Source organism: Bombina bombina, chromosome 2 (genome assembly GCF_027579735.1).
Source record: "Bombina bombina isolate aBomBom1 chromosome 2, aBomBom1.pri, whole genome shotgun sequence".
Taxonomy (NCBI): domain Eukaryota; kingdom Metazoa; phylum Chordata; class Amphibia; order Anura; family Bombinatoridae; genus Bombina; species Bombina bombina.
Genome location: NC_069500.1, coordinates 481,471,203 through 481,543,291, shown reverse-complemented (window position 1 = coordinate 481,543,291; position 72,089 = coordinate 481,471,203).

The following is a 72,089-nucleotide window of genomic DNA, read 5'->3' as shown; positions in this document are numbered from 1 at the left end:
GTAAGGTGTATCACTGGGAAATGTGTCACAATGGCAGGTGAGAAACACTGATATAAAATGTGCTACATGGATAGTGCCAAGTAAAGAATATTAGTGGGAAATGTGTCAGAATGACAGGTGAGAAACACTGATATAAAATGTACCAAAGGGATAGTGCCAGGTGAAGTGTATTACAGGGAAACGTGTCACAGTGACAGGTGAGAAACACTGATATAAAATGTGCCAGATGGAAAGTGCCAGGTAAAGTGTATTACTGGGAAACGTTTCACAATAACAAGTGAGAAACACTGATAAAAATTGTGCTAGATGGAAATGCCAGGTAAAATGTATCAATGGGAAATGTGTCACAATGACAGGTGAGAAATACTGATATAAAATGTGCTAGGTGGAACGTGCCAGGAAAAGTTTATCACTGGGAAACGTGTTACAATGACAGGTGAGAAAAACTGATATAAAATGTGCTACAAGGATAGTGCCAGGTAAAGTGTATCAATGGGAAACGTGTCACAATGACAGGTAAGAAACAATGATATAAAATGTGCTACAGAGATAGTGCCAGGTAAAGTGTATTAATGGGAAACGTGTCACAAAGACAGGTGAGAAACCCACTGATATAAAATGTGCTAAAGGGAAAGTGCCAGGTAAAGTGTATCACTAGGAAACGTATCACACTGCCAGGTGAGAAACACTGATATAAAATGTGCTACAGGGATAGCACCAGGTAAAGTGTATCAATAGGAATCGTTTCACAATGACAGGTGAGAATTGGAAACACTGATATAAAATGTGCCACAGGGAAAATGCCAGGTAAAGTGTATCACTGGGAAACGTGTCACAATGACAGGTGGGAAACCCACTGATATAAAATGTGCTACAGGGAAAGTGCCAGGTAAAGTGTATCAATGGGAAATGTGTCAGAATGACAGGTGGGAAACCCACTGATATAAAATGTGCTAAAGGGAAAGTGCCAGGTAAAGTGTATCACTGGGAAACATAGAACAATGACAGGTGAAAAACACTGATATAAAATGTGCCACAGGGAAAGTGCCAGGTAAAGTGTATCACTGGGAAACGTGTCACAATGACAGGTGAGAAAAACTGATACAAAATGTGCTAGGTGGAAAGTGCCAGGTAAAGTGTATCACTGGGAAACGTGTTACAATGACAGGTGAGAAAAACTGATATAAAATGTGCTACAAGGATAGTGCCAGGTAAAGTGTACCAATGGGAAACGTGTCACAATGACAGGTAAGAAACACTGATATAAAATGTGCTACAGAGATAGTGCCAGGTAAAGTGTATTAATGGGAAACGTGTCACAATGACAGGTGAGAAACCTACTGATATAAAATGTGCTAAAGGGAAAGTGCCAGGTAAAGTTTATCACTAGGAAACGTATCACACTGCCAGGTGAGAAACACTGATATAAAATGTGCTACAGAGATAGTGCCAGGTAAAGTGCATCAATGGGAAACGTGTCGCAATGACAGGTGAGAAACCCACTGATATAAAATGTGCTAAAGGGAAAGTACCAGGTAAAGTGTATCACTAGGAAACGTATCACACTGACAGATGAGAAACACTGATATAAAATGTGCCACAGGGAAATTGCAAGGTAAAGCGTATCACTGGGAAATGTGTCACAATGACAAGTGAGAAACACTGAAATAAAATGTGCTACAGGGAAAGTGCCAGGTAAAGTGTATCACTGGGAAACGTGTCACAATTACAGGTGAGAAACACTGATATAAAACGTGCCACAGAGAAAGTGCCAGGTAAAGTGTATCACTGGGAAATGTGTCACAATGGCAGGTGAGAAACACTGATATAAAATGTGCTACATGGATAGGGCCAGGTAAAGAATATTAGTGGGAAACGTGTCAGAATGACAGGTGAGAAACACTGATATAAAATGTGCCAAAGGGATAGTGCCAGGTGAAGTGTATTACAGGGAAACGTGTCACAGTGACAGGTGAGAAACACTGATATAAAATGTGCCACAGGGATAGTGCCAGGTAAAGTGTATCACTGGGAAATGTGTCACAATGACAGGTGAGAAACCCACTGATATAAAATGTGCTAGATGGAAAGTGCCAGGTAAAGTGTATCAATGGGAGATGTGTCACAATAACAAGTGAGAAACACTGATAAAAATTGTGCTAGATGGAAATGCCAGGTAAAGTATATCACTGGGAAACGTTTCACAATGACAGGTGGGAAACCTACTGATATAAAATGTGCTAAAGGGAAAGTGCCAGGTAAAGTGTATCACTGGGAAACATATCACAATGACAGGTGAAAAACACTGATATAAAATGTGCCACAGGGAAAGTACCAGGTAAAGTGTATCACTGGGAAACGTGTCACAATGACAGGTGAGAAACACTGATACAAAATGTGCTAGATGGAAAGTGCCAGGTAAAGTGTATCACTGGGAAACGTGTTACAATGACAGGTGAGAAACACTGATACAAAATATGTTACAAGGAAAATGCCAGGTAAATTGTATCACTGGGAAACGTGTTACAATGACAGGTGAGAAATACTGATATAAAATGTGCTACAGGGATTGTGCCAGGTAAAGTGTATCAATGGGAAACGTGTCACAATGACAGGTGGGTAACCCACTGATATAAAATGTGTTAAAGGGAAAGTGCCAGGTAAAGTGTATCACTGGGAAACGTGTCACAATGACAGGTAAGAAACACTGAAATAAAATGTGCTACAGGGATAGTGCCAGGTAAAGTGTATCAATGAGAAATGTGTCACAATGAAAGGTGAGAAACCCACTGATATAAAATGTGCTAGATGGAAAGTGCCAGGTAAAGTGTATCAATTGGAAATGTGTCACAATAACAAGTGAGAAACACTGATAAAAAAATGTGCTAGATGGAGAGTGCCAGGTAAAGTGTATCAATGGGAAATGTGTCACAATGACAGGTGGGAAACCCACTGATATAAAATGTGCTAAAGGGAAAGTGCCAGGTAAAGTGTATCACTGGGAAACATTGCACAATGACAGGTGAAAAACACTGATATAAAATGTGCCACAGGGAAAGTGCCAGGTAAAGTGTATCACTGGGAAACGTGTCACAATGACAGGTGAGAAACACTGATACAAAATGTGCTAGGTGGAAAGTGCCAGGTAAAGTGTATCACTGGGAAACGTGTTACAATGACAGGTGAGAAAAACTGATATAAAATGTGCTACAAGGATAGTGCCAGGTAAAGTGTATCAATGGGAAACGTGTCACAATGACAGGTAAGAAACACTGATATAAAATGTGCTACAGAGATAGTGCCAGGTAAAGTGTATTAATGGGAAACGTGTCACAATGACAGTTGAGAAACCCACTGATATAAAATGTGCTAAAGGGAAAGTGCCAGGTAAAGTGTATCACTAGGAAACGTATCACACTGCCAGGTGAGAAACACTGATATAAAATGTGCTACAGAGATAGTGCCAGGTAAAGTGCATCAATGGGAAACGTGTCGCAATGACAGGTGAGAAACCCACTGATATAAAATGTGCTAAAGGGAAAGTACCAGGTAAAGTGTATCACTAGAAAACGTATCACACTGACAGATGAGAAACACTGATATAAAATGTGCCACAGGGAAATTGCAAGGTAAAGCGTATCACTGGGAAATGTGTCACAATGACAAGTGAGAAACACTGAAATAAAATGTGCTACAGGGAAAGTGCCAGGTAAAGTGTATCACTGGGAAACGTGTCACAATGACAGGTGAGAAAAACTGATATAAAACGTGCCACAGAGAAAGTGCCAGGTAAAGTGTATCACTGGGAAATGTGTCACAATGGCAGGTGAGAAACACTGATATAAAATGTGCTACATGGATAGTGCCAAGTAAAGAATATTAGTGGGAAACGTGTCAGACTGACAGGTGAGAAACACTGATATAAAATGTGCCATAGGGAAAATTCCAGGTAAAGTGTATCAATGGGATACGTGTCACAATGAAAGGTGGGAAACCTACTGATATAAAATGTGCTAAAGGGAAAGTGCCAGGTAAAGTGTATCACTGGGAAACATATCACAATGACAGGTGAAAAACACTGATATAAAATGTGCCACAGGGAAAGTACCAGGTAAAGTGTATCACTGGGAAACGTGTCACAATGACAGGTGAGAAACACTGATACAAAATGTGCTAGATGGAAAGTGCCAGGTAAAGTGTATCACTGGGAAACGTGTTACAATGACAGGTGAGAAACACTGATACAAAATATGTTACAAGGAAAATGCCAGGTAAATTGTATCACTGGGAAACGTGTTACAATGACAGGTGAGAAATACTGATATAAAATGTGCTACAGGGATAGTGCCAGGTAAAGTGTATCACTGGGAAACGTGTCACAATGACAGGTAAGAAACACTGAAATAAAATGTGCTACAGGGATAGTGCCAGGTAAAGTGTATCAATGGGAAATGTGTCACAATGAAAGGTGAGAAACCCACTGATATAAAATGTGCTAGATGTAAAGTGCCAGGTAAAGTGTATCAATTTGAAATGTGTCACAATAACAAGTGAGAAACACTGATAAAAAAATGTGCTAGATGGAGAGTGCCAGGTAAAGCGTATCAATGAGAAACATGTCACAATTACAGGTAAGAAACACTGATATAAAATGTCCCACAGAGAAAGTGCCAGGTAAAGTGTATCACTGGGAAATGTGTCACAATGGCAGGTGAGAAACACTGATATAAAATGTGCTACATGGATAGTGCCAGGTAAAGAATATTAGTGGGAAACGTGTCACAGTGACAGGTGAGAAACACTGATATAAAATGTTCCAAAGGGATAGTGCCAGGTGAAGTGTATTACAGGGAAACGTGTCACAATGACAGGTGAGAAACCCACTGATTTAAAATGTGCTAGATGGAAAGTGCCAGGTAAAGTGTATCAATGGGAGATATGTCACAATAACAAGTGAGAAACACTGATAAAAATTGTGCTAGATGGAAATGCCAGGTAAAGTGTATCAATGGGAAATGTGTCACAATGACATGTGAGAATTGAAAATACAGATATAATATGTACCCCAGGGAAAGTGCCAGGTAAAGTGTATCACTGGGAAACGTGTCAAAATGACTGGTTAGAAATACTGATATAAAATGTGCTACAGGGAAAGTGCCAGGTAAAGTGTATCACTAGGAAACGTGTCACAATGACAGGTGAGAAACACTGATATAAAATGTGCTACAGGCAAAGTGCCAGGTAAAGTGTATCACTAGGAAACGTATCACACTGACAGGTGAGAAACACTGATATAAAATGTGCTACATGGATAGTGCCAGGTAAAGAATATTAGTGGGAATCGTGTCAGAATGACAGGTGAGAAACACTGATATAAAATGTGCTACAAGGAAAGTGCCAGGTAAAGTGTATCACTAGGAAACGTGTCACAATGACAGGTGAGAAACACTGATATAAAATGTGCTACAGGCAAAGTGCCAGGTAAAGTGTATCACTAGGATACGTATCACACTGACAGGTGAGAAACACTGATATAAAATGTGCTACATGGATAGTGCCAGGTAAAGAATATTAGTGGGAATCGTGTCAGAATGACAGGTGAGAAACACTGATATAAAATGTGCTACAAGGAAAGTGCCAGGTAAAGTGTATCACTAGGAAACGTGTCACAATGACAGGTGAGAAACACTGATATAAAATGTGCTACATGGATAGTGCCAGGTAAAGAATATTAGCGGGAAACGTGTCAGAATGACAGGTGAGAAACACTGATATAAAATGTGCCACAGGGATAGTGCCAGGTAAAGTGTATCAATGGGAAACGTATCACAATGACAGGTGAGAAACCCACTGATATAAAATGTGCTAAAGGGAAAGTGCCAGGTAAGGTGTATCACTGGGAAACGTGTCACACTGACAGGTGAGAAATACTGATATAAAATGTGCCACAGGGAAAGTGCCAGGTGAAGTGTATTACTGGGAAATGTGTCTCAAGACAGGTGAGAAACACTGATATAAAATGTGCTACAGGGATAGCGCCAGGTAAATTTTATCAATGGGAAACGTATCACAATGACAGGTGAGAAACACTGATATAAACTGTGCTACAGGGATAGCGCCAGGTAAATTTTATCAATGGGAAACGTATCACAATGACAGGTGAGAAACACTGATATAAACTGTGCTACAGGGATAGCGCCAGGTAAATTTTATCAATGGGAAACGTATCACACTGACAGGTGAGAAACACTGATATAAAATGTGCTACATGGATAGTGCCAGGTAAAGAATATTAGTGGGAATCGTGTCAGAATGACAGGTGAGAAACACTGATATAAAATGTGCTACAAGGAAAGTGCCAGGTAAAGTGTATCACTAGGAAACGTATCACACTGACAGGTGAGAAACACTGATATAAAATGTGCTACATGGATAGTGCCAGGTAAAGAATATTAGTGGGAAACGTGTCAGAATGACAGGTGAGAAACACTGATATAAAATGTGCCACAGGGATAGTGCCAGGTAAAGTGTATCAATGGGAAACGTATCACAATGACAGGTGAGAAACCCACTGATATAAAATGTGCTAAAGGGAAAGTGCCAGGTAAGGTGTATCACTGGGAAACGTGTCACACTGACAGGTGAGAAATACTGATATAAAATGTGCCACAGGGAAAGTGCCAGGTGAAGTGTATTACTGGGAAATGTGTCTCAAGACAGGTGAGAAACACTGATATAAAATGTGCTACAGGGAAAGTGCCAGGTAAATTTTATCAATGGGAAACGTATCACAATGACAGGTGAGAAACACTGATATAAACTGTGCTACAGGGATAGCGCCAGGTAAATTTTATCAATGGGAAACGTATCACAATGACAGGTGAGAAACCCACTGATATAAAATGTGCTAAAGGGAAAGTGCCAGGTAAAGTGTATCACTGGGAAACGTGTCACAATGACAAGTGAGAAACACTGATTTAAAATGTGCCACAGTTGATAGTGCCAGGTGAAGTGTATTACTGGTAAACGTGTCACAGTGACAGGTAACAAACAATAATATAAAATGTGCTTCAGGGATAGCACCAGGTAAAGTGTATAACTGGGAAAAGTATCACAATAACAGGTGAGAAACACTGATTTTAAATGTGCCACAGGGAAAGTGCCAGGTAAAGTGTATCACTGGGAAACGTATCACACTGACAGGTGAGAAACACTGATATAAAATGTGCCACAGGGAAAGTGCCAGGTAAATTGTATTACTGGGAAATGTGTCACAATGACACGTGAGAAATACTGATATAAAATGTGCTAGGTGGAAAGTGCCAGGTAAAGTGTATCACTGGGAAACGTGTTACAATGACAGGTGAGAAATACTGATATAAAATGTGCTACAGGGAAAGTGTCAGGTAAAGTGTATCACTTGGAAACATGTCACAATGACAGGTGAGAAACAATGATATAAAATGTGCTAGACGGAAAGTGCCAGGTAAAGTGTATCAATGGAAAATGTGTCACAATGACAGGTGAGAAACCCACTGATATAAAAAGTGCTAAATGGAAAGTACCAGGTAAAGTGTCTCACTGGGAAATGTGTCACACTGACAGGTAAGAAACACTGATATAAAATGTGCTACAGGGATAGTGCCAGGTAAAGAGTATTAGTGGGAAACGTGTCAGAATGACAGGTGAGAAACACTGATATAAATGTGCTACAGGGAAAGCGCCAGGTGAAGTGTATTACAGGGAAACGTGTCACAGTGACAGGTGAGAAACACTGATATAAAATGTGCCAGGTAAAGTGTATCAATGGGAAATGTGTCACAATGACAGGTGAGAAACCCACTGATAAAAAATGTGCTAGATGGAAAGTGCCAGCTAAAGTGTATCAATGGGAAATGTGTCACAATGACAGGTGAGAAACACTGATATAAAATGTGCCACAGGGAAAGTGCCAGGTAAAGTGTATCACTGGGATACGTGTCACAATGACAGTTGCTAAACACTGATATAAAATGTGCACAGGGAAAGTGCCAGGTAAAGTGTATCACTGGGAAACTTATCACAATGACAGGTGAGAAACAATGATATAAAATGTGCGACAGGGATAGTGCCATCAATGGGAAACCTGTCACAATGACAGGTGGGAAACCCACTGATAAAAACTGTGCTAAATGGAAAGTGCCAGGTAAAGTGTATCACTGGGAAACGTGTCACAATGACATTTGAGAATTGAACACACTGATATAAAATGAACCCCAGGGAAAGTGCCAGGTAAAGTGTATCAATGGGAAACGTTTCACAATGACAGGTGAGAATTGGAAACACTGATATAAAATGTGCCACAGGGAAAATGCCAGGTAAAGTGTATCACTGGGAAACGTGTCAAAATGACAGTTGAGAAATCCATTGATATAAAATGTGCTACAGGGAAAGTGCCAGGTAAAGTGTATCACTGGGAAACATAGCACAATGACAGGTGAAAAACACTGATATAAAATGTGCCACAGGGAAAGTGCCAGGTAAAGTATATCACTGGGAAACGTGTCACAATGACAGGTGAGAAACACTGATACAAAATGTGCTAGGTGGAAAGTGCCAGGTAAAGTGTATCACTGGGAAACGTGTTACAATGACAGGTGAGAAACACTGATACAAAATGTATTACAGGGAAAATGCCAGGAAAAGTGTATCACTGGGAAACGTGTTACAATGACAGGTGAGAAAAACTGATATAAAATGTGCTACAAGGATAGTGCCAGGTAAAGTGTATCAATGGGAAACGTGTCACAATGACAGGTAAGAAACACTGATATAAAATGTGCTACAGGCAAAGTGCCAGGTAAAGTGTATCACTAGGAAACGTATCACACTGACAGGTGAGAAACACTGATATAAAATGTGCTACATGGATAGTGCCAGGTAAAGAATATTAGTGGGAATCGTGTCAGAATGACAGGTGAGAAACACTGATATAAAATGTGCTACAAGGAAAGTGCCAGGTAAAGTGTATCACTAGGAAACGTGTCACAATGACAGGTGAGAAACACTGATATAAAATGTGCTACAGGCAAAGTGCCAGGTAAAGTGTATCACTAGGATACGTATCACACTGACAGGTGAGAAACACTGATATAAAATGTGCTACATGGATAGTGCCAGGTAAAGAATATTAGTGGGAATCGTGTCAGAATGACAGGTGAGAAACACTGATATAAAATGTGCTACAAGGAAAGTGCCAGGTAAAGTGTATCACTAGGATACGTATCACACTGACAGGTGAGAAACACTGATATAAAATGTGCTACAGGCAAAGTGCCAGGTAAAGTGTATCACTAGGAAACGTATCACACTGACAGGTGAGAAACACTGATATAAAATGTGCTACATGGATAGTGCCAGGTAAAGAATATTAGCGGGAAACGTGTCAGAATGACAGGTGAGAAACACTGATATAAAATGTGCCACAGGGATAGTGCCAGGTAAAGTGTATCAATGGGAAACGTATCACAATGACAGGTGAGAAACCCACTGATATAAAATGTGCTAAAGGGAAAGTGCCAGGTAAGGTGTATCACTGGGAAACGTGTCACACTGACAGGTGAGAAATACTGATATAAAATGTGCCACAGGGAAAGTGCCAGGTGAAGTGTATTACTGGGAAATGTGTCTCAAGACAGGTGAGAAACACTGATATAAAATGTGCTACAGGGATAGCGCCAGGTAAATTTTATCAATGGGAAACGTATCACAATGACAGGTGAGAAACACTGATATAAACTGTGCTACAGGGATAGCGCCAGGTAAATTTTATCAATGGGAAACGTATCACAATGACAGGTGAGAAACACTGATATAAACTGTGCTACAGGGATAGCGCCAGGTAAATTTTATCAATGGGAAACGTATCACACTGACAGGTGAGAAACACTGATATAAAATGTGCTACATGGATAGTGCCAGGTAAAGAATATTAGTGGGAATCGTGTCAGAATGACAGGTGAGAAACACTGATATAAAATGTGCTACAAGGAAAGTGCCAGGTAAAGTGTATCACTAGGAAACGTGTCACAATGACAGGTGAGAAACACTGATATAAAATGTGCTACAGGCAAAGTGCCAGGTAAAGTGTATCACTAGGAAACGTATCACACTGACAGGTGAGAAACACTGATATAAAATGTGCTACATGGATAGTGCCAGGTAAAGAATATTAGTGGGAAACGTGTCAGAATGACAGGTGAGAAACACTGATATAAAATGTGCCACAGGGATAGTGCCAGGTAAAGTGTATCAATGGGAAACGTATCACAATGACAGGTGAGAAACCCACTGATATAAAATGTGCTAAAGGGAAAGTGCCAGGTAAGGTGTATCACTGGGAAACGTGTCACACTGACAGGTGAGAAATACTGATATAAAATGTGCCACAGGGAAAGTGCCAGGTGAAGTGTATTACTGGGAAATGTGTCTCAAGACAGGTGAGAAACACTGATATAAAATGTGCTACAGGGATAGCGCCAGGTAAATTTTATCAATGGGAAACGTATCACAATGACAGGTGAGAAACACTGATATAAACTGTGCTACAGGGATAGCGCCAGGTAAATTTTATCAATGGGAAACGTATCACAATGACAGGTGAGAAACCCACTGATATAAAATGTGCTAAAGGGAAAGTGCCAGGTAAAGTGTATCACTGGGAAACGTGTCACAATGACAAGTGAGAAACACTGATTTAAAATGTGCCACAGTTGATAGTGCCAGGTGAAGTGTATTACTGGTAAACGTGTCACAGTGACAGGTAACAAACAATAATATAAAATGTGCTTCAGGGATAGTACCAGGTAAAGTGTATAACTGGGAAAAGTATCACAATAACAGGTGAGAAACACTGATTTTAAATGTGCCACAGGGAAAGTGCCAGGTAAATTGTATTACTGGGAAATGTGTCACAATGACACGTGAGAAATACTGATATAAAATGTGCTAGGTGAAAAGTGCCAGGTAAAGTGTATCACTGGGAAACGTGTTACAATGACAGGTGAGAAATACTGATATAAAATGTGCTACAGGGAAAGTGTCAGGTAAAGTGTATCACTTGGAAACATGTCACAATGACAGGTGAGAAACAATGATATAAAATGTGCTAGATGGAAAGTACCAGGTAAAGTGTATCAATGGAAAATGTGTCACAATGACAGGTGAGAAACCCACTGATATAAAAAGTGCTAAATGGAAAGTACCAGGTAAAGTGTCTCACTGGGAAATGTGTCACACTGACAGGTAAGAAACACTGATATAAAATGTGCTACAGGGATAGTGCCAGGTAAAGAGTATTAGTGGGAAACGTGTCAGAATGACAGGTGAGAAACACTGATATAAATGTGCTACAGGGAAAGCGCCAGGTGAAGTGTATTACAGGGAAACGTGTCACAGTGACAGGTGAGAAACACTGATATAAAATGTGCCAGGTAAAGTGTATCAATGGGAAATGTGTCACAATGACAGGTGAGAAACCCACTGATAAAAAATGTGCTAGATGGAAAGTGCCAGCTAAAGTGTATCAATGGGAAATGTGTCACAATGACAGGTGAGAAACACTGATATAAAATGTGCCACAGGGAAAGTGCCAGGTAAAGTGTATCACTGGGATACGTGTCACAATGACAGTTGCTAAACACTGATATAAAATGTGCACAGGGAAAGTGCCAGGTAAAGTGTATCACTGGGAAACGTGTTACAATGACAGGTGAGAAACACTGATACAAAATGTATTACAGGGAAAATGCCAGGAAAAGTGTATCACTGGGAAACGTGTTACAATGACAGGTGAGAAAAACTGATATAAAATGTGCTACAAGGATAGTGCCAGGTAAAGTGTATCAATGGGAAACGTGTCACAATGACAGGTAAGAAACACTGATATAAAATGTGCTACAGGCAAAGTGCCAGGTAAAGTGTATCACTAGGAAACGTATCACACTGACAGGTGAGAAACACTGATATAAAATGTGCTACATGGATAGTGCCAGGTAAAGAATATTAGTGGGAATCGTGTCAGAATGACAGGTGAGAAACACTGATATAAAATGTGCTACAAGGAAAGTGCCAGGTAAAGTGTATCACTAGGAAACGTGTCACAATGACAGGTGAGAAACACTGATATAAAATGTGCTACAGGCAAAGTGCCAGGTAAAGTGTATCACTAGGATACGTATCACACTGACAGGTGAGAAACACTGATATAAAATGTGCTACATGGATAGTGCCAGGTAAAGAATATTAGTGGGAATCGTGTCAGAATGACAGGTGAGAAACACTGATATAAAATGTGCTACAAGGAAAGTGCCAGGTAAAGTGTATCACTAGGAAACGTGTCACAATGACAGGTGAGAAACACTGATATAAAATGTGCTACAGGCAAAGTGCCAGGTAAAGTGTATCACTAGGAAACGTATCACACTGACAGGTGAGAAACACTGATATAAAATGTGCTACATGGATAGTGCCAGGTAAAGAATATTAGTGGGAAACGTGTCAGAATGACAGGTGAGAAACACTGATATAAAATGTGCCACAGGGATAGTGCCAGGTAAAGTGTATCAATGGGAAACGTATCACAATGACAGGTGAGAAACCCACTGATATAAAATGTGCTAAAGGGAAAGTGCCAGGTAAGGTGTATCACTGGGAAACGTGTCACACTGACAGGTGAGAAATACTGATATAAAATGTGCCACAGGGAAAGTGCCAGGTGAAGTGTATTACTGGGAAATGTGTCTCAAGACAGGTGAGAAACACTGATATAAAATGTGCTACAGGGATAGCGCCAGGTAAATTTTATCAATGGGAAACGTATCACAATGACAGGTGAGAAACACTGATATAAACTGTGCTACAGGGATAGCGCCAGGTAAATTTTATCAATGGGAAACGTATCACAATGACAGGTGAGAAACCCACTGATATAAAATGTGCTAAAGGGAAAGTGCCAGGTAAAGTGTATCACTGGGAAACGTGTCACAATGACAAGTGAGAAACACTGATTTAAAATGTGCCACAGTTGATAGTGCCAGGTGAAGTGTATTACTGGTAAACGTGTCACAGTGACAGGTAACAAACAATAATATAAAATGTGCTTCAGGGATAGCACCAGGTAAAGTGTATAACTGGGAAAAGTATCACAATAACAGGTGAGAAACACTGATTTTAAATGTGCCACAGGGAAAGTGCCAGGTAAAGTGTATCACTGGGAAACGTATCACACTGACAGGTGAGAAACACTGATATAAAATGTGCCACAGGGAAAGTGCCAGGTAAATTGTATTACTGGGAAATGTGTCACAATGACACGTGAGAAATACTGATATAAAATGTGCTAGGTGGAAAGTGCCAGGTAAAGTGTATCACTGGGAAACGTGTTACAATGACAGGTGAGAAATACTGATATAAAATGTGCTACAGGGAAAGTGTCAGGTAAAGTGTATCACTTGGAAACATGTCACAATGACAGGTGAGAAACAATGATATAAAATGTGCTAGATGGAAAGTGCCAGGTAAAGTGTATCAATGGAAAATGTGTCACAATGACAGGTGAGAAACCCACTGATATAAAAAGTGCTAAATGGAAAGTACCAGGTAAAGTGTCTCACTGGGAAATGTGTCACACTGACAGGTAAGAAACACTGATATAAAATGTGCTACAGGGATAGTGCCAGGTAAAGAGTATTAGTGGGAAACGTGTCAGAATGACAGGTGAGAAACACTGATATAAATGTGCTACAGGGAAAGCGCCAGGTGAAGTGTATTACAGGGAAACGTGTCACAGTGACAGGTGAGAAACACTGATACAAAATGTGCCAGGTAAAGTGTATCAATGGGAAATGTGTCACAATGACAGGTGAGAAACCCACTGATAAAAAATGTGCTAGATGGAAAGTGCCAGCTAAAGTGTATCAATGGGAAATGTGTCACAATGACAGGTGAGAAACACTGATATAAAATGTGCCACAGGGAAAGTGCCAGGTAAAGTGTATCACTGGGATACGTGTCACAATGACAGTTGCTAAACACTGATATAAAATGTGCACAGGGAAAGTGCCAGGTAAAGTGTATCACTGGGAAACTTATCACAATGACAGGTGAGAAACAATGATATAAAATGTGCGACAGGGATAGTGCCATCAATGGGAAACCTGTCACAATGACAGGTGGGAAACCCACTGATAAAAACTGTGCTAAATGGAAAGTGCCAGGTAAAGTGTATCACTGGGAAACGTGTCACAATGACATGTGAGAATTGAACACACTGATATAAAATGAACCCCAGGGAAAGTGCCAGGTAAAGTGTATCAATGGGAAGCGTTTCACAATGACAGGTGAGAATTGGAAACACTGATATAAAATGTGCCACAGGGAAAATGCCAGGTAAAGTGTATCACTGGGAAACGTGTCAAAATGACAGTTGAGAAATCCATTGATATAAAATGTGCTACAGGGAAAGTGCCAGGTAAAGTGTATCACTGGGAAACATAGCACAATGACAGGTGAAAAACACTGATATAAAATGTGCCACAGGGAAAGTGCCAGGTAAAGTATATCACTGGGAAACGTGTCACAATGACAGGTGAGAAACACTGATACAAAATGTGCTAGGTGGAAAGTGCCAGGTAAAGTGTATCACTGGGAAACGTGTTACAATGACAGGTGAGAAACACTGATACAAAATGTATTACAGGGAAAATTCCAGGAAAAGTGTATCACTGGGAAACGTGTTACAATGACAGGTGAGAAAAACTGATATAAAATGTGCTACAAGGATAGTGCCAGGTAAAGTGTATCAATGGGAAACGTGTCACAATGACAGGTAAGAAACACTGATATAAAATGTGCTACAGAGATAGTGCCAGGTAAAGTGTAGTAATGGGAAACGTGTCACAATGACAGGTGAGAAACCCACTGATATAAAATGTGCTAAAGGGAAAGTGCCAGGTAAAGTGTATCACTAGGAAACGTATCACACTGCCAGGTGAGAAACACTGATATAAAATGTGCTACAGAGATAGTGCCAGGTAAAGTGCATCAATGGGAAACGTGTCGCAATGACAGGTGAAAAACCCACTGATATAAAATGTGCTAAAGGGAAAGTACCAGGTAAAGTGTATCACTAGGAAACGTATCACACTGACAGGTGAGAAACACTGATATAAAATGTGCCACATGGAAATTGCAAGGTAAAGCGTATCACTGGGAAATGTGTCACAATTACAGGTGAGAAACACTGATATAAAACGTGCCACAGAGAAAGTGCCAGGTAAAGTGTATCACTGGGAAATGTGTCACAATTACAGGTGAGAAACACTGATATAAAACGTGCCACAGAGAAAGTGCCAGGTAAAGTGCATCAATGGGAAACGTGTCGCAATGACAGGTGAAAAACCCACTGATATAAAATGTGCTAAAGGGAAAGTACCAGGTGAAGTTTATCACTAGGAAACGTATCACACTGACAGGTAAGAAACACTGATATAAAATGTGCCACAGGGAAATTGCAAGGTAAAGTGTATCACTGGGAAATGTGTCACAATGACAAGTGAGGAACACTGTAATAAAAAAATGTGTTACAGGGAAAGTGCCAGGTAAGGTGTATCACTGGGAAATGTGTCACAATGGCAGGTGAGAAACACTGATATAAAATGTGCTACATGGATAGTGCCAGGTAAAGAATATTAGTGGGAAACGTGTCAGAATGACAGGTGAGAAACACTGATATAAACTGTGCTACAGAGATAGTGCCAGGTAAAGTGCATCAATGGGAAACGTGTCGCAATGACAGGTTAAAAACCCACTGATATAAAATGTGCTAAAGGGAAACTACCAGGTAAAGTGTATCACTAGGAAACCTATCACACTAACAGGTGAGAAACACTGATATAAAATGTGCCACAGGGAAATTGCAAGGTAAAGCGTATCACTGGGAAATGTGTCACAATGACAAGTGAGAAACACAGAAATAAAATGTGTTACAGGGAAAGTGCCAGGTAAAGTGTATCACTGGGAAACGTGTCACAATTACAGGTGAGAAACACTGGTATAAAACGTGCCACAGAGAAAGTGCCAGGTAAAGTGTATCACTGGGAAATGTGTCACAATTACAGGTGAGAAACACTGATATAAAATGTGCCACATGGATAGTGCCAGGTAAAGAATATTAGTGGGAAACGTGTCAGAATGACAGGTGAGAAACACTGATATAAAATGTGCCAAAGGGATAGTGCCAGGTGAAGTGTATTACAGGGAAACGTGTCACAGTGACAGGTGAGAAACACTGATATAAAATGTGCCACAGGGATAGTGCCAGGTAAAGTGTATCACTGGGAAATGTGTCACAATGACAGGTGAGAAACCCACTGAAATAAAATGTTCTAGATGGAAAGTGCCAGGTAAAGTGTATCAATGGGAGATGTGTCACAATAACAAGTGAGAAACACTGATAAAAATTGTGCTAGATGGAAATGCCAGGTAAAGTGTATCACTGGGAAACGTGTCAAAATGACAGGTTAGAAATACTGATATAAAATGTGCTACAAGGAAAGTGCCAGGTAAAGTGTATCACTAGGAAACGTATCAGACTGACAGGTGAGAAACACTGATATAAAATGTGCCACAGGGAAAATGCCAGGTAAAGTGTATCAATGGGATACGTGTCACAATGACAGGTGGGAAACCTACTGATATAAAATGTGCTAAAGGGAAAGTGCCAGGTAAAGTGTATCACTGGGAAACATATCACAATGACAGGTGAAAAACATTGATATAAAATGTGCCACAGAGAAAGTGCCAGGTAAAGTGTATCACTGGGAAACGTGTCACAATGACAGGTGAGAAACACTGATACAAAATGTGCTAGATGGAAAGTGCCAGGTAAAGTGTATCACTGGGAAACGTGTTACAATGACAGGTGAGAAACACTGATATAAAATGTGCTACAGGGATAGTGCCAGGTAAAGTGTATCAATGGGAAACGTGTCACAATGACAGGTGAGTAACCCACTGATATAAAATGTGCTAGATGGAAAGTGCCAGGTAAAGTGTATCAATTGGAAATGTGTCACAATAACAAGTGATAAGTGTATTACTGGGAAACGTGTCACAGTGACAGGTAACAAACAATAATATAAAATGTGCTTCAGGGATAGCACCAGGTAAAGTGTATAACTGGGAAAAGTATCACAATGACAGGTGAGAAACACTGATTTTAAATGTGCCACAGGGAAAGTGCCAGGTAAAGTGTATCACTGGGAAACGTATCAGACTGACAGGTGAGAAACACTGATATAAAATGTGCCACAGGGAAAGTGACAGGTAAAGTGTATCAATGGGAAACGTATCACACTGACAGGGGAGAAACACTGATACAAAATGTGTTACAGGGAAAATGCCAGGTAAAGTGTATTACTGGGAAACGTGTTACAATGACAGGTCCGCCAGAGCTCGCTGAATACGGAGAGCAATACGCTCTCCGTATTCAGCATTGCACCAGCAGCTCACAAGAGCTGTTGGTGCAACGCCGCCCCCTGCAGAATCGCGGCCAATCGGCCGCCAGCAGGGGGGTGTCAATCAATTGATTTCCGGCAATGTCTGTCCGCCTGCTCAGAGTAGGCGGACAGGTTATGGAGCAGCGGTCTTTAGAAGAGAAACACTGATATAAAATGTACTACAGGAGGGGGCGGAGCCGGCTCTGGATAGAGATGGCCGCACATTAGGTGAGCTCCGGCGCTTCAGCCCAAAAAGTACACACTGAGCCACCTAAAACGCATCAAAACCACACTTATTGGCGATCCATATGTCCCGGCTTTGATCCTGATAGAGACACAACATCAGATCACTAAAAATGCACTATACCGGGAATGATCCGACCACTCCAAACTACAGAACCTAACCGACAGAAGTTACCCTTACCGCAACCGGATTACCTCATCTAAGAACCTAGCAAAGGGTGATCGGCGGCTATGGGGTAAGATATCAACTTATTTACATGCATGCATCTCCTAATGCCCCTAGGACCGCTTCACAGATCTCCGGTATCCGCCATCTTGGTGCGACATACGCACTTTCAATTCAGCTAGCTACTGATCACAACACCTAGCCATCAGAGCACAGAAGTAGCTGCCTACAGTCCATCCAAGCATATAGAAAACAAGGGGCAAATGTAAGGAGACATTCCTCCCTATTTTTTCACTTATACACCTAACATGATCAACAAGGGGATTTACTAAAGCTACACAAAATAACCGGAGTTAAGTTAATCTAAGCCCTTCTGGCAGGGTTTGCAATGAGACTGAAATTGTTTTAAATAAGACTACTGCAAAAATCTGCATGAAAATAAAGATCTAATTTCCCATAGCTGTTTCTGCTATGCAGCATTACTAACAATGAGACACTGAAACTGTTCAAATAAGACTCTATTTGTGAATACAGATTAAATCTCTTCATAGCTGTATCTGCCATGCAGCATTATTAACACTGAGTCACTGAAATTGTTTAGATAAGAACACTGCAAGAATCTGCATGAAAATAAAGATTTCATTCTTTCATAGCTGTATCTGCCATGCAGCATTACTAACAATGAGACACTGAAACTGTTTAAATAAGAATACTGCAAGAATCTATTTGTGAATACAGATTTAATCTCTTCATAGCTGTATTTGTCATGCAGCATTATTAACACTGAGACACTGAAATTGCTTAAATAAGAATACTGCAAGAATCTATATGTGAATACAGATTTAATTCTTTCATAGCTGTATCTGACAGGCAGCATTATTGACACCGAGGCTAGAATCTATTATGCAATATCACAGGGGGAATCCCTGTCTATAACCCAGCTGAAAATATATGCAAAGAAAATATATGCAATCACAACCGCAACAAGATACTTGATACTATTGCTGGGACTAGCTGACAATCTATACTTCTTGCTGCTGGCAACTATACTGAGGCATTACTTACAGAAAATACCACGCATTTAGAGCAAACTTCAAAACTACAGTGACACCTGCAATCAAAATGTCGCCAAAAAAAGACCCACAAAAAGTTAAACAAAACAAAAATGGGAACAGAAGCAATCCTTCAATGGATAAATACCTTAAAGCAGCAGCTTTACCCACACCACTTGATGACCCCGCCACACCACAAAAATCTCAATACCTACATTCATCTAGCTCATCTGACTCTGCTTCAGATGAAGAAGATACCATGGTCTCCATTCCACAATCAGTGATCTCTTCTATACCATCAAAGCAAGACTTCTCTTCACTCATTACTCAAGTAAAACAGTGCATTAAAGATGAAATATCAGAACTGAAAAAAGACATCACAGAAATTGGGAATCGAGTTAATGTCTTAGAAGAACATGTCCAGGAACATAATTTATGCATTTCAAAAGTGAATGATCATCTGGATCTTCAAGACCAAACTGTCCGTCAGTTAGAAGATAAAATAGAGGACTTAGAGAATAGGTCCAGAAGGCACAATATCAGGATACGTGGTATCCCGGAAACAGTCGACTTTTCAACTCTACAAGAATACCTACAATCCTTATTCTCTCAGCTCAGAGACCCTACAGATAATTCAGAAGTAGGAATAGACAGAGCCCATCGTGCCTTAAGATCCAGACCCCCTGAAGCGGCACCACCCAGAGACGTGATCATAAAAATAACAAATTATCAAATGAAGGAGCGCCTCATGACCGCAGCTAGAGATAAGAGACCAATACAAAAAGATGGAGCTACTCTGCAATTCTTCGCTGACTTATCGGCTAGAACCCTGGCCAGGAGAAAAGAACTCTCAATCCTCACAAAACATCTACAAGCCAGAAACATACCCTATAGATGGGGTCACCCTTTCCAACTCACAGTCATCTGGAAAAACAGGAGAGCAATTTGCTCATCTATCACAGAAATAGAAGACTTCTGCAGGAAGCTGGAAATTCCCTCACCAGATGGGGACACTGTTACCGGTCAGGACTCCACTGTCACTCCTACCTCACAAACAACCTCACTACCGCAACGTAAGGAGTGGCAGATGGTTCGCAACAGTCGAACAAAGAACTCTTCTTCCTCAGTCTTCAAGACCTGAATTGATGGACAGTATCCTTTTTATAAATAAAAAAAAAAAAAAAAAAAAAAGAGACCTCAAGATGGCTTTAAAGGTCCTGTTATAAACACTAGTCATTCGCATCTCAAAATTTCATGCCAATTGAAAAATTTGACAGGTTAGATAGAATGTTATATACATAGCTGTACTTCGAGGGCTGAATGTTTTCCTCCTAGGAATTCATTGCTATTTCCCTCTATTGTTTATATAGAGTTAAAAATGTTTATGTTTTTTATGTTTTAATGTTCTATTGTTTTGCTATAGTTTTTGTTGTTAGATTATGTTTAGGTTTCAGACTGCAGAGACGAAACATCATTTTCGGGAGCAATATGTTACACGAGCACAGAGTAGGAGCTGATAAGGTAACAATATGACAGATAAAAATATTCATTTTGTCACACAAAATGTAAAAGGTTTCAATGTCCCTAATAAAAGATCGCTAGCTATGAGAGACATAGCACACAAGGGAGGGGAGATCATAGGTTTGCAGGAAACACACTTCAAAAGAGGCTCCATCCCCAAATATTTCCATAACAACTTCTCTCAACACTTCCATAGTTCTCACACTACGAAAAAGAGAAATGGAGTTAGCATCCTTATACATAGCTCCATACCTTTCCAACTAATTGACCAGAAAAAAGACACAGATGGCAGATTCCTAGCAGTATGTGGTGTCCTATATAATAAAGTAGTTACGCTAGTTAATATCTACGCTCCCAATCAAAAACAAGCAGCCTTTTATAAATCAATAATACCTCTAATACAAGACATACAAAAGGGACAACTGATAGTCATGGGTGATTTTAACCTGCCTTTAAACCCTAAGTTAGACAGCTCCAACCCAAATATACACATAGCGCATAGCAAACTCAAAGCCATGTGGAATCTCGTTAAGACACTAGGATTACACGACCCTTGGAGAGTAGCCAACCCGGTACGGAGGGATTACACCTTTTTTTCCAGTCCAAATAAATCCCACTCAAGGATTGACTATATTTTTCTTGATCACATTACCCTATCTCACGCAACTACATCAAATATTACACACACTGCATGGTCAGATCACTCTATGGTCAGATGCTCTATCAATTGGCCATCAGCCCCAATCAGAGAATTCAGCTGGAGATTAGACGAATCATTGCTCCTAGATCCAGAGACACATAAGACCCTAGAAACTGAATTACAAGAATTTTTTCATAGAAATGTCCAAGCAGAGATGCCACCAGCAATAGTGTGGGAGACGCATAAAAGTTACATAAGAGGCTTACTGATCCAAATTAGAGCTAAAAAAATAAAAAAACAGAGAGAGGAATACCAACACATTGCCAAGGAAATCTCACAACTAGACTACTTACACAAACTCCATCCACAAAATGATTCTATTTTCCAACAATTAAAATTTTACAGATCAAAATTAACTTCTCACCTACACATCAAAGCCCAAGGAATAGCTTTCAAACTTAAACAGAAATTTTATAGTGAGGCTGGGAAACCTGGCAGACAGTTGGCTAGACTACTTAAAACCAAACAAGCAAAAACTTATATTCACACAATTAATAACTCTAGAGGGGAGAAAGTAGAAGATACCAAACAGATAGCAGACACATTTAAACAATATTACCACACACTATATAACCTCTTCCCCAACAGATCCCAAATAGATCACAAAAGTAAATGTAATGAATATTTAAAGGCAGTTAAGGTCCCAACCATTTCAGAAAAGGACAGTGAAATGTTGCAGACACCAATAAGCTATAAGGAAATCAGTGATGCAATAAAATCATTAAAACCTGAAAAGGCACCTGGCCCAGATGGGTTCTCGGGTTCCTACTACAAACTATATTCACATATACTGACAATCCACCTTCTAAATACATTGCAACAAATAGACAAAGGGGACGACCTACCGGAAACGATGTTACAAGCAGCCATCACAGTCCTTCCCAAACCGGGGAAAAAACCCAACACACCAGCTAATTTTCGACCCATTTCCTTACTGAACCTTGATCTAAAAATTTTTGCCAAGGTCCTGGCCTCTAGGCTAAATACTCTTCTTCCATCATTAATATCTCCAGACCAAGTGGGTTTTGTGCCGCGGAGGGAGGCCCGAGACAATACTGTGAAACTTTTAAACATCATAGAATTTATCAATAAAAACAAAATACCTTCAGTGCTATTATCAACGGATGCTGAGAAAGCGTTCGATAGACTAGATTGGACCTTTCTAGAATCAGTACTCACCAAATTTAATATACCAAAGGCATTTATAAACAAAATTATGGCCCTATACTCCTTCCCCACAGCCCAAATTAAAATAAACGGCACTCTCTCTGAACAATTTGAAATTCGAAATGGTACCCGACAGGGCTGCCCACTGTCCCCATTACTATTCATTTTATCACTAGAAATTTTTGCATGTAAAATTAGATTAAACGAAAACATTGGAGGTATAATTGTTAAAAAAAGAGAATATAAGCTATCCATGTTTGCAGACGACGTTCTGATGTCTCTGTCAAACCCCTTAAGATCTCTCCCCGCGGTGCAGAAGGAACTGAAAGAGTATGGAGAAGTATCAAACTTTTCAGTAAATTCTAGTAAATCGGAACTCTTGCCACTACATATTCCCCAAAACACCATCACCACTATACAAAATGAATGTGATTTTGCAATTCAGATGAAAACCATAAAATATCTAGGTATACATTTAACAAATAGTCTAGACTCAATCCGCACTATTAACTATACTAAGTTATTACAAACTATCTCTACTCAGGCATCATCCTGGATGTCTAAAAATATATCCTGGATAGGGAGAATGAATACGGTTAAGATGGTACTTCTGCCAAAAGTCCTGTATATATTACAAACCTTACCCTTACCACATACTCTCATATACATAAGAAAAATACAGAAAATAATGAACAGCTTTATATGGAAAGGGAAACCACCAAGAGTATCCAAAATCTCACTATATGCTAATAAAGACTCGGGAGGATTAGGATTACCTAATATCTTATTATATAAACAAGCTATATCCCTACAAAGAATCTTAGAATGGAGTAGAAATAATAGTAGTGACTATAAACACTGGATACAATTAGAACATGACATCTCAGGGGTACCCCAACTAGGAGGCATGTGCTGGTTACCTACAGCTTTAGCTAAATCACAGAACACTTTCACAGCCACTGTAGGATCGACTATATCAGATTGGATATACACCCGGGATAGATATAAGGGACTCTCCAGTGCACATTCACCTTTGACACCAATTCTAGCTAACCCGGAGTTTCCAGAAGGTCAAAAGTATAACACTGAGGGTGACAATAGTCTAAAGGGTCACATTCCAGTCATAACATTACTCAAAAAGGAGAAATTGTTGCCTATTGAAGACCTACAAGAATTGGGTGGGCGGTTTTTTAGTCAGTGGATGAGGTACCATCAGACACGCCACTACATCATGACACATAGGAACAGAACAATGCTGACAAGGCCCCTAACACTATTTGAACAGATGTGCTTATCTAGCTCTCCACCAAAAGGGATTATCTCCTCTATGTATAAACTGTTGCTTACAGCTACAAAGCCCAACCCTCATAATTTTGTGAAAAGCTGGGAAAGAGAACTACTTGGACCTCAAGATCCTAAGATATGGGAAAATATATTTAGGACCATAGCCCACTCAGCACACACTACGGCAACTCTAGAAACAAATTACAAAGTATTGTTTCGCTGGTATCTAACTCCAAATAGAATGAAGCATCTTTCCCTTAGCCAATGAAAAATGTTGGAGATGTAGGGAAGAAATAGGCACTATGGGCCACATCTGGTGGTCATGTCCTACAATAAACACATATTGGGGAAAGATAATAGATGAAATAAATTTGGCCTTAACATGCGATGTTGTCATCTCACCCCAAATCTGTCTATTCAATCTATTAAGCAATATTAAATGTAAAATAAGAAGGAACCTTGGCCATATTATGCTTAATTCGGCTAAGCAGCTCATAGCAGCCGCATGGCGAACTGACAAGATCCCTACAATAGATGAATGGAGGGAAAAGGTGAAGGGAGCCCTATTGCTAGAAAGATATTATTTTTTTAAAACAAACCAATTGGCATCATACTATGACATGTGGTTTTACTGGGAGTCTTATTCTGGAGCTATCAAACAACTTTAAATACATATAGATCACAAATTCTTTTAATTACCTGATTAGCTAATCCCGAATATTAGATAGATGATTACAAGACAAGGTGCTCTTTGCAGGAAGTAGTTGTTTCGTGTTTTTTGTTATATTTATGTTATTATACTCACTTGGTAATACTAATGCCAACGCTGTGACCATGACTAAATCAAACTCCAGAATCGTATCAGAGTAGTAATTCTAATTGTGTGATTGGACTTAGAACACAACAGCTGTAATACTGAGATGATTTGATGACTTTGAGTTTGATTCTTCTATGATTGTAATGTCAAGAAACCTGTAATCGCAGCGTTGATGTTGCACTCTTTGATTTTGTATTGGTTGTATTCATAAAAATATTCAATAAAAAGATTAATAAAGAAAAAAAAAAATGTACTACAGGGATAGCGCAAGTTAAAGTGTATCACTGGGAAACGTGTCACAGTGACTGGTGAGAAACACTAATTTAAACGTGCCAAAGGGATAGTGCCAGGTAAAGTGTATTACTGGGAAATGTGTCACAATGACAAGTGAGAAACACTGAAATAAAATGTGCCACAGGGAAAGTGCCAGGTAAAGTGTATTACTGGGAAAAGTATCACAATGACAAGTGAGAAACACTGATATAAAATGTGCCACAGTGAAAGTGTCAGGTAAAGTGTATCACTGGGAAATGTGTCACAATGACAGGTGAGAAATACTGATATAAAATGTGCCACAGTGAAAGTGTCAGGTAAAGTGTATCACTGGGAAACGTGTCACAATGACAGGTGAGAAACACTGATATAAAATGTGCTAGATGGAAAGTGCCAGGTAAAGTGTATTACTGGGAAATGTGTCAAAATGACAGGTGAGAAACACTGTTATAAAATGTGCTATAGGGAAAGTGTCAGGTAAAGTGTATTACTGGGAAACGTGTCACAATGACAAGTGAGAAATACTGATATAAAATGTGCTACAGGGATAGTGCCAGGTAAAGTGCATCAATGGAAACGTGTCACACTGACAGGTGAGAAACCCTGATATAGACAGATTGTTACATAAAGACAAACAATTTAGAGGACCAAAATCAACATGGTTTTACTTCAGGGAGACCATGTCAGACTAATCTAATTGACTTCTTTGATTATGTAACAAAAGTATTAGACAAGGGAGGAGCAGTTGATGTAGCATATCTAGATTTCAGCAAAGCACTTGACACCGTCCCACACAATAAACTAATTCACAAACTGTATCTCCTTGGTCTAAATTAAAAAAATGTGAACTGGGTGGAATGCTGGCTTAAGGACAGAAAACAAAGGCATCTATTTATCAAGCCGTCAACCGCAAATACGCTGGAATTCCGCAGCGTATTTGTGTCGAACTTGATTCCCCTTAGTTATCAAACCCTACAGACCGGCAAAAGTAGAATTTTGTGACGTAACATATGATCCCCGGACTCAGTCCGACACAGATCGATGCTTACATCATTACAGATGTTCTGAATGCAAATTCGGCACAATCTGACCACTTTTGCTAGTTACCAAACTACTATCAGATAGGCTCGTCACTATTCCGGCCCAGCGTACCTGGTTTTCAATCCGCCACCCTGGAGGCGGCGGATGCCATAGGAATCAATGGGAGTCTGAAAGCAGCAAAAGCTTATGTTCGCTGCTGCCCGATATCACATTGATTCCTATGGGAACGTTTACACCTAACACCCTAACATGTACCCCGAGTCTAAACACCCCTAATCTGCCCCCCTACACCGCCGCCACCTAAATAAAAGTTATTAACCCCTATCCCACTGCTCCCGGACCACGCCGCAACTAAATAAACTTATTAACCCCTATCCCGCCACTCCCAGAGCCCACCGCCACCTACATTATACTTATTAAACCCTAATCTTCCGCCCCCTACACCGCCGCCAACTACATTATACTTATTAACCCCTAATCTGCCATCCCTACACCGCCGCCACCTACATTATACTTATTAACCCCTAATCTGCCCCCCCTACACCGCCGCCACCTACCTACATTTATTAACCACTAATCTGCCGCCCCCAACGTCGTCACCACTATATTACATTTATTAACCCCTAAACCTAAGTCTAACCCTAACACCCCCTAACAAATATAATTTAAATAAATCTAAATAAATATTACTATCATTAAATAAATTATTCCTATTTAAAACTAAATACTTACCTGTAAAATAAACCCTAACATAGCTACAATATAACTAATAGTTACATTGTAGCTAGCTTAGGGTTTATTTTTATTTTGCAGGCAACTTTGTATTTATTTTAACTAGGTACAATAGTTATTAACTATTTAATAACTTCCTAGTTAAAATAAATACAAAAGTACCTGTAAAATAAAACCTAACCTAAGTTACAATTACACCTTACACTACACTATAATTAAATAAATTCCCTAAACTAAATACAATTAAATAAAATTAAATAAAATTATCTAAAGTACAAAAAAACAAACAAACACTAAATTACAGAAAATAAAAAACAAATTACAAGTTTTTTAAACTAATTACACCTAATCTAATCGCCCTAACAAAATAAAAAAGCCTCCCAAAAATAAAAAAAAAGGCCTTACCCTACACTACATTACAAATAGCCCTTAAAACGGCCTTTTGCGGGGCATTGCCCAAAAGTAATCAGCTCTTTTACCTGTAAAAAAAATTACACCCCCCCCCATTAAAACACACCACCCACACAACCAACCCTACTCTAAATCCCACCCACTCCCCCCTTAAAAAAAACCTAACACTAACCCCTTGAAGATCACCCTACCTTGAGAAGTCTTCACCCAACCGGGCCAAAGTCCACAACAAAGCCGGCAGAAGTGGTCCTCCAGATGGGCAGAAGTGGTCCTCCAGATGGGCAGAAGTGGTCCTCCAGACGGGCAGAAGTCTTAATCCAGATGGCATCTTCTATCTTCATCCGGAGCGGCTCCATCTTCAAGACATCCGACGCGGAGCATCCTCTTCTGATGATATCTTCTTCAACAATGACGGTTCCTTTAAGTGACGTCATCCAAGATGGCATCCCTTCAATTCCGATTGGCTGATAGAATTCTATCAGTCAATCGGAATTAAGGTAGGAAAAATCCTATTGGCTGATGCAATCAGCCAATAGGACTGAGCTTGCATTCTATTGGCTGTTGCATCAGCCAATAGGATTTTTCCTACCTTAATTCCGATTGGCTGATAGAATTCTATCAGCCAATCGGAATTGAAGGGATGCCATCTTGGATGACATCACTTAAAGGAACCGTCATTGTTGAAGAAGACGTCATCAGAAGAGGATGCTCCGTGTTGGATGTCTTGAAGATGGAGCCGCTCCATGCTGGATGGATGAAGATAGAAGATCCCGTCTGAATGAAGACTTCTGCCCATCACTTCTGCCTGTCTGGAGGACCACTTCTGCCCGTCTGGAGGACCAATTCTGCCGGTTTCGTTGAGGACTTTGGCCCGGTTGGGTGAAGACTTCTCAAGGTAGGGTGATCTTCAAGGGGTTAGTGTTAGGTTTTTTTAAGGGGGGAGTGGGTGGGTTTTAGAGTAGGGTTGGTTGTGTGGGTGGTGGGTTTTAATGTTGGGGGGTTGTAATTTTTTTTTACAGGTAAAAGAACTGATTACTTTGGGGCAATACCTCGCAAAAGGCCCTTTTAAGGGCTATTTAGAATTTAGTGTAGGGTAGGGCTTTTTTTATTTTGCGGGGGCTTTTTTATTTTGTTAGGAGGATTAGATTAGGTGTAATTAGTTTTAAAAAACTTGTAATTTGTTTTTTATTTTCTGTAATTCAGTGGGGGGGTTTTGTACGTTAGATAATTTTATTTAATTGTATTTAGTTTAGGGAATTTATTTAATTATAGTGAAGTGTTAGGTTTAATTGTAACTTAGGTTATGTTTTATTTTACAGGTATATTTGTATTTATTTTAACTAGGAAGTTATTAAATAGTTAATAACTATTTAATAACTTTTGTACCTAGTTAAAATAAATACAAAGTTGCCTGTAAAATAAAAATAAACACTAAGCTAGCTACAATGTAACTATTAGTTGTATTGTAGCTATCTTAGGGTTTATTTTACAGGTAAGTATTTAGTTTTAAATTGGAATAATTTATTTAATGATAGTAATATTTATTTAGATTTATTTAAATTTTATTTAAGTTAGGGGGTGTTAGGGTTAGGGTTAGACTTAGGTTTAGGGGTTAATAAATTTAATATAGTGGTGGCGACGCTCGGGGCGGCAGATTAGGGGTTAATAAATGTAGGTAGGTGGCGGCGGTGTAGGGGGGGCAGATTAGGGGTTAATAAGTATAATGTAGGTGGCGGCAGTGTAGGGGGGGCAGATTAGGGGTTAATAAATATAATGTAGGTGCCGGCGGTGTAGGGGGGGCAGATTAGGGGTTAATAAGTATAATGTAGGTGGCGGTGGGCTCCGGGAGCGGCGGTTTAGGGTTAAATACTTTGTTTAGTTGTGGCTGGGTCCGTGAGCTGCGGTTTAGGGGTTAATACATTTATTAGAGTTGCGGTGGGCTCCGTGAGCGGCGGTTTAGGGGTTAATACATTTATTAGAGTTGCGGTGGGCTCCGGGAGCGGTGGTATAGGGGGTAAACAGTATAGTATAGTGTGGGTGTTTAGTGACAGGGTACCAAGAAAGCTGTAAAAATGCCAAAGAGTAGCGAGATCAATGACTGTTAGTTAACAACAGTCCGCTGCTCATCGCACCGTACTTGGTGCATGGCTTTTTGACAGCTTTTTTGATAATTTTGGAGAGCGTATTCAGGTCCGCGGCAGCGATGTTAGGCGATCTTAGGCGAGCGTATTTGTGCCGTTGAATGCAAGTAAGTTGACGGCTTGATAAATAGATATCATAGTGTCTTAGTAAATGGAGTTCATTCAGCAGAGGGGGCTGTTACTAGTGGTGTTCCTCAGGGGTCAGTTCTGGGGCCTGTTTTGTTTAACATATTTATCTGTGATATCAGCAAAGGGCTACAGGGGAAAGTATGTAAGTTTGCAGATGATACAAAAATTTGTAACAGAGTGGATGTTCCAGGGGGGGTAGACAAAATGAGAAGTGATTTACAACAATTGTAGGATTGAACAAACGACTGGGATCTAAAGTTTAACACAGCAAAGTGTAAAATAATGCATCTAGGGAAGAAAAATCAAAATGTTAATTACAGACTCAATGACACTTTACTGACTGTTACAGATGAGGTACAGGACTTGGGAATTATTATTTCAGATGATTTAAAACTTAGTAAACAATGTAGTAATGCAGCGAGTAAGGCTAGCAGAATTCTTGGATGTATTGGTAGAGGTATTTGCAGCAGAAATAGTAAGGTTCTTATGCCACTTTATAGATCATTAGTTAGGCCTCATCTTGAGTATTGTGTGCAGTTCTGGAGGCCATATCTTCAGAAGGATATTAACAAACTTGAATCTGTGCAAAGGAGGGCTAAAAAATGGTACATGGTCTAAAAAATAAAACTTACCAGGATAGGCTCAATGACCTAAATATGTATAGCTTAGAGGCGAGAAGGGAAAGAGGTGATATGATAGCAACTTTCAAGTACGTTAAAGGGCTTAGTAAAACTGAGGCTGTGGGTATTTTACATAAAATCGAAAATTCAAGAACAAGGGGTCATGAGCTTAAGCTAAAGGGTAGTAGATTCAGGAGTAATTTGAGGAAGCACTACTTTACAGAAAGACTGTTTCATTTATGGAATAAACTTCCTCAAGAGGTAGTAGCGACAAACACTGTGGGGGACTTGCATAAGGCTATCCTACAAACTAGATAAGTTTATACTGTTAGGTAATATCGGGCAGACTTGCTGGGCCTATGGCTCTTATCTGCCGTCAATATCTATGTTTCTATATAAAATGTGCCACAGAGAAAGTGCCATGTAAAGTGTATCACTGGGAAACATGTCACAATGACAGGTGAGAAACACTGATATAAAATGTGCAACAGGGATAGCGCCAGGTAAAGTGTATCAATGGAAAATGTGTCACAATGACAGGTGAGAAACACTGATATATAATGTGCTAAAGGGAAAGTGCCAGGTAAAGTGTATCACTGGGAAATGTGTAGAAATGACAGGTGTGAAATACTAAAATAAAATGTGCGACAGGGAAAGTGCCAGGTAAGGTGTATCACTGGGAACGTATCCCACTGACAGGTGAGAAACACTGATATAAAATGTGCCACAGGGAAAAATCCAGGTAAAGTGTATTACTGGGAAACATGTCACAATGACAGGTGAGAAACACTGATATAAAATGTGCCACAGGGAAAGTGCCAGGTAAAGTGTATCACTAGGAAATTTAACACAATGACAGGTGAGAAACACTGATATAAAATGTGATACAGGGATAGCGCCAGGTAAAGTGTATCAATGGGAAATGTGTCACACTGACAGGTGAGAATTGGAAACATTGATATAAAATGTGCCGCAGGGATAGGGGGCGGAGCCGACTGCCGACATGGACGGTCGCAACTAAACTGAGCTCCGTGTTAAGTGAAGCTAGGGAGCACCTATAAAGTATGCCAAGCTAAGAGAAACATACTCAAACCTGCTCCGTTACACAGCACGTCTGCCAGTGGCACAATTTAAGCGATATTTGGGACTCAGCATTGGCCCTAAGTTCAAGCTCACAGAAACCAACGGAAAGTACCGACATCAGCCGGTCTGGGCCTTAAAACAACGACTACCGGGCGGATCGCTGTAGATGAGACCCTCTTTGAGGTAATTAAGCACTCACCGCACCGAACATAACATACTATTTAGACGCTGAGATACCCAGAAAAGCATACGGCAACAGATAAGCCATCACTGCAGGCCTCACTATAAGAAGTGCGCAGGGCGCACGAACAACAGAGGAGCATAATCGCATATGCACATTTGCCTAAAAATAAAGCATCATAACATTTGCTAGCCACATTACTAGTGAGGGCTAACTGAGCTTGCGACTTACAAGCTCTTCTAACGAACTTCACATTCTGTAGAGCCTAAAGGCCAAAACGCCAATAACCCCGCGTGCAGTACTGCTGGTATTACATTACGTACCTTGCCCACATGCCACAACCATCTAATCTCCTTTAACTATACCTTACAGCTTCAGAAATCAGCCCACATGGCAGCCAGAAGACAAGTAAAAGGGGATAAAATGCCGAAAACTCCTTCTAACACGGTGTCCAAACTTAACACTTATTTTAAGGCGCTAAGCCCATCACAAGGCCCAGACACAGATTCTGAGCAAGATTCCACCACAAATGTAAACTCTGCTGAGATTCCGGATAGCCATAATGCTCCACTTACTAAAGCAGACATCAATTCTTTACCAACTAAGGAAGACTTCACCGCACTGATTCAACATGTGGGGAAAATTCTAAAGGACGGACTTGCAGAAGTCAAAAAAGAAATAGCAGAGCTTGGAGAAAGAATGGAATACTTAGAGGAGCAGGCTAATGATACTAATAACACTATAGATGAACACTCCCGATGCCTCTCCATTCATGACATCCAACTACAACAGCTTAAAAGCCAGCTTGAAGACTTGGATAACAGAGGAAGGAGGCAAAATCTGCGAATCAGAGGAGTGCCAGAGAGCATTACAGGAGAGCATATACCTCAATACCTACAGAATTTGTTCAAATTCCTGACAAACGACTCCACTTCCTTACCTCTTCAATTAGATAGGGCCCACAGGGCCTTGAGGCCTAGACCAAAAGATTCGGAGCCTCCCAGAGACATTGTTTTAAAATTCCACAAATACCAGGACAAGGAGCTGATAGCCCAAGCAGCCAGGAAAATCTCCCCTCTCACTTTTGAGGGGAAGCAGATTCAGATATATGCAGACTTAAGCCCGGTTACCCTTGCCAACAGAAGAGAGGCAAAATACTTAACAGAACATTTACGTGACCATGCCATCCAATACCGGTGGGGTTACCCATTTAGTATTAGAGTTAATAAAGACAACAAAATAATCACATATAAAGATCCAGGAGATTTGGAGGAGTTTTGCACAGCTCTACGCATCCCAACCCCTAATATGCCAAGATGCAATGACAAGAATCCACCACACATGGATGATTCCCACCCACCTCAACCCCAACGCTCACAATGGCAGAGGGTTAACAGAAAGAGACAGAGAATTCCACCCACACCTTCTTCCTCTTCCATGAAGGACACTTGAAGGAGTACAAGCAACATACTGGAGAGTAATTTTAGAGCTCTGTGAGACAATTTTTTGATTGACTTTAGTGTGACCTCACAGGTTATATTGAAGTTATTACTAATTATAGTTTTAATTGGCTATATTATTTACAGGTTGATTAGTTGAATAAATACCCTTTATTTACCCCATTAGGAGGTTTGCATAGCTACTATATGAAGAAATATAGTATACCCTAGGGTAAATGTACAGAAAATAGGCTATACCATCTATTATATGAATGCTTCAAACACTCCCTAGCTAAACTGTTTTCGGTTTCATGTTCATTTTCCCCCATACAGCCACGGCGCTCTACAGCCTGGCTCAATGTTTGTTTCTTGTTTCTTATTTCTTGTTAGTCATTGTTTTGTCTATTATGTTTGTTACTGCATGTACAATAATGATTTTTGTCATCACAGATACAGAAGTTAGCTTATGCCACTCGGTCCGGGTCTGCCATGTACACAGAAAGAATAACACTGATAGGGTTCAAAAGAACTCTTCACCTCACGATATAACCCACATGCCCTCTCATGACGCTCCTGACCACCTTATCCCGTCAACAGGACTACTCTGCTATTATATAAGGTACCCTTTATTCCATCCCAAGCTCCTCTTCAATGCTACATCACTTACCAACATTAAACATGCCCTTACACCAACTTAAATTCTTATCACAAAATTGTAGGGGCCTTAACTCACCCACTAAGAGGTCAATTGCCTTAAACCACTTTAGGAAGCATGAAGGAGACATAGTCTTCGTTCAGGAGACCCATTTTTTGGGGCGAGACCCACCAAGATTTTCGTCCCCAGATTACCCTGTAGGGTTTTTTAACTCCCATCCCCTAAAGAAAGTATCAGGGGTAGGCATCCTATTCCATAAAAATACTCATTTCCAACTTAATAATAAATTTGAAGATCCAGAGGGGAGAATCCTAATCCTTACAGGACTTCTCTTCAACACGCAGGTAACCCTTGTGTGCTTGTATGCCCCTAACACAGGCCAGCTTAAATTCCTAAGAAGAGCCAGCAATAAAATATTAGAACTACAATCAGGTGCGGTGGTGGTAGGGGGTGACTTAAACGTGTTACTAAACCTAAAGATGGATAGTTCCTCCAACAAAAAGACCTGTAGTAACTACAACCCTCAAAGTATAACTGACTGCCTACGAGAAAACACCTTAGTTGATATCTGGAGACTGCAACATCCACAGAAAAAAGAATTCACACATTACTCACATACACAGAGATCCTTTTCAAGGATAGACTATTTTCTAGTAGATCATAATACCATGACATTAGCATCACATACAGAATTCTATACGGCTGCATGGACAGATCATTCGACGATTAGTCTAGAACTAGACTGGATAAATAAACCTTTACGACACACTGTATGGAGACTAGATGACTCATTATTACATGATCCAGATTTAGTCACAAAACTTAAACAAACAATAGAAGAATATTTTGAACACAATACTAATTCTGTAGACAACATTAGCACGTTATGGGAAGCCCATAAAGCAGTGGTTAGGGGCAGCTTTATACAGCTCAGCACCAGGAAAAGAAGGGCCCAAAACTCAGAATACACTAACCTCACTCGACATTTGCAACTTGCAGAGAGCGCGCATAAACTTAACCCCGGCAGCGACACAACGCTAGATAACCTAACGGCTGCTAGGAGTGCAGTCAACAACTATTTACAAAGAGCTGCCCATAAAAGAGCCCTCGCCCTTAAAAAAGTATATTTTCACGGAGGCAATAGATCTGGCCCCTTGTTAGCTAGAGCCCTACGTAAGAAAGCTTCAACGAACCATATATATTCTATTAAAGATACAGATGGACGTACAATCCATGATAGCCCAAATATTGCTGAAACTTTTAGGAAATATTATGAACATATTTATAACTTATCGACTTCTACACCTCCCCCGAATAAGCAAGATATAATAGCCTACTTAGATCCGATATCAGTCCCCTCGCTCTCCGAAGAACAAAAGCAGAGCCTAGATTCACCGATTACTGCACATGAAATTCTGAAAGCCATATCAGACCTACCAGCAGGGAAAAGCCCTGGTCCGGACGGCCTTACAAATAAATATTATAAAACATTTAAAGATCTACTAGTCGCACCCCTCTTGTCCCTGTTTCACACTTTAGATGAGGAAGGACATCTTCCAATGCTAATGAAAGAAGCACATATATCAGTAATCCCTAAAGCAGGAAAAGATCAAGATTCCCCACCGAATTTTAGGCCCATTTCGCTTTTAAATACTGATCTTAAAATCCTAGCCAAAATTATAGCATCTCGCATAAACCCGATCTTACCAACACTCATACACGCTGACCAGACGGGGTTTGTGGGGGGGAGAGAGGCAAGGGACAATACTATCAGGGCACTCCAGCTGATGGAATACGCAAAAGCCAACAACATTAAAACGGTCTTCCTATCCACAGATGCCGAAAAGGCTTTTGACCGCCTAAATTGGGATTTTCTTTTCTCCACATTGCAAAAATTCGGGTTTGGGACCACAATAATCAATAGAATTGGGGCACTGTACCTCTCACCAACTTCAAAAGTTAGGATAAACGGCCTCCTTTCAGATACCCTTAACATAAGTAATGGGACAAGACAGGGTTGCCCTCTTTCCCCCATATTGTTTGTCCTCAGCATTGAAATGTTGGCAGCACGTATTAGAGAAAACGAGCAAATAGTAGGGATACCTTTAGGGGGCAACAATTACAAAGTGTCACTTTATGCAGACGATGTCCTCTTGTCTCTCGCCTCTCCACTTACCTCTCTGGAAGCAGTCACACGCGAATTTAAAAAGTTTGGAGACCTTTCCTACTTTTCTGTAAACTACACCAAATCTGAATTGATGAATATTAATCTCCCTAAAGCTGAGCTAGATATACTTGTAAGCCGGACTCCCTATAAATTACAAACCGCTGCATTAAAATACCTAGGAATCCATCTTACTCCAAACCACAGACTATTATTCCAACTTAACTATTCAAACTTACTCAAGTCCACACAAACAGAACTAAATTTGTGGTCCAAAAAACCCTTCTCCTGGTGGGGCAGAATCCAGACGCTAAAGATGACCACGTTACCCAGAATCCTATACATCATGCAGGCAGTTCCTATTAAGATTCCCACTCCGTTCCTTTGTAGACTTCAGACCATCCTAAACAAATATGTATGGGGCTCGGTTAGACCAAGAGTTAGCAAAACAACACTGTACAGGCAGCAGGGAGAGGGTGGATTGGGACTCCCCTGTCTAGATGTCTACTATAAGGCGATTAGTCTCCAGAGAATACTCGACTGGCACAGGAACTCTATGACAAAAGCCTGGGTGTCTATAGATTCACATATTTTACAAATCCCGAACGCTGGAACCCTGTGTTGGCTACCTCCATCCTATAGAAGTGACACAAAAAGCATATACCCCCTCTACAGTAGTCTTTTTGAAAACTGGAACAGAATCATTAAAACCCATCCTCACATTTCCACCTATAGATCCCCTATGTCGCCTATGTCTCCAAATGCTGAGTTTCTAGGAGGTTTAGATTTCACAAAGCCCACATCATCACACCTAGAAGTAGGATACACAATTCCTCTACATAAACTGTTGACAGGCAAAAGAGTGAAATCGTGCCAAGACCTACAACAATACCTGAACGGGGCATTTTCTAGTTGGCTTAAACACAAACAACTAACACACCTACTGGACACATCTGAACACAGTCCGGACTGGACTAGACCATTAACACCCTTTGAAACAAGCTGCATGACTCATAATACACTTAGACACCCTCTATCACTAGCCAAGTCCCTCTTACTGGCTCAACACACAACAGACTTACCGACTTTTACGAACAAATGGCATTTAGAACTGAAAACTGAATTAGACAGGCAGACATGGAAACACATCTTCCGCTACACCAAAATATCATCTACCTCAACAAAGATGATAGAACTGAATTATAGAGTTTTATCAAGATGGTACCTGACACCCACTAGGTTAAAAAGTATATACCCCACCACCTCAGACAAATGCTGGAGGGGTTGTGAGCAAAAAGGAACAATGCTACACATGTGGTGGGACTGTCCCGTTATACACCCCTTTTGGCTTCACGTAGAATCCCTGATACAAATTATTCTTAACTCCCCCTTTCAACTCACTCCTACCATAGCAATACTGAATCTATTGCCTAAGAAAGTAGACTATTTACGCCAGCGTCTATTGCAATTCATCATCAATTCGGCTAAAACACTAATTGCTAGAAAGTGGAAGAGCTCAGCAGCCCCCACTTGGAAGGAAATATTAGCCCACACTGACGACACATTAGTACTAGAAGAATACGGCTTCTTCAAAACCCAAAGACTTGACACTTTTTTAGACATTAAATTCCTGTGGGACTCCACCAAACCTGTGTTTATGGCTCAGACCTGAGACAAACCATTGTGGCAAGATAGAAGGAAATGTTTTGCTTTATACTGTATTATTTTTTCCTCTTAGCTTACTTTTAATTTCCTGGATGGCAATGGGAGGACCTCAACTCCAAAAGGACAAAAAACAAACTTATGACAATTTCGTTTACTGAAACAAAAATGCTGTAACAGACACGTTATTGTAGTGTTTTCTGTATTGTTTGGTTCGTTTGTTTAAAACACCAATAAAAATGATTTACCAAAAAAAAAAAAAATGTGCCGCAGGGATAGTGCCAAGTAAAGTGTATCACTGGGAAATGTGTCACAATGACAGGTGAGAAACACTGATATAAAATGTGCCACAGGGAAAGTGCCAGGTAAAGTGTATCAATGGGAAACGTGTCACAATGACAGGTTAGAAACACTGATATAAAGTGTGCCACAGGGAAAGTGTCAGGTAAAGTGTATCACTAGGAAATTTAACACAATGACAGGTGAGAATTTGAAACACTGATATAAAATATGATACAGGGATAGCGCCAGGTAAAGTGTATCAATGGGAAACGTGTCACAATGACAGATGAGAAACCCACTGATATAAAATGTGCTAGAGGGAAAGTGCCAGGTAAAGTGTATTACTGGGAAACGTGTCACAATGACAGGTGAGAAACACTGATATAAAATGTGCCACAGGGAAAGTGCCAGGTAAAGAGTATTACTGGGAAACGTGTCACAATGACAGGTGAGAAACACTGATACAAAATGTGCCACAGGGAAAGTGCCAGGTAAAGTGTATCACTGGGAAGCGTGTCACAATGACAGGTGAGAAACACTGAAATAAAATGTGCTACAGGGAAAGTGTCAGGTAAAGTGAATCACTGGGAAACATATCACAATGACAGGTGAGAGACACTGAAATAAAATGTGCCACAGGGATAGTGCCAGGTGAAGTGTATTACTGGAAAACGTGTCACAATGACAGGTGAGAAGCACTGATATAAAATGTGCTACAGGGAAAGTGCCAGGTAAAGTGTATCAATGGAAAACGTGTCACAATGACAGTTGAGAAACCCACTGATATAAAATGTACAACAGGGATAGCGCCAGGTAAAGTGTATCAATGGGAAACATGTGACAATGACAGGTGAGAAATACTGATATAAAATGTGCCACAGGGAAAGTGCCAGGTAAAGTGTAATACTGGGAAGCGTGTCACAATGACAGGTGAGAAACCTACTGATATAAAATGTGCTAAAGGGAAAGTGCCAGGTAAAGTGTATCACTGGGAAATGTATCACAATTACAGGTGAGAAACACTGATATAAAATGTGCTACAGGGAAAGTGCCAGGTAAAGTGTATCAATGGGAAACGTGTCACAATGACAGGTGAGAAACACTGATATAAAATGTGCTACAGGGAAAGTGCCAGGTAAAGTGTATTACTGGGAAATGTGTCACAATGACAGGTGAGAAACACTGATATAAAATGTGCCACAGGGAAAGTGCCAGGTAAAGTGTATCACTGGGAAATGTGTCACAATGACAGGTGAGAAACACTGATATAAAATGTGCCACAGGGAAAGTGCCAGGTAAAGTGTATCACTGGGAAATGTGTCACAATGACAGGTGAGAAACACTGATATAAAATGTGCCACAGGGAAAGTGCCAGGTAAAGTGTATCACTGGGAAACGTGTCACAATTACAGGTGGAAAACACTGATATAAAATGTGCCACAGGGAAAGTGCCAGGTAAAGTGTATCACTGGGAAACTTGTCACAATTACAGGTGGAAAACACTGATATAAAATGTGCCACAGGGAAAGTGCCAGGTAAAGTGTATCACTGGGAAATTTGTCACAATGACTGGTTAGAAATACTGATATAAAATGTACTACAGGGATAGTGCCAGGTAAAGTGTATCACTAGGAAACGTGTCACAATGACAGGTGAGAAACCCACTGATATAAAATGTACAACAGGGATAGCGCCAGGTAAAGTGTATCAATGGGAAACATGTGACAATGACAGGTGAGAAATACTGATATAAAATGTGCCACAGGGAAAGTGCCAGGTAAAGTGTAATACTGGGAAGCGTGTCACAATGACAGGTGAGAAACCTACTGATATAAAATGTGCTAAAGGGAAAGTGCCAGGTAAAGTGTATCACTGGGAAATGTATCACAATTACAGGTGAGAAACACTGATATAAAATGTGCTACAGGGAAAGTGCCAGGTAAAGTGTATCAATGGGAAACGTGTCACAATGACAGGTGAGAAACACTGATATAAAATGTGCTACAGGGAAAGTGCCAGGTAAAGTGTATTACTGGGAAATGTGTCACAATGACAGGTGAGAAACACTGATATAAAATGTGCCACAGGGAAAGTGCCAGGTAAAGTGTATCACTGGGAAATGTGTCACAATGACAGGTGAGAAACACTGATATAAAATGTGCCACAGGGAAAGTGCCAGGTAAAGTGTATCACTGGGAAATGTGTCACAATGACAGGTGAGAAACACTGATATAAAATGTGCCACAGGGAAAGTGCCAGGTAAAGTGTATCACTGGGAAACGTGTCACAATTACAGGTGGAAAACACTGATATAAAATGTGCCACAGGGAAAGTGCCAGGTAAAGTGTATCACTGGGAAACGTGTCACAATTACAGGTGGAAAACACTGATATAAAATGTGCCACAGGGAAAGTGCCAGGTAAAGTGTATCACTGGGAAATTTGTCACAATGACTGGTTAGAAATACTGATATAAAATGTACTACAGGGATAGTGCCAGGTAAAGTGTATCACTAGGAAACGTGTCACAATGACAGGTGGAAAACACTGATATAAAATGTGCTACAGGGACACATCATTGTACAATAACTATCGGCTAGATTACGAGTTTTGCGTTATGAGGGGTGCGGTGCTAACTTCCACGTTATTGTCACCGCTCACTTACCTACAGCACTGGTATTACAGGTTTTCATAAACCCGGCGTTATCAGGCAAGAAGTGAGCGTAGAGCAAAATTGAGCTCCATAACGCACTCCAATACCAGCGCTGCTTAAGTCAGCGGTGAGCTGGTTTTACGTGCTCGTGCACAATTTCCCCATAGACATCAATGGGGAGAGCCGGCTGAAAAAAAGCCTAACACCTGCAATAAAGCAGCGTAAAGCTCCGTAAAGCAGCCCCATTGATTCCTATGGAGAAACTCAATATATGTTTAAACCTAACACCCTAACATGAACCCTGAGTCTAAACACCCCTATTCTTACACTTATTAACCCCTAATCTGCCGCCCCCGACATCGCCGATACCTACATTATATTTATTAACCCTTAATCTTTGCCCCAACATCGCCGACACCTACATTATACTTATAAACCCCTAATCTGCTGCCCCCAATGTCGCTGACACCTTCATTTTACTTAGTAACCCCTAATCTCCTGCCCCCAATGTTGCTGCAACCTACCTACACTTATTAACCCCTAATCTGCCACTCCGGACATCGCTGCCACTATAATAAACATATTAACCCCTAAACCACCGCACTCCCGCATTGCAAACACTAGTTAAATATTATTAACCCCTAATCTTCCTCCCTTAACATCGCCGCAGATTAGGGGTTAATAATATTTAACTAGTGTTAAATAAAGCTGTACCTACAAGACTCGTAATAGCAGCGGTAGTGAAAAAGCAGCGTTATAACCCATAACCCTGCTTTTTTACTCATAACGCAAAACTCGTAATCTAGCCATTTGATAGTAGTTTGGTCTAAAAATTGCCGAGTCCTACAGAAAAAAAATATAGCTACCATTAATCTTATAATGATCCGAAAAAAGCTTGTTGTACTAAAAATGTAATTCGGACCATAATCGTGATATCTTTGGACATTTCCAGAATATATGTAGAATATCTGCTTTATCTAGATGGCATTTAGAACAGTAAAAATCATTGTTTGGAAAGAATTTTGCCAATTTAAAGGGAGAGAAATAGACATTGTGAATCAGTTTGACATGTGATTCCTTCCAACCGATAGGAATTGTAAGCATTTTTATTAACATAAGACTATGAGGCCTATTTATCAAGCCGTCAACTTACTTGCATTCAACGGCACCAATACGCTCACCTGACATCGCGACCACTGACCTGAATACGCTCTCCATATTTATATAAAAAGCTGTCAAAAAGCTGCGCACCAAGTATGGGGCAATGAGCAGCTGACTGTTGTTAACTGACAGTCATCGATCTCGCTGCTATTCGGCTTTTTCCCAGCTTTATTTATATCCTGTCACTAAACACCGCCACTATACTAAACTGTTTAACCCCTATCCCGCTGCTCCCCGACCCCTCTGCAACTAAATGAATGTATTAACCCCTATCTCGCCGCTCCCGGACCCGCTGCAACTAAATAAATGTATTAACCCCTATCCCGCCGCTCCCGGACCCCGCCGCAACTAACTAAATGTATTAACCCCTAAACCTCTAGCCTCCCACATCCCTACCACTTACTAAACCTATTAACCCCTAAACCACCAGCCCCCCACATCGCCATAAACTAAATTAACCTATTAACCCCTAAACCTAACAACCCGCTAACAGTACATTAAATATTAACTCATCCCTATCTTATAATAAATTAAAACTTATGTAGAATTAAATTAAACTGTATTAAATTATTAATTAACCTACCCTAACTATTATACTAAAATTACATTAAACTATATTAAACTATTTATTAACCTACCCTAACTGTTATACTAAAATTACATTAAACTATATTAAACTAATGATTAATCTACCCTAACTGTTATACTAAAATTACATTAAACTACAAATTAAATTAACTAAATTACATAGTCAAAAACCTAACCCTACTCAAATAATTTAAATCTAGTATTAAAAATTACAAAGTTACAAAAAACTAACAACTAAGTTACAAAAAATAACAAACACTAAGTTACAAAAAATAACAAACACTAAGTTACACAAAATAACAAACACTAAGTTACAAAAAAAATAAACACTAAGTTGCACAAAATAAAAAATAAAATATCAAATATTTAAACTAATTACACCTAATCTAAGAGCCCTATGAAAATAAAAAAGCCCCCCCAAAATAAAAAAAAAAAACCCTAGCCTACAATAAACTGCCAATAGCCCTTAAAATGGCCTTTTGCATGGCATTGCTCCAAAGAAATCAGCTCTTTTACCTGTAAAAAAAATACAAATACCCCCCCAACAGTAAAACCCACCACCCACACAACCAACCCCCCAAATAAAAATCTAAAAAAACTAAGCTCCCCATTGCCCTGAAAAGGGCATTTGTATGGGCATTAAAAGGGCATTTAGCTCTTTTTCAAAAGCCCAAACCCTAATCTAAAATTAAAACCCACCCAATAAACCCTTTAAAAAGCCTAACACTAACCACCGAAGATCCATTTACAGTTTCTGCAGAGCCGACATCCATCCTCAACGAAGCAGCAGAAGTCCTGAACGAAGCCGACAGAAGTCTTCATCCAACCAGGCCCAAGTCTTCATCCAAGCCGGCAGAAGTCTTCATCCAGACGGCATCTTCTATCTTCATCCATCCGGCAAGGAGCGGCTCCATTTTCAAGACATCTGGCGCGGAGCATCCTCTTTGACGACGTCTTCTTCCGAATGAAGGTTCCTTTAAATGATGTCATCCAAGATGGCGTCCCTTAGATTACGATTGGCTGATAGATTTCTATCAGCCAATCGGAATTAAGGTTGAAAAAATCCTATTGGCTGTTGCAATCAGAAGGATTGAGCTCGCATTCTATTGGCTATTCCAATCAGATAAATTATTAGTTTAATATAGTTTAATATAATTTTAGTATAATAGTTAGGGTAGGTTAATTATTAGTTTAATATAGTTTAATTTAAATCTAAAGGTAAGTTTTAATTTATTAAAAGATAGGAATGAGTTAATATTTAATGTATAGTTAGCGGGTTGTTAGGTTTAGGGGTTAATAGGTTAATTTAGTTTATGGCGATATGGGGGGCTGGTGATTTAGGGGTTAATAGGTTTAGTAAGTGGTACTGATGTGGGAGGCCAGGGGTTTAGAAGTTAATACCTTTATTTAGTTGCGGTGGGCTCCGGGAGCAGTGGGATAAGGGTTAATACTTTTATGTAGGTGTCGGCGGTGGCAGATTAGGGGTTAATAACATAATATAGATGGCGGCGGTATAGGGGGCGGCAGAATAGGGGTTAATAAGTATAATGTAAGTGGAGGCGATGTCGGGGCGGCAGATAGGGGTGTTTAGAGTCGGGGCTTATGTTAGGGTGTTAGGTGTAAACTTTACTGGTTTTCTCCCATATGAATCAATGGGATATCGGGCAGCAGCGAACATAAGCTTTCGCTGCTTTCAGACTCCTATTGATTCCAGGGCGGCGGATTGAAAACCAGGTACGCTGGGCCGGAATAGTGGCGAGCATACCTGTTAGCAGTTTGATAACTTGCAAAAGTAGGCAGATAGTGCCGAATTTGCACTAAGTAAGCATCGATCTGTGTCGGACTGAGACCGGCGGATCGTATGTTACATCACAGATTTCAACTTTTGCTGGTCTGTAGGCTTTGATAAATAAGGGGAAGCTGGCTCGCCACAATTACACTGTGGAATTCCAGCGTATTTGAGTTTGACGGCTTGATAAATAGGCCTCTATGTCTAACATTAATAGAATCTACTGCTGGAAACTACGTTGCCCAAAAAGCTTGAATTTTATTTAAATATAACTGACCCTGTTTAGAGAGAAAAATATCATACAATAACGATATAGAACATTTGCCTACAAAAAATTCCTGATGCATATATTGATCTCGGACCATCGACACAGTAGCTCAAATTTCCAATTTTTAGAATTAATAAAATGATGTATCTGAAAATATGCAAACAAATCGTTCCTAGATACTTGGAACGTGCAAATAAGGTTATTAAAGGATAATAAATGTCCGGTATAAGAGAGCAATTGATGCAGATATATCAACCCCTTTTGAGACCATAATTTAAAAACTGTTTGTTGGATTCCTGGTATAAATTCTGGATTCCAACATATTGGAAGAAGGGAAGAGCATTTAAAGGGCCACTAAACCCAAAATATTTCTTTCATGATTCAGATAGAGAATAGAAAATTAAACAACATTACAATTTACTTCCATTATTTATTTTGCTTCATTTTTTAAATATCCTTAGTTGAAGAAAAAGCAATGCACATGGTGAGCCAATCACATAAGGCTTCTATGTGCAGCAACTAATCAGCAGCTAGTGAGCATATCTAGATATGCTTTTCATCAAAGAATATCAAGAGAATAAAACAAATTAGATAATATAAGTAAATTAGAAAGATGTTTAAAATTGCATTCTCTTTCTAAATCATAAAAGAAAAAATGTGGGTGGCATGTCCCTTTAAAGTCTATTCTCAGATTGGAGCAAATCTTCTGCCATGCAATGATAATATTCCTAAAGGTTATAAGATTTGTTAGACTACTAGGGAGATTCCCTATTGAACAGTGCAGGATCGCTTTGAGAGAAAATGGTGAGATTATTTCTGTTTCAAGTTCATTAGAAGTAAATGTATTAAGATTCGTTAGCGAGTCCATAGCAGTCCTGGCTAACATTACAAAATTGTAAAGTTTAATATCTGGAAATGCCAGCCCAGCATTCTCTTTTTTTTTAGTGAGTTTTACTATTGATATGCAGGCTTTTTGTTTTTTCCATAAAAATTGTGAACAAATTGAATGAAATTTATTTATTTGCTGTTTAAAAATAAAAAGTGGTAAATTCTGTAACAAATACAAAATTTGTGGAAATATGATTGTTTTTATCAAGGTGATTCTGGCTGACAATGAAATAGGAAGATCCATCCAGTTTTTAAGATCTAAGATAGATTTACCAAAGACCTGGGGAAAATTCATCTCGTACCAAAAATTTCAGATTTTTATGAAGTTGTACCCCCAGATATTTTATATAATCTGCTGTTTTAAAAGGATGATATACATAGCTATCTGATTTCTTCATAATCCACATCAGTTTGCTTTTTCCCAGATTAATCTTATAACCTGAAATCGAGCTAAAGATAGTGAGCATGTCTAATAATAAAGGTATAGATTTTTTTGAGTTTTCCAAGAAAACCAGTAAATCATCAGCATACAGTAATATTTTAATCTTCTCAGTACCAAATTTCAGCCCTATCAATTCAGACCGGAGCCATATATCGAGGGATTCTATAGATGTATTAAACAATAGCGGGGAGAGGAGACATCCTTGATGGGTCCCATGACCTAGTAAAATCCTAGCTGAGGGGTTACCGTTAATCAATAGATAGAAATAGGGATTTGTATATAGTTTCCGAATAAAACCTACAAAACTGCCAATAAATCCAAACTGAGATAATGAATCTAGCAGATGATTCCAAGAAATTGAGTCAAAAGCTTTCTCTGCGTCTAACGACAGCAGAGCCAAATCTGTATCGAACATCATCTTTTTATTGGATTTTTTTGGTAATTGTTGAGGATTTGTATTCCAAAAATAATATAAAATGACTTCTACTTTACACAAGTTTAGAGACATATTCCTTCAATGTATAAAAGCTGTTTGATCAGGATGTATTATTTTATACAGAAATTTGTTTAATCTGTTCGCTAGGATAGACGTAAGGATTTTATAATCAGCGTTTAAAACAGAGTTAGGCCTATAGGAAGCTGGCTCTTCGGCATCCTTACCTTTTTTATGAATAAGAGTAATATCTGCGGAAAAGTAACTTGATATTGGCATATTAGTAGCATAATACGAGTTGAACAGTTTAGTAAGTGTATGCTTAATATCTTTTACTAAAATTTTGTAAAATTCTGCAGGGAGCTAATCTGGGCCAGCCGCTTTATTCAGTTTGGATTCCCTGATAGCCTCACATATCTCACATACTGAGAATGGTTTATTGATCAGTTCAAGATCAATTTCTGAAACCTTGGGTGGAGAAATTTTGGACCAGAAGTTTATTTTATTCGATAGATCTTCATCAACTTTTTTATATAAGTTTTGATAGAATTTAAAAAATACCTAAGAAGGAAACAGGCGGCTACTGAGCTACTGTATAAAGAGGTAGTTTATTTCCAGATAAAAAATAAATGGTAGACAAAAAGCAAAAACCGCAAATATGACACAACAGACTAGGGAGGGAAACAGCAGACTTACATGTTTTGCGCAGACTAGCGCTTAATCATGGAAGCTGATCATAACAGCTTCTATGATTAAGCGCTAGTCTGCGCGAAACATGTAAGTCTGCTGTTTCCCTCCCTGGTCTGTTTGCGGTTTTTGCTTTTTGTCTACCATTTATTTTTTATCTGGAAATAAACTACCTCTTTATACAGTAGCTCAGTAGCCGCCTGTTTCCTTCTTTGCTGTTTTGCGGTTGTCCACCGCTCCCTTGGGCTGGCTCCACACTTTCCCCTTCTTTTGAGTGGGTCTGTTTCTTTCTCTTCCCACTTACCCGACGGACGTTTCCTGCAGCAGCACCCACTCTACTATACGTCACTTTAAAAAATACCTCCCTGATATTTTCGTTATCAGTATATCTCTGGCCCCCTTCCTTACTTGCTGCTATGTAGTTTTTACTCTTTCTATTCTTAGTTATTTTTGCTAAATATTTAGCTGAGCAACCAATATATCCCTTATATCGATTGCTGATTTTCTTATCTTCCTCTAAACACTTTTGCTTTAAGAATAACTCCCTTTTGGGAGGGCGGAGCTTGGCCGTACTGTGTAATGGCCGCACACTATTTAGCTCGGAGGCCTCAAACCCCCGGGACCGGCAACCGCAATAGCATCAGCGGGTTCAGAGTCACACAAGCAGGAGCTAAGGGCGGCACAACCAACAGGGGACCAGCGGACCGGAGGGCGAAGCCATTCGGAGCAGTATCTGGGCACCACCCGTCCATGCGCAACAGTTAGGCCTGAACACCGGCCTGGAGTAAGGGCTGCTAGTAGAAGATAATAGAGACGCAGCATCACGCTACTCAGCTCCTTGGTACAACTCCGCATCGGACCAAGGTACAGTTAAACTAGCAGTAGTGGCTGGGGGCTAAAAGGAGCTAATTAACTCGAACCGGAGCCACAATTTTTAAAAGAGAGAAAGGAAGAAAAGACATTTAAAGGGGCATACACACAAAAACCCCGGACATGTTAGAACAGGGAAAAGACAAGAACAATAAACAAGTATAACCCTCACATCAAGAGTCTCCCTAAGAAAATATAAAAACACAGTGCAATCCCCCTCAAACCAAGAAAAACACCAAAATAAACAGACAACAGAGGTGTATAAAATAAAGAGGGCACTATAACATAAAAAGTCAACCTAAGTGGGAGGCGGAGCGAGCGGTCTGTCAAGATGGCCGCCAAACACTAAAGCTCTCAAGACAAGCCGGGAGCTACCAAAATTATCTTTAGCTATTCAGCTCTTTTCTTAAAAATTAAGACATCTCTAGCCGTCTGAACTAAGCAGGATCATATTGATACCCTCCAAGAGACTTTTGCTTCCATATCGGCAGAGATACGGGAGGCCTCACAGTCAGTGATGCAGCGGGCCGACAACGGCCGTGTATACAGAGGTTCAGGCCTATAACCGATCGCCACCGGGCTGATATGGCTCACCACTCACCACACATACAGCACTACCGCGGACCGCAGCGGCATTAGGAGAGGACTCCCTGAATGTGACAGAGACAGCTGCGACTCCGGTATGATCGACCCCCCCGCTCTGGTGTACGGAGGATATCTGACTAACACCCGCTCTTGATACCGGTAAGCACATAGTGCAATGGGCAGCAATCACCAGATGGGGACAAATCTATTACCCTAATGAACAGTATGATAGCAATATTATACCATAATAACCGGGGATTGTGAACTGTGGCGGGCCTAGATGACACACACCTGAAATCACATTATAGAACAGTGGGGGCCCTCTGCATAAAAGGACAGCATTTAACTACATAGAGAGACTGTAACATGCCTGCAGGACATAAAAGCACTTGCTAATTAAGAAAGCCTTAACGACAGCAACCCTGCATTGTCATCTTTTACAAGGTTATAACGTTATTCAGCAAAATAAGGGCCACTTTATGACTTTATATCAGGAGCCCACGAGACCTGCAAATGGCGCAGAGCATTGCACACAATATCTTCAGTGGTTTGAAAATCGGCAAATGATGCCTCATATTACTGCTTAAGATCTATATGATCTCTAAAAAGGTATCAATCCCTTACTACATGTGTATTATTGAATATGCTTGAAAGGAATGCTTGTGGATCAGACAAGAGCCAAATAGTTTTCCAAACTGCTTTCTAAGCCCTGAGCTTATCATTAACCACTTAGCTCTTATATCACTATTACAAATCTATTTTCTGAACCTCGGAAGGTCCCAATGGACATTTTTATTAAAACACCCAGATCAGAAAAGAAAGAGTTCCACATAACCCGATCCTAAAACAATACTACAACAAATACTGACTTGTTGAAAGAACATAGTTTCATCGAGCTTATAGGCCCTGCCTCAGTCCCCTCCCATTTCCTGCTGTCTTCCATGTCAGTGGGTCATATCCACTCTCCCTTTTCCGAGATCGCTCTAGAAGAGTAAAACCCCTGGGGAGTGAGGCCTCCTTATCTACCGCAAGTTGGTCTTTTCTTTCTCAAAAAACCGCCAAACTAATATCAATATCTGGGAAAATGTCGCAACGGAGACAAGTAAAGTCGGATAAACCGCAGAAAACCCCTCAAAGACCACAAGAAGCTGTTAGTACCTTTTTTAAGCAAGTGGATAAAAATAAACATAAAAACAACACGGCCCCCCTGCTCTCAACTGCACCTGATGATAATGAGGGCTGCTCTGACAGCTCCAGCAGCTCTTCACCTCAAACACCTGAAACTGCAGCTGACCCACCCATTACCTATAAGACCATCAAAGCCCTAATAGACCAAGTTAAAGTTTGCATAAAGGAGGAATGTGCAGACTTGAAAAAAGACATCTTGGATTTGGGCCGCAGAGTCGACTCACTTGAGGAGCATGCATTTGTCTTTTCTCAGAAGATAGCTGATTTGACTTCCAAAGTCTCACACCATCACCAAAATTTCGTAGACATGGAAGACAAAATAGACGACCTCGAAAACCGCACTAGGCGCAATAATTTGCGCTTTCGGGGCATTCCTGAAACAGTCCAAAATAATGAGATACGAGAATATCTACAAGGTCTTTTTTTCTGAAATAGCCGAGAAAGGAAATATGGAGCTGACGAATGTTACTCTGGAAAGAGCGCACAGAGCTCTGCGCCCTAGACCCGATGAGGACTCTCCACCCAGAGACATTATTGTCAAATTCCAAAATTATCAACATCGGGAAGATATCTACAATATGTCCCGAAAACAACAATCAGTGTCATACCAAGGGCACCGTATACAGATCTATCAAGACCTGTCCATAAGGACACTGCAAAAAAGAAGAGATTTTTCGTTTCTGACACTCCACCTTAGGCAACTAAGGATCCCTTATAGATGGGGATTTCCTACCTCAGTGATCTCCATGAAAAATGGGAAGAAATTTGAATGCCGATATCTGTCTGACGTTGAAAAATTTTGCCACATGCTGGCAATTCCGGTTCCAACCGGAGACATGGATGTGCCTCTGCAAAATTCAACGCTAGGAAGACCAGCCTATAAGTCACAGAGAACACCCGGAGCGACAAATCCATCAAGCCAACTTAAAAGGAAGCAGATTAGCCCTGTGGAATCTGTCTTAATACAACCAGGCTGACCTCACAAGGATCTCATACCCCATACTCTAATATGGGCCTAGCCCATCACATCTGGTTAAATTGGACATAACCTACCAAGGACAGATCTCCAGAGATTGACCCCCACTAGATATTCACAATAGGGGGCTAGAACTTTATGTAATGCCTTAACTACAGAACTATGTGGCAAGTATACCTCCTGTTAGTGCCCTCCGGCACTGTTGACAAGATGACTGTATGTATATCTAAACTGTTTAAGGTTGATGTTTCTTATCCTTTTTTTGTCTTAGGCTTATACCAATTGCAGTTTCCCTTGCCTATCACACTTTAACAAAATATATAGGTAAAGAAAGCTCCCATAGGACCACTTGCCTAATTTTAGAGGTCAACGAGCTAACTACCCACAGTTCTTGTTTATTTTACACTATTACCACTAGATGGATAAGGGCTATTAAGCTAGTATAATAGCTAGACAAAGAACCCGATAGTTTGAATTATCGTTGTTACACACTCAGCATTAGTATGAGAATACACACTCTTGAAATGTTTAATCAAGGCATAGGAAACTACCTCCTAATTAGAAAGGTCTTCGATAATTGTATGACATGTACCTAAGTTATAACTAACCTTTAATTTTAATTAATTGTTATTGTTATGTATTTGTTGAGCTGAATATAAGATGCGCAATGTGAGTAGCCACCAGGCTTGTTAACCAGCCTCACCTGTTGAAAGTTTTTCAAGTTTATATATTCTTTTACTAAATACAATCATATATATACTATTATCTGTGAAGCCGACAGACACTATATACCATTGAGTTTTGTCCTCTACTTATAACCTACTTAGACATTACTTTCCCCTCCAAGTTCCCTCCTTCTTCCCTCCTTTTCCCCTCATCCTCCTCACATCTGCTATAAGTAAACACTGAGCATAAACTCCTATATTCATCCACCTCGCCTATAGATCCCACACAGTAAGAATGAACACTGTGACTATAGCAAGCCAAAATGTAAAAGGATTCCTATCTGCTGAAAAACGCTCTATAGCATACTTTGACTTTTATAAGAAGGGCATTGAAGTAGCCATGTTACAAGAAACACACTTTAAGAGACGAAATGAACCCCGCTTAGCTACACGCTACTTTGACAAACATTTCTTCAGCTCAGGGTTAAGTAGGAAAAATGGAGTATGCATATCAATCAAGTGCAATGTTCCCTTTGAATTAAAGCAAAAACACTCAGACAAAGATGGGAGACTGTTAATTTTAGTAGGTTTGTGCTACGGCGCCTTAATCACCTTGGTCAATGTCTATGCCCCAAATAGACCCACACCCAGGTTCTATAAATCGGTCATAAATACCATTCTAGATGTTTCAAAAGGTCCCATCATCTTAGGAGGTGACCTCAACTTCACTATGCACCCTTCTCTAGATAACTCTACAGGGAAGTCATATCTCGGTAACAAAATTCTAAAAGCCAATTATGCGGCCTTATGCTCAATTTCCCTGTTCGATACCTGGAGAATAGCGCACCCCACACAAAGAGATTACACATTCTTTTCCCACCCACAACATTCTTACTCTAGATTGGACTACATTCTATGTAGCCAGACACTTTTAACTAACCTGGTACAGTCTAGAATATCACATACCCCATGGTCTGACCATAGCATGGTTCTATCTACTTTCCAGTGGTCTACTAAACCGATAAACACTTTTAACTGGAGACTAGATGAAACCATCCTGACGAATCAGGAAACGCTGGAAAAACTAACAGAAGCGACTGACGAATTTTTTCTTAATAATAAACCTGCAGACACATCTGCAAGAAACAACTGGGAAACGTACAAATGTTACATTAGGGGTTTCCTAATAAAACATACAGCTAAAATACGCAAGATGATGAAGGCCCAAGTAACATCTTTGACTGACACTTTAACCACAGCCGACAGGTTACATAAAACTGATCCGACCTCAACCCAAAAACTAGCAGATCTCGTCTCAGCCAGAGAAAGCCTAAATAAATTTTTAACTCAACAAGCCCACCTTAGGGCCTTAACTACTAAAGCCAAATTCTTTGCAGAAAGCAATAAAGCCGGGAGGCTTCTGGCGAGATCACTTAAAAAGCAAAAATATAATTCATTCATTAGATCTATCTCACACCCCTCTGGCAGGATGGTGAACAAACATGAAGAAATTGCCGAAACATTCGTATCCTACTACACTAAACTTTATAACATTAACCCCAACATAACCCAAGACACTAGCAATAGTATAACAAGCTATCTTGCCACTTTAGAGACCCCTAGCATAACAGAGGATGATAGTCATGCCCTAGACGCCCCTATTACCACCCAAGAAATTCTCAATGCCATCAATGCACTCCCTAATGGAAAATCCCCTGGACCGGATGGGTTAACGGCTAAATTTTACCAACTATTCCGATCACAAATGTGCCCACCCCTGCATGCACTATTCACATCTATAGACAAAGGAGAAGCTTTTTCTAACTCTCTACTAGAAGCTACAATCACTGTAATCCCAAAGGCGGACAAGGTGGGTACCCTGGCGGGTAATTATAGACCCATATCTCTTTTAAATATAGATATAAAGATTTATGCTAAAATTTTGGCTAATCGCCTTAATATGATCCTACCAAAAATTATACATCCAGATCAAGTGGGATTTGTCAAGGGTAGAGAGGCTAAAGATAATACAATCCGAGTCCTGCATTCCTTACAAGCTTCGCATGATAACAAAACCCCCTTGGCGCTCTTATCAACTGACGCTGAAAAAGCCTTCGACAGGGTCAGCTGGCAATTCATGTGGGGGGCCCTGTCGAAGTTTGGCTTCTCTAAAAACTTTATCGATAGAATACAAGCGTTATACTCTACCCCACAAGCCAGAGTTCGAGTAAACGGAACTATATCCCACTCCTTTCCAATTACCAATGGAACCCGCCAAGGGTGCCCACTATCCCCACTATTGTTTGCTTTAACCATAGAGATCTTGGCTATTAAGATCAGAGATAACAAAGATATATTAGGCCTACCATTTAACCAAATTAACCAGAAATGTTTGCTATTTGCAGATGATGTGATTTTTACCTTACGATCCCCTTCTACCACTTTACCCGCCTTGTTACAAACCCTAAAAGAATATGGGCAGGTCTCTAACTTCTCCATTAATATGGGAAAGTCGGGAATCATGCTATTAAACTCCCCTAAAAGTGATATAGACTTTGTAACCCAGCAAACATCGTTCCAAATTGTTGATAAACTTAAATACCTAGGCCTACTGATCCCACACAAACACCAAGATTTATTTAGTATTAATTATCTAGGCCTCCAAAAATCAGTGAGCGCCCTACTGGAGGGATGGCACAGACAGGGTCACCTATCGTGGATGGGTAGAATTAACACTGTGAAAATGATGATAATACCAAAATACTTATTTCTATTCCAAACGCTGCCGATGGCCCTGCCGGTCTCATTCCTAAAAACCCAACAAAATATGATCAACTCATTCATATGGTCCTACAAAAAACCCAGAGTTGCCCAACAGACACTATATATGCATAAAGAAGATGGTGGGCTCAACGTCCCAAATCTCCTAAACTACTATAGGGCTGTCCACTTATCCCGAGTGATCTCGTGGTCCCATTCCGCTGACTCTGCCCTATGGGTACAAATTGAAAGCTCTCTCCTGGAGACAAGATCCATGAGAGACGTGGCGTGGCTGCCCAAATCTCAAAGACCTCAGCTAGCATATCGGAATAACTATGTTAGAGCCACCTTAGAGGTGTGGGACCACGTGATAACACACTTTGTAGACATATCCACTCCTGTTTCCCCCCTCTCCCCACTATTGAATAATCAGATTTTCTTACAGAATTCCTTTTTCTCCCATGTGAACAAAGAGGAACACTTACACAACCTACCTATTTACCTACTAGTGGAATCAGGGAGGATTAAGGATAGATCAAAACTACAAGAGGAACTAGGGCCACCTTTTCATAGCTGGTACTCATACCTTCAAATAAGACATGCGCTTTCAGAAAACGCATTTAAAGCTAATATATTTAGATCACTGACTACTTTTGAGAAGCTTTGTGTAAACCCCGAGTGCAAAAAAGCTCATTTATCGCTAACTTATAAATTGCTAAGACGCATTTCCCCGGATCAACACCCCTCTTTCATTATGAAATGGGAATCAGAGATGATAGATAACTTCACTGAAGAAGAGTGGAGAAATAGCTTCAGAATGACACACTCTGTCTCAACCTCCCTGTTCATATCTGAACTGAATTATAAAATACTCACCCGGTGGTACTTAACACCCCAGCGCCTTAGATATATTTACCCAACGGCTTCACCAACCTGTTGGAGACGCTGTGGAGAATTGGGGACAATGACCCACATTTGGTGGGGGTGTCCCCTCTTGTCAGAATTCTGGCGAAATATAGAGAGGTGTACTAAAAAAATTTTAGGCTTGGAAATCACCTTGAACTCTAGAATTGTATTGCTTAACATGATCCCACCAATACACTGTATATATCGCACGACACTCCTTAAATTGATGCTAGCCTGTGCAAAGAGACTGATACCCAGACAGTGGAAGACGCAAAACATTCCAACACACACACAATGGGTAGCAGAAGTAGGACACGTACTGAAACTAGAAAAGCAACATTATTATTATGTGGGAAAACGAGACTCTTTCAATGATATGTTCTTTATTTGGGAACAAGGCCTCTATAAACTAAAAGAAGACAGAGAAATCTAAAGCATAGAATAGAGACAATCTAGAATTCTACCTTCATTTCTGAACTCTACATACCCCTCTAGCACCCTACCTTTTCCTCCCCCCTGATCCTTTCCTCCCTCCCTCCCCCTCCCTACCCCACCGCCCAGTGTAAAGGGGACACTATTATAGGACAGCTTACCAACAACCAAAGATTGATTGTATTCTCTTTGAAATGTATGTTTTTCATACTATTTTATTTTCAGGATATATCACAGCCTTCTATAAATATACCACTGATCACTAATTTTCTGAAATTGTAATTATACAATGTTTCAAATGTTGAATGTAAATTTACCTTTTTTTTTTCTCATATGTATTGTGTTGAAACAAAAAATCAATAAAAACTATTGAATCAAAAAAAAAGTCAACCTAAGTGATTCACATAAACACTGGGGGAAAATAGAGTTAGAAGCATAACGCATAGTGTGCATCAATAACCAACACAGACAACAAGTGCAAACAACAGCATAAGAGAAAACCTAAAAGATCTCTACAACACTGATACCTTGTCTGGTGAACAACACAGATAAAAGCTTACAGCTGCCTAAACTTCTATAAATAACCGATGCACATACACCAGGTAAAAGGAAAGGCCTGGCAGGACATTAAAGCATTGAATTTGAATTGTCACACATTGGAGGGTATGCCAGGGAAGAAAAAAACAAAAATTGAAGCACTAAATAAAGCCAAAAAAATAAATCAATATCTCACACCACTTGAGAATACACCTCAAAAGTCTGATCAGGAGGACACCCAGCAAAAGGCTCAAACAAAGATGGATACGCAAGTATGCACTAACCCACACACTACAGCAGAAATAACAAAGGCAGATTTGCAACTTCTGGCGACTAAACATGACATAAAAAATGCTACGTCAGATATGAAAGAGATGTTTTCAGAAATTAAATAAGACATTAAAAAAAATAGACAAAAGAGTCAATACCCTAGAAGAGAGTCATGAACTGTCAATGCAAGACATACAACATTTATCGCAGCTCACATACAACCAAGAGGAAATGATTAATAACTTGATGGAAAAAGTAGAAGACCTTGACAATAGAGGCCGCAGGAATAACCTCAGGGTCAGAGGAGTGCCTGAATCAGTACAACCTGCAGCAATTCAGGGGCATCTACAAACACTATTCCGGACTATACTGGGAACCAGTAACTCGCCAGACATCATAATGGAAAGGGCGCATAGGGCCCTAAGAGCAAAACCACCTGCAAAATCTCCCCCAAGGGACATAATAATAAAAATTTTGAATTATCTGGATAAAGAGGAAATATTAAAGCACGCCAGACAGAAACAACAGATAACACACGCCGGATTCCCCATCCAAATTTTCACAGACCTTAGCCCTACCACATTGCAAAAGAGAAGGGAGCTGCAATATATAACTACAGTCCTAAGATCGCAGAGAATATCCTACAGATGGGGGTTCCCGGTGAGTATAACAGCAACACGCGGAGACAAAACCGCCACGTTCCGGGAACCAGATGACCTAACCTCTTTCTGTGAAACTCTGCAAATACAAATCACACAACCTACAGAACCCCTCGGCCAGTCAAGACCCAAGCCTTATGCAGAAAGAAGAAAAGAAGATCAAGCTTCAAATCTCCTGCAGTTGGGAGAATAAGACCTAAATGAAAATGCTAAACGAGGACATAGCAGCAGATCGCTTAGCCCAAAGGAGATATAAGACGGAGCTCAAAAGACCAGGCCCACTCATATCAAGACAGATGAGTATTATATCTTTCCTAGTTACCATGCAGACAAAGGTGCCAACATGCTGGCGCCTAAGAAAATATAGACAATTTTTACTTACAATTGATAAAGAAATGCATAGCTGGAACAACTAAAACAGAGGCTAGGAAAGAAACTTTTGTTGTCATAGTGTGTCATGATGGCCTTAATATGATAACAATTGCATTAGCATCAAGATTTTTGGAGCTGGGACTGAATGTAGCAGAGCCTAGGTTTGGCACAGTAGCTCCTGTAATATATGTAAAGTAAAGTTAATTTGCTCAAAGAACCCATTGTTTAATATGTAAATGATATTTATGTTTGATAGTCCAAAGGTTGCCGTCTCAGAGGAGAAAGGTCCTTACCCTCTGGAACAGTTCTAGATTAGTCTTAAAGTTTTTATTATTAAAACACAGATAAACTGCGCATAATAGTGTAGCAGTGCCTACCTTTTTGTTTTACCTATTTCTCTCTTCTTTTTTCTTTATTACTCAAAACTGAATAAGGCATAAAACTATTGTGTTGCCTTGATTATTAACCTACATTGTTTTTTTTTATCCTTCCTCTAACCCTTTCCCTACTGAGTCCTCTCCCACAAAGAGAAACCAGAAGTGTTACAGCTCACAACCACAGAGGCAGTGGACTCCGGTGATCCCGATAGCTCATAGCGGTAAAGTAGCCTACTATCACACACTCACTACACAACATCTGAGCTAAACATGCACATAGCTAGGCATACAGTGAACATTATCACTATAAATGTAAAAGGTTTTAATATCCCCCCAAAAAAGGTCAATGATCCTAAACGACCTACATAAACAAAAGGGTGCAATCATTCTCCTACAGGAGACGCACTACAAAAAAGGAAAGGAACCAAAATGGAACCATCACAGATACACTACTGCACACTTTTCATCTAGCCCGACAGGGCATGGAGGAACAGGTATACTGATCAGGCACGACATACCTTTAAAGATCTTAAACATTGAAAAGGACACAGATGGGAGATTTTTGATATTAACGGGCTTATTACATGGTAAGCCAATCACTTTAGCAAACGCATATTTCCCAAACAAACAACAATTGGCATTTATGCGTTGACTATCAGCGTCAATCCTGGAAAACACCAAAGGCACATTGACAGTGGGAGGCGATTTTAATGTCCCACTCAATCCAGAGGTAGATACATCAGAGGGAGTCACGAGCATAGCCAAGAAAGACATAAGGGGCATAAACCATCAAATGCAATCCTTAAATCTACATGACGCTTGGAGTACCATGCACCCAACTGTCAGAGACTACTCTTTCTTTTCTCACCCACACAAAGTGTACTCTCGTATTGACTATATTCTAACAGACTCAATAGGACTAGCCCTGATAGATAGCATATCCATCTTGCCTATCACATGGTCGGACCACGCTCCTATTTTGTGTCAAATCGCTTGGCCAGACTACCCAATTACCCCATATATATGGAGATTAGACGATAACTTATTAGAAAACCCATTGATAAAGCAAAACTTAGAGAAATCCCTGGTCGAGTATTTTCAACTAAACACCCAACCCGACATAGCATGGACGCATATATGGGAGGGCCATAAATGTGTCCTAAGGGGCGATATGCTGAAACACAAAGCAAATTTAATAAAACAAAACAGATACAAATATGAATCCCTTCTAAAAAAATCTACAACAGTTAGAGAAAGCCCACAAGAAAGACCCAAAAAGTGTAGACATACTAAAAGACCTCACGCAAACGAGAAAAGAACTCAACGCGTTCATTCATCAGGAACAGCAAAAGAAAGCAATGCTTCTGCAACAGAAGTACTATGATCAGGGAAATAAGGTGGGCAAGTTATTAGCTAGAGCCCTAAAATGCAAACAGCTCAAGACACACATACATCACCTCAAAAACAGATCAGGTCAGCTGAAGCACGATGGTGTATCGATAGCAGAAGAATTCCGCACATATTATTTGGCATTGTATAACATATCATCAGCTAACAGGGGTCCAGACAGCATAGAAAATAAACAAATAGCCATAGAGGAATATCTAGAAAAAGTTACATTGCCCAAGCTAAATGAAGAAAAGTCGCGAAAACTGGAAGCACCAATTACAGTTGTAGAGATACTGGCCGCAATAAAGTCACTACCCTCAGGGAAAAGTCCGGGCCCCGATGGCTTTAGTACCAAATATTACAAAAAGTTTGCCCCAATATTAGCACCCAAGATGGCACAAATGTTTGCTTCCCTCGAAGCAATGGGCAGTTTCCCAAGAGAGATGCTGGAGGCATACATTACTGTCCTCCCGAAACCAGGCAGATCCCCGGATAGTGAAAATGTAGAAAAAGTCCAGCACACAGGTAATATCATGCAAAGTCACAGAGACCTGCTTCCAAGGTCAGAAGGTAATATCACAAACAGAGAGTAGTGACAGCATAGATATTTATTCTTGAGACAGCAGGGCAAACAGCAATGTTTTGAGACTTCTGTCTCTTTGTCTATCCCCGGATAGGCCTGAAAACTTCAGGCCCATATCCCTCCTGAATGTGGACATCAAGAAATTAGCCAGAATTATGGCGGATAGATTGAATCTTGTTCTCCCATCTTTAATAACATCAGATCAGGTCGGTTTCATCCTGGGTAGGGAGGCTAGGGATAATACCCTGAAAGTCATGCAACTAATGACCCTGGCACAAAACACCCACCAAGAAATGGCATTGGTCTCAACCGACGCCAAAAAGGCTTTCGACAGGGTGGATTGGGATTTTCTCAAGGCCACTCTGCGGGGCATGAATATTGGAGAGGGTTTCATTAGAAAAGCTTACAGACCCAAAGTTAAAACTAACACAGTTCTATCAGATTCTTTTCACATTAGAAATGGCACGAGGCAGGGCTGTCCCCTATCAACCATCCTGTTCATGCTGTCTATAGAAGTCCTCGCATGTAAAATTAGAACAGACCCAAAAATTAAAGGTATACAAACGAACACAAGTGAATATAAACTGGCGATATATGCGGACGACATACTGCTAACACTCTCTGACCTAGAAATGTCCATCCCAACACTCTTTAAAACACTGACAGATTACGGGGCGGTATCACCTCAATCTTTCTAAATCAGAGTTACTAAACATCAGTGCCACGACACAAACCATAGACAAAATCAAATGTAATAGCTCTCTACGGATTCAACAAACACAGATCAAATATCTGGGTATTTTCTTGACTAGGGATCCCTCAAAAATGTTCACAGCAAACTACAATATGTTACGAAAAGTCATAGTGAGTGATTTGTCGGGTTGGAAAAATAAAACACTGTCATGGATAGGGCGCATACACGTAATAAAAATGAATGTCCTCCCCCGCATACTATACACACTACAGACACTCCCTATTGCCTTGCCCAATGATTACCTAAACCAGCTACAAAGTAATATCGATAAGTTCATTTGGAATGGGGTGCGCCCCAGAGTGTCTAGAGAAATCCTTTACCTACCTAGGGAGAGAGGAGGCTTGGGGTTACCCGATATGCAAACATACAGACTGGCAGCTCTGTTGCAGAGAATTATAGATTGGAGTCATAACTCTAGTAATAAACAATGGGTACAACTAGACAGAGAGGTATTAAAGTTAGAAAATGTAGGATGTATGGCATGGTTGCACCCGTCACATAGACCAGACGCTATTCAAGATTTTCCTCTATTAAAAGAACTTTTTACCCAGTGGGATGCGACAACTAGCCCAAGCACACATATCACATCAAGGCCCTCTCCTCTAACTCCACTAATACATAACCCAGAATTGCCCTTCATATCATCGCTCAAAGCGGACGCACCAAACTTTTTACAATTGAAAGACCGCGCACTGAAGTGCATAGCCCCTAAGGGAAAACTAATACCCCAGCAAGATTGCACAGATACATTTGGCGATAACCCAATGAATTGGTACACCCGTGCTCAAACGGCCCATTTCATAGCCACACACAAGCAACATCAAGACATGGCACGCCAGCTAACGCTATTTGAGACACTTTGCACAGTGACTAACTATCCAAGGCACACCTTATCGTCCCTATACAAGATTTTCATGACTGATTAATTAAACACACTCCCAACCTATTGCTATAAATGGTCCACAGAGCTAGGCCTAAACATCACCCACAAAGAGTGGTTAGGTATATTCAGTAATCACAAAAAAAGCCTCGTGTCAGCGAAAACACAAGAGATGAATTATACATTTTTATCAAGATGGTACCTCACTCCTTTGCGACTTAAAAAAAATATATAAACACACTAATGGCCTTTGCTGGAGGGGGTGCGGTGAGTTGGCTGACATGCTACACATCTGGTGGGGTTGTGATAGAGTGAGACCATACTGGGAGAAAGTAATTGCACAAATAAACAAAACACTGGCGACTAACATAACAGCGACCCCAGGACTGCTGCTATTTCACAAACTCCCAAACACCAGGGATGACATAAAACAATCACTCCTATATGTAATGTTAAACAGCGCCAAAATCCTGATCCCTAAGAAATGGAAATCGCCTGAAATTCCAGACATTGAAGCTTGGAAGGCACAGGTTGAGAGCATGCTTGTCCTTGAGAGATACCACTTCCTTAGGACGAATAATCTAGAAAAACATGAATACATGATGATGAGGTGGAATGCAAATAGAGATGGTTAAGAAATACCCTCGAACACCTTCCATTACCCTTGCAATTTACACAGACATACATTGATGTCAAGGGACAGGCTAGTTGATATACAATCCCAAACAGTCTATGTTGGGATCACCGGAGTCCGTAGTAATAGACACGCAAAGTGTCATACACTCGCTCCACTGCACAACCATAGCGCAGGGCATCCAAACCCTAATTTGCCAAACCCAACTTGTGACAACGTAACAGAGGTACACAACACCCTTCCTTTCCCTTTTACCCCCTCCCAAACCTTTTTCCTTTTTCTAACTTTATTTGTAATAAGATAATTTTGTCGTTAGAAATCTAATGTTAACAATTGTTTGATAGTATGTTTCTAGGTTTCCAGTTACAATGTTTCTATTGATATAAACATAACATTGAAAACGGAAAATGTAGAACTAATTATAGCAGAAAGACATCAATAGGGGCTGACAAAGTTAGCTCTAAGACTTCTCATTACAGGGTCAATCAAGGCTGAGACATACTTGGCCATGAACCTCACATTATCGCACTTTTTCCTATTTTTTCTTTATGTTTCCATTAAAATATATTTTGTAAGGGTACCTACTGTAAACCCATATTTGCAATCAAGATGTCTGTGAACCTTATATATTTCAATAAAGTTCTTTGGAGAAAAAAAAAAAAAGAATAACTCCCTTTTGGTTCTGGCATGACAATATTTATCCCAATTGAATTTAGAGTTCTCCGATCGATATTGTATTAATGCATTCCTGAGCTGATTAGATAATTCTAATTCCCTAGCTTGCCGTTTTCTTTTCCAATTACACATATATGCTTTTATTTTTCCCCTCAGAACCGCTTTTGCCATTTCCCAATGTTCTTCAATTGTATCATAATACCCTCTGTTATTTTGATGGAAATCTTTCCATTGACTGGAAAACCAGGTATTAAATTTAGTATTCTCTAGCATTAAGAGTGGAAACGTAAAAAAATTATAATTACGTAATTTTCAGCTTTTATCGCTTGAAATTTGATGGAGATTATTGCGTGATCCGAGACCAATATATCATGAATTTTAGGTTCTGAATCTAATAATATAAGCTGCTCTGAAACAAGAATATAATCAATTCTGGAGAATGGCCGATGGGTCTTGGACACACATGTATATTCATAGCTCTCTGGATTTTTAATTCTCCAGATATCATTGAGTTTTAGAACTGTACAAATTTTTTTAAAATACTGGGCATTTTTTTCATTCTTAACCTTCTCTTTAATTGAAGATCTGTCTAACTTAGAACATAGTGTCATGTTAAAATCGCCGGCAAGAATTACTTTTTCACTAGCAATTGAATATAACTTACTTTTAATTGTGTCCCAAAACTGTGGAGAAAATACATTTGGCCCATATATGTTACCTATCATATATTGTGTGCCACCAGTTATTAAGTGAACAAAAATATACCTACTATTCGTATCACGCTCCACTTTTAATACTTGATCATCTAATTTTTTTGTGTATTAAAATTTCAACCCCAGAGCTCCTTTTAGTGGAAGATGTGGCCAATACTTCCCCCACCCATCGGGTTTTTAATTTACTTAATTCATTCTCCTTAAGATGTGTTTCCTGAATCATGGCAATGTCGGGGTCGTGTCTACCCAACTGTGCTATTATTTGCTTACATTTTATTGGGGAGGAAATTCCCCCAACATTCCATGACAGTATATTCAACTGTGTACCCATTTAAAGATATTCTGTATACTTAAATAATGCATAGAGAGATGGAGCGACAAAGCACAAAAAAAAAAACAGCACAAAACAAAGACTCCTAACATACCCCTTCCAAGCGAATATCCTATGTTAATTGACCTTTGGTCACTCTGGCAACAAAAACAAATACAAATTTTATTGACCCTATTTTCCATAAGGATGAACCTTGGTTCCTTTAAAGAAATTATTTAAATAGCAGCCAGTAATTCCTGCACTTCTAATACATTGTTTAATATGTTAATTTTTCCCTTAACATCCACCCATAATTTGGCTGGGTATAACATTCTAACTTTACAGCCTTTTTCGATAAATTGAGAAAAATAGGGGGACATACTTTTCCTTTTTTTTTTCGAGTTTCGTTAGAGAAGTCTTGGAACATCAATATTTTATGATTGTTTACAGCTAATGTGCCAAGTAACCTGATCCTCCTATTCCGAGATTCTGTTCTCTGCTTCTGTCACATTTATCGCAAATTGCCTAATTTCATTGGATAATATGGATACTTTAGAAGTAATAGAACCTAGTTCTTTCTAAATTGCATCCAGTTTGGGAGTAAAAAAGACAGAGAGCTGAAACATGAGGTGGGATGAATCAGTGAACTGAGGCTGAATTTCAGAGGAGGATTCAATACTAAGATTAGCACTCTTGGGCTTCCTATCCATACCTTTAGCCGGCATTACGGGTGAATGTGTTTTCACCTGTGATATAAATGTATCCATACGCTTATACTTGTGTGGTAGCTTCTGAATATCAGCTACCATATAGGTTTTTTAAAGTTTAATAAGTGATATGTCCACTAAATAAAATAAATTAAGGGCTTAATCAGCCGTGACCACACAAGATTATACATTACAATCGTATGCATATTAAACAATATCTCAGAAGGATTTACTAAGAGATATTCTCTTACTTTTACCTCTCAGTGTATAGCGCTTCACTGCTGCCCCCCCTTGTTAGTAAATTTCAGCATTGCCTTGTATTCCACTTTACACAAGTTTAGAGACATATTCCTTCCCTGTATAAAACCCGTTTGATCAGGATGTATTATTTTATACAGAAATTTGTTTAATCTGTTCGCTAGAATAGACGTAAGGATTTTATAATCAGCGTTTAAAACAGAGATAGGCCTATAGGAAGCTGGCTCTTCGGCATCCTTATCTTTTTTATGAATAAGAGTAATATTAGCTGCGGAAAAGTAATTTGATATTGGAATATTAGTAGTATAATACGAGTTGAACAGTTTAGTAAGTGTATGCTTAATATCTTCTACTAAAATTTTGCAGAAGGAAATTATTATGGGGCGGAGCTAAGTAGTGCAACAGTGAATAATAGAAATGTCATGTAAACTAAAAATGCAAGTATGTTATATTATATTTTCTTAGCGTTTCTTCTAATACATGTATAAAGAATGAATTTATGTTGTTCACATTACTATGTGTTTACCATCATTTTAATTTGCTTCTAACAACTTATTTGAATAAGTATTTTCAAAGTTAATGACAACTGTATAGAAATCCTATTATATTTAATAAAATACTTAGCAAACTTTGTTATATATGTGCCATTTAATCCCAATAACAAAAACCCATGTGGATTTAACATGTACTGAAGATTTTGCTTTATTTTATAAAAGAGACCCTGATTCTAACTTTGAAAAGAGGTTTGGGGAAAAAAACATTGAAATATTGCAACAAGCACTAAGAGAAATGTATCCAGCTGCAGTGTGCAGCATGTCAGTTAGGAGGCTATGGGTCAAAACAATAAAGGAAATAACACTGCTTCTGTAAAAAAGACAACTCTTGTAAAGTCCATTGGATCTTCAAACCTAAAAAAGCACAGTGAAAAAAAAAAAAAAAATTGTTGCTCGGAAGGCAGTCTGGTGTGTAGGAGCAATGCTTACCAGACACCCTCTCATCTGTCTCTCTTGTCTGTTCAACTTCGAAAACACCCCGCCCAACCCACTATATGAACCTTCAACTTGCAGTGAACTTGGGGATAAAAAAGAAAAATGAAGGGAAAAAATGCAGATTTGTTAAGTTGCACGCACTAGTCAGAATTTAGTACACACATTAATTCTGCATGATCTACTAACTTTAGGAGTACACTGTAAGGATTCTCTACTTTGTTGTGAAGTTGCAGTTTGGATAGTGTTAATGTTAAAAGAAATATGAGATGATGTCAGTAATGTCTCTATAAGTAATTAGCAATTAGTACACAAAAATGTCTATGTAATGAGAGGAAGCCAAACATATACAAGAATTAAAAACAGAGAAAGAAAATGCAGGGCGACTAGCCCAGAGCATAGCTAAGGGTTAAGGCCTGGTTGAGTGAGTGCTGCTGCTGTGTGTGTATTTGTTACAATGTTGCATTGTGTTGGGAGGGGTTACCAACCTTATATATGGGATGTGCAGGGAGTCCACTTCCTCTTTGTTCCAGTGGATCCATGGAAGCTCTTTCTACAGCATGGTTTACAGCAGAATTCCAATGGAAGGCGAACCTGTGGAGTGGGAAGAGATGGATCTTGAAGATATCGAATGTGTGGCACAATCCCCATCAGGGACTATAACGGTGAGTCAGGGACATGTTTCAGGGCTGTTTATTCCCACTTCCCCTTTGGTTGGGGAGAGTACCTTCAGTCCATTGTCACAGGGGGTGCTGGGCCTGAGGTGCATGGTGCGGGTGTGGGCCTTAGGCAGGTCCCAGGAGAGTTCGGGGTTTTACTCCAGGAAGGGCTTGGTAGGCCCGGTTACCGGTGACGTGGGTAATGGGAGCGTTGCGGACTTACCTGCGTCGGTAGTCCTTTCTGGGGAATCCGTCGCAACAGCAGTGGCGCTTCTGCAGTCCTTGGCATCGGTCCTCGCGGGGGTGTCATCATCTGGTGCGGCGGTGGTGCAGTCCCAGGCTTCAGTTCCACGTGGTATGCAGGCCTCCGTCCAGTCTTCATCGTTTTCCCCATCCAAGATGGCCGCCGCATCAACTTCCTGTTACGGTGTGCGTCCCAACGTCACTTCCGGTGACGTCACTTCTGCCCGCGGCAGTCAAACCTTGGTCGTCGGGCAGAGCGGATCATCCCCCTCAGGCTCCGGTGGTAAGAAGGGAGTTCCACGGGGGGGGGGCATGCATGTTAGCCATCAGAAGGGGGGGGCATGCATGTTAGCCATCAGAAGGCTGGGGGGGGGGTCCCATTCTAAGCCGGTGGGGGTTGCGGCAGACATGAGACAAGGGGCAAATGTGACTCAGGATGCAGGACAGCAAGTGCATCCGGGGGGCTCGGCAGGTGCCACGCAGCAATGTGTGCGCACAAGGGCTTCAGCAACAGCTAGCAATAAAGGAGGGGAGGCCGTTAGGGCACCCTCCTCGCGCTTGCGGCTTAATTCAGGTGGTAGCAAGGCCAAAGCGGCCCCCGCACATGCTGGGGCTCAAGGAAAAGGCCCCTGCAGCTAGAGCAGGGCCTAAGGGGTCTCGCACAACTGCGGCCCTGGTTAGCAGTGCCGTTGGTCTGGAGCTGCATGCAGGAGGCCTGCAGGGTACAGTTTTGCCCAGCAGGACCTTATCAGCCAGGTCAGGGCAGGTAGTTACGAGAGGGGCGGTGAAGATGGGGCATGCTAGTATTAGCGCTAGCCCAGGTGAAGGCCTAGAGGGCACTGACAGGGGGGCAGTTAGTCCTGCCAGGGTGGTGAAGCCACAAGGGCGCAACAGGGCCGTTAGATTTATGGAGGATTATGAATGTGGGCAGGCTGCAAGTACAGATGAGGATCACAGCTTGCTGTATGGTGTGAGTGACAGTGATCGTGAGAGGTATCAGGGAAATGGGGCTGGGAAAGATAGGGAGGAGATGGCTGGCTCTTCCCGTGGTACTCCCCTCCTGTCCTCTGTGTTTCAGGTCCCCATGGCATCTTCATACGGCAGAGATTTGGCTACCCAGAGTTCCAGAGCCCTCATGCCTAGAGTGGCGGCTACACGTGCGGGCGACCCCAGTCCATCCGGATCTGGCCAAGGTCCCGTGGCATCTTCATCCGGTGAGTACCAATTTTTTTTTTCTCGGGGAAGGTGTGACTCCTCTAGTTCCAGTGGGTCTGGGTCCGGGTATGAGATAGACGGGTCCCTGGGTTTACACATGAAAGGCCATAGAAGGATGTATAGGATGTTGAGGAAAATGAGCAGGGGCAAACCCCGGAAAAAGTATTGTCAGTAGTTCGGCCCAGGCATCTCAATCCCTGGGGGTACAGGTGGGCACACCACAGACTGTGAATAGAAAGGCTGCAGTGCATGGGGACACATCCTCATGTCAGGTACATAGCTTGCATGCCCACCTGAAAACAAAGATGGTGAAGCGTATCCAGGACGTTAAGTACGTCAACATGTTTGAATTATCCACAGAAGCGTTTAAATTCAAAGAGATGGCGGAGGATGGGACGGGCCCTAAAAAATTCAAACGGCCTGACACATTTGATGAATGGCATCGCTGTTTCCGGGTATATGCTACATGCTACCTGGAGAGGTTCCCAGATCAGGGTACAGATTTGTTTAAGTAAATTTACCGATGGAGCCTGGAGAGAGTATGACATGATTTACTGGAAAAAGAACGTGGGTAACCCATTGCTGGACTTTGGGACCATGGATCTCCACCTCTGGTCGCATCTCAACTCAGAATGGGGGGCACAGACAGCCCCCAGAGTTGTCCCTCAGGGGCCCAGGCAGCCCCTGCACTTTCGATGGCAGCAAGGGGGAGTGTTCTGGCGTTACCAGGATAATTCCTGTGAAAGGGGCACGTCCTGCACATTTAAGCACGTCTGCAAGTTCTGCAGTGGTCAACATCTTGGGGCTGATTGCCAAACTGAGCGGTTTGGGGCAAAAGGAAGCACTGTGGGAAAGGGCGGATTCACCAATTAGAGTCCCTATCATCGGTAAGTGGTCGAACAGGGCAGCTGCTAGATTGCTGGACGTCGGTCTGTGCCATGGTTTTACTATTCCGGTAGTGGGCCAGGTGCTGGGGTCTAAGGTTAAGAGGAACTTGAAGTCAGCCTCTCAGTTCCCAGAGGCAGTCAGGGAAAAGCTGGGTAAGGAAGTAGCTCTAGGCAGGGTCGCAGGCCCTTTTGTGGACTTGCCAATTCCGTATTTGGTAATTTCTCCACAGGGAGTGGTTCCCAAAAAGGAGATGGTTAAGTTTCGGCTAATACAACATCTATCATACCCAAAGGGGCAGTCGGTGAATGACGCCATCCTGGAGGTTTTAAGCTCAGTCCACTACCAGTCGACAATGCGCTGGCTATTGTGAGGGAAAGGGGGCCCGGAGCCTTGATGGCAAAATTGGACATAGAGTCTGCATTCCGGCTTCTCGCAACGGGTTAGACGGGGGTTACTACGTGGACTGTTCCATATCCTGTGCCTAGTTTAGTAATTTACTACACTGGGCGGTTGCATCAGCTGCGGGAAGTGATAAGATTGCTCACTATTTGGATGATTTCCTACTAGTGGGATCTGCCAATTCATCGGAATGTGCCTCCTTGATGAACGTCATGAGGTTCATGATGGCTAGGTTCGGAGTTCCTCTCATTGAGGACAAAACAGAGGGACCTTGCACGTGCTTGGCTTTCCTGGGCATAGAAGTAAACTCTGTGGTGATGGAATGTAGACTGCTCAGAGAGAAGGTGGCTAGAATGTTGCTGTCGGTTCGGTCTATAGCTACGGCGCAATTGTGTTCTCTGAGGGAGCTGCAGTCGTTCCTGGGTCTCCTAAACCTTGCAGGGAGAGGTTTCCCGTGGGGTAGGATTTTTAGCAAAAGGCTAGAATGGAGATTGGGGGGCGTCAGGACAGCATAATCGCGCATCCGAATCACGAGGGATCTTGAGGGTCTGGGAAAGGTTCCTACAGGATTTCAATGGCGTTTGCATGTGGAGGGGCGACCCTGTGTCCAATCAGTCATTGCATCTTTTCATGGATGCAGCTGGGGCATCCAGATACGGTGCATATTTTGAAGGGGCTTGGAGTGCGGAGCCTTGGCCGTCTGAGTGGGCCGGCCTAGGGCTTACACACAACCTTTGCTTCTTGGAATTGTTTCCCATTATAGTGGCGGTTGAGCTGTGGGGTCTACCGGGCTGTGATTTTCTGGACGGATAATCTCAGTGTGGTTTTTGCCATCATCAGACTTTCAGCTTCGTCGCCTGTGGTGGTGCATTACCTGCGGCACTTGGTGTTGAGATGTCTGCAGTTAAACATTGACTTCAGAGCTCGCCATGTTCCCGGGGTGCAGAACATAGTGGCGGATGTATTGTCTCGCTTCCAGTGGGAGGTGGCTCTTAATGGTCTTTCTTGCCCTTCCTTTCTGTGGCAGATGGCGAAGGACTGCAGCGGCTTATCCCCCTGCTGTGGGCTTCTTTGGCACCAAACACCTGGTCGGCCTATGTGAGGTATTGGAGTGAGTGGGCAAGTTTCTGCGATCTCCATGAGTTTTCTTCTTGCGAAGGCGAACAGGGATTCCTTCTACAGTGGCTGGCTGACCTGAGAGGTAAACAAGTGAAAAAGGGGACAGTCGTCTCCAGGCCTTCAGCGGTAGCCTTCTTTTGTAGGTTGTATGCATTTCAGGATGCGTCATGCTCCATCCTGGTGAAACAGTTAATTTGGGGCTGGGGCCAAATGGAGGTCCCGAGGCGTGATGCTAGGGAACCCATTACAGCGGACCGGCTGGTTAAATTGCTGGTGGTACTGCTAGAGATCTGTTCTTCGCCTTTTGAGACTCAGCTCTTCGGGGTGGCTTTTGGGCTGGTGTTTCATGGCGCGCTGAGAGTGGGGGAGCTAGTCCCACAAGCCAAGACTGCGGTATCCGGGGGAATCATGCAAAATCACGTTAGGGTGGTGGATGATTCAGTGCTTCTTTTTATCCCCAGGTCTAAGACGGACCAGGAGGGCCGGGAAGCCTGGCTTTCCTTGGCGGGGCAGCCAGGGGTCACCTGTTGCCCATTACGTCTGGTTTCTTCCTACCTGAAAGTGTGGCCAGGAGGCTCCTCCAGGTTTCTTATCCATGTGAACGGAGACTCGTTGACCAGATACCAGTTCAGGAAGGTGTTAGGTCATCTAGTGCAGCGCGCTGGTCTCGATGGGTTGGGTATCGCCCCCCACTCACTCAGAGTTGGAGTGGCGATGACGGCAGCAGAGCTGGGTTGGTCCTCTGATGGTATTCGCTCCTTGGGGCGTTGGAGATCTCAGCGGTACAGATCCTATGTCAGGCCTCTGTACACATAAGAGTATAAGTTAATATAAGAGTATAAGTTAATAATGAGGGGGCATCAAGGGACTTGGTCTTGCATGAGTAAACAAAAGGGGGGTTGACCATGGTAAATGGTGGTTAGGTCCAGTAAGTGTGCAAGCTAACTCTTGTTTCTTTGTTGTAGGCATACGTCCAGGTCCTGTTCAGGTGTGGATCATCAGCCATTCATGCATGCACTGGGCTGCAATTCGAGCCGTGGCCATGCCGGGAGGACAACAGCTGGGATTTCTATCGTCCAGGGCTGCGTTACGTTGGTTAGGGTGCAGGGGTTTGTCCTGGGAAGATCTGCCTGCATTGTTACAGGATGCCGCAAGAAGATTTTAATCTTACACGCTGGCGGCAATGATGTGGGGGCCATCCCTACACTAAATATAATCTGAGCAATGCAGGCGGATGTGTGGCAGTTTCAACTCTGGTTTCCAGGTGTGCGAATCTGGTGGTTGAATGTGATCCCTAGATTGAGGTGGAAGCACATGGTGTGCAACAAAGTGGCTTTCCAGGTCAGGAAAAAGATAAATAGGGACCTGAGGAAGCAGGTTAGGGACCTCGAGAGTTTTTTTATTGAGCATGGGAACATCTCAACAGCCCATAAGGGTTTATATAGGCAGGGTGGGGTTCATTTAGAACGGGCAGGAGTAGATCTGTTCCTTCAGAATATCAGGCAGGCGTTACTCTTAAGGGTATAGTGGTGGTGGCAAGAGTCTGGACCATTTAATTTGCAGGTCTGTCTCTTGTGGCGGGTGGTCAGGATCACGGCTGCAGGCTGGAAGGAGGTTTGAATGACGCCCATTGCAGTCAGGGTGACGCGACAGGCTTGGTAGCTTGGGCGTGCTCTGGCTTGTTATTGACGGGCTGAGAACCCCCTACATTTCAAAGCTGCATTGAGTATCTCCACCTTGTGGTCTGCAGTGTCCCCTGGCCATTTTTCTAGAAGGGGTAATATAGTTAGTCATGTAGGCCCTGATTGCCGCCACCCGTATTTTATTACCTGTCGTTGCCAGTTACCATTGCTGGTATTAATAAATATAACCCAGGGGTCTTTCACCCACCTAATGTGTTGAGTTTTATTGACAAAGTTATTAAAGTTCAACTGTTAAGTTAAGTGTTAAGTTATTATTTAGTTATGTTATGAGCAGACACTCAGGAGATGTAGGGCATTTAATCCCTTAAGAAAGTGCAGGGCGACTAGCCCGGAGCGTAGCTAAGGGTTAAGGCCTGGTTGAGTGAGTGCTGCTGCTGTGTGTGTATTTGTTACAATGTTGCATTGTGTTGGGAGGGGTTTATAAACCTTATATATGGGATGTGCAGGGAGTCCACTTCTTCTTTGTTCCGGTGGATCCCTGGAAGCTCTTTCCCCACCCTCCCATCCCTGTTATGCATTTGTTATGATTTGCAATTGTTATATTTGTTATAAAAGGAAGCAATCATTCTATGTTAGTGTCTCTATATGAGACTAGGTGTCTGAGGCAGGAAGAGGGTTGCTCGAACTACTTCCTTAACTCCAAGGATGGTAGCTTGAGCTCCCCAGTTATTGACATGCTGTTTGACAAGTCAAGGCTGGACCTACTGGTTTGGAGTTTCTAACGTTGGCACCCTAATCTGGTGGGTGGTCAGGATCACGGCTGCAGGCTGGAAGGAGGTTTGAATGACGGCCATTGCACTCAGGGTGACGTCACAGGCTCGGTAGCTTGGGCGTGCTCTGGCTGGTTATTGACGGGCCAAGAACCCCCTACATTTCAAAGCTGCGTTGAGTATCTCTGCCTTGTGGTCTGCAGCAGTGTCCCCTGGCCATTTTTCTAGAAGGGGTTATATAGTTAGTCATGTAGGCCCCGATTGCCGCCACCCGTGTTTTATTACCTGTCATTGCCAGTTCCTATTGCTGGTATTAATAAATACGACCCACGGGTCTTTCACCCACCTAATGTGTCGAGTTTTATTGGCAAAGTTATTAAAGTTCAACTGTTAAGTGTTAAGTTATTACTTAGTTATGTTACGAACAGACACTCAGGAGATGTAGGGCATTTAGTCCCT